This window comes from Gorilla gorilla, chromosome 1 (genome assembly GCF_029281585.2).
Source record: "Gorilla gorilla gorilla isolate KB3781 chromosome 1, NHGRI_mGorGor1-v2.1_pri, whole genome shotgun sequence".
NCBI classification, from domain to species: domain Eukaryota; kingdom Metazoa; phylum Chordata; class Mammalia; order Primates; family Hominidae; genus Gorilla; species Gorilla gorilla.
In genome coordinates, this window is record NC_073224.2 from 232,603,587 (window position 1) to 232,672,500 (window position 68,914).

The 68,914-nt window shown below is 45.1% G+C and overlaps 2 protein-coding genes across 4 annotated transcripts in view; one reads left to right on the forward strand and one right to left on the reverse strand.

Annotated features, from left to right (window-relative positions):
- Positions 1–5,274, forward strand: part of ERRFI1 (ERBB receptor feedback inhibitor 1) — a 17,803-nt gene extending 12,529 nt beyond the window's left edge. The window contains exons 2-4 of the mRNA XM_031004224.3: positions 1,316–1,513; positions 1,622–1,698; positions 2,611–5,274. Of these exons, the coding sequence (XP_030860084.1) occupies positions 1,389–1,513; positions 1,622–1,698; positions 2,611–3,797 (1,389 nt within the window). The 5' untranslated portion in view covers positions 1,316–1,388 and the 3' untranslated portion in view covers positions 3,798–5,274. The remainder of the gene's footprint in view (positions 1–1,315; positions 1,514–1,621; positions 1,699–2,610) is intronic.
- A 25,146-nt stretch (positions 5,275–30,420) lies between these two features.
- PARK7 (Parkinsonism associated deglycase) lies at positions 30,421–54,424 on the reverse strand. 3 transcript variants are annotated; one of them, XM_031004218.2, is made up of 7 exons: positions 53,940–54,424; positions 52,821–52,933; positions 50,258–50,359; positions 46,272–46,331; positions 44,711–44,780; positions 37,950–38,036; positions 30,421–30,809 (listed from the first exon to the last, which is right to left on the reverse strand). In XM_031004218.2, exons 2-7 carry the CDS (start codon positions 52,908–52,910, stop codon positions 30,649–30,651), a joined length of 570 nt encoding a protein of 189 aa, XP_030860078.1. In that variant the 5' UTR covers positions 52,911–52,933; positions 53,940–54,424; the 3' UTR covers positions 30,421–30,648. The 3 variants fall into 3 exon arrangements, with proteins under 3 accessions (XP_030860078.1, XP_030860072.1, XP_030860080.1); XM_031004212.3 differs by having other exon boundaries at positions 53,882–54,043; XM_031004220.3 differs by having other exon boundaries at positions 53,612–53,985.
- Positions 54,425–68,914: the final 14,490 nt, after the last annotated feature.

Below are 68,914 nucleotides of genomic sequence, written 5' to 3' on the forward strand. Positions count from 1 at the left end.
GTTCCAGGTACCGATTGTTAAAAGGTGATTGAGACACAGCCTCTGTCCTGAGCTTAGTCTAGTAGGAGGTGACAGATTTGTAAATAATAGATTTGAAGTTGCTGAGCAAAAAAAAAAAACCTGTGTACCTCTCCCCCACAGCAAATGTCTCACATTTGCACAGTGCCCAGCACTCAGCTGTGCAGATATTATTTGCACTGATCCCTTACTAATATTTAGTGAGAGAATGAGATCGTGTTAAAGAGTGTATATGTACGTGCCCCCAAAAGGGGTCAGTGTTATACAGATAGTTGACAAATAATATCCTGGTGCCTAAGGAAAAAAACCTAAACTTATAAATAAACTTGGCTATCTGAAGACAGCAGAGATTGATGCGGACTAACACATAACGAATAATAAAAAAGGAAAGTGAAAAGGGGGCTATAGGGACTCCAGACCTGTAACATCTGACAGAGGGGATTGGTGGTCCTGAAGCTGAGGAACTACTAATTTAAGAAAAATGTACTTACTTTGTTATCCATGCCTTGCAGCTAAGCAAGCTATGAGTTACTGGGTATTTCACAAAGGAGAATGTAAAGAATGTATCTTTAACTTGTCTTTAAAAGGGAGGGAGGAAGCTGTCCCAGGCTTTTACTGAAGCTAGTAATCTTGCAGAACTTGATTTTTACAGGATAATGGAAATTAGTATCTTCATATATTACTGTTTGTTCCTTGAACAAGTAGTAACTGGAGAATTTGTCTTCCCATGGCCAACCCTGAAATACAAAATCCAGATAAATGCTGGACCCTGGGGTAGTCAGGTGCCAATACTGTAGAAACTCTTGCTTAGTTTCAGCATTGTGTTTTGGTGAGTATTAGTTCTACAGCGTAAAATACAGTGGCTTCTGAAATTACTTTTTTAGCTTGGGAAAAATAAGCAGGATCCACTGGTGCTTCATGCCCAGTGCAGCCGTAACTTAGAAGGCTGGTTTAATAGGTCAGGGGAGGGTCTGTGTGCATTGCCAAGTGAGTGTGATTTGTTGTGCAACTCTCAGGCTGTGCAGTAGGAGGTCTGCTTTTGCTGGCAATAGATTATTTCTCATTTCACTAAAACATTTCATGTCTTTTGGATTAGCATTTACACAAAAAATCATGTTTAGTGTTTACATATAAGTACCCTCACGAGATGTAAGAATTAAGTGAAAGTCCACAACTAACTTTTTCTATTCAGCATCCCCCAAATCCTCTCATATTAGCTTTGCTGTAATTTAGACTGTCCTAATGGAGGTATTTCTGAATTGTTTTCTTTATTCTCTCATCTCTTCTACCCCCCTAGGGAATGAAAGCTACTGGTTGATTTTAAAGTGCCTGGGCCTCACAGGTTTGGAGATGTCCCAGAATAAGGCACAATGTCAATAGCAGGAGTTGCTGCTCAGGAGATCAGAGTCCCATTAAAAACTGGATTTCTACATAATGGCCGAGCCATGGGGAATATGAGGAAGACCTACTGGAGCAGTCGCAGTGAGTTTAAAAAGTAAGTAGAGGATGTAATGCTGCTGTAATCTGGATATGCGTGACACTAAAATGAGAGAGGCTGTGATTGCTCTTCGCTTATGACCAAAGTATCTTCCTCTCCTTTCAGCAACTTTTTAAATATTGACCCGATAACCATGGCCTACAGTCTGAACTCTTCTGCTCAGGAGCGCCTAATACCACTTGGTATGTATTCTGAAAATCTGATCACAGTAAGCATTTGAGAAGAACAGTCTGGATTCGGGTTAGCTTGTCCTCCAGCATTATTTTTTAAATGAGGAAACCTGAACTATTTCCAACAACAGCCTGACCCCTAGTGGCAACAGATTCAGAAGATAACTGTGTTTTTCTCAAGCTATTGTACTCGACTGCCTTCATTCTGAGTCACTGATTCCTAAGTAGGACTGTTCATGGACGTGGAATCTTCTAAAATCAAGAATTAGTTCTCATTCCAGCTCTGATGCATACTTTACTTCATGAAACCTTAGGCGAGATTTCCCACCTTTCTTACTAGTATCGAATGCATGTTTGACAGTAATAGATGAAAATAGTATAAATGTTCCTCAAAACTTAAAAAATAGTATTTTTAATGTGAATATTCTGTTCCTTGGATCTTTGTCAAGAGCTGTGTGTGAACTGAACACATTGCAGGCAAGTCCATTCACTCACGATATTATGATGTGCCAGCAATAAGGACTTTGTCTTATCTCATTGGTACCCTACGTGCCTAGTATGGTTGCATGTCTTAAATGGCAAGGCTGGTACAGTATGGTATTCATGTAAATTATATGCTATTCATCTTCCGCGAAATTTTACACACGTCACAAAACTTGCCTGTGATGTGTGGGTGTGCGCTGTGCACATGTCCAAGGGAGATAGAGGAGATAGTTTGTTCTTTGAACCACACCATGTGCGTTAACAATCTTCTGCTCTGTAATTACACCTGTGGTGGTTGCATGGGTGTTCTCGGGGTGACAGCAGTCATGTGTTTCACTCAGGAAGAAAGCTGTGGAAGCATAGGTAGCTGGGGTGCTCTCTCCCTCACACAGGTGGAGAGAGGATTGTTGATCTTCTATTAATATCTCTTGTTCATTCCAGGGCATGCTTCCAGGTCTGCTCCGATGAATGGCCACTGCTTTGCAGAAAATGGTCCATCTCAAAAGTCCAGCTTGCCCCCTCTTCTTATTCCCCCAAGTGAAAACTTGGGACCACATGAAGAGGATCAAGTTGTATGTGGTTTTAAGAAACTCACAGTGAATGGGGTTTGTGCTTCCACCCCTCCACTGACACCCATAAAAAACTCCCCTTCCCTTTTCCCCTGTGCCCCTCTTTGTGAACGGGGTTCTAGGCCTCTTCCACCGTTGCCAATCTCTGAAGCCCTCTCTCTGGATGACACAGACTGTGAGGTGGAATTCCTAACTAGCTCAGATACAGACTTCCTTTTAGAAGACTCTACACTTTCTGATTTCAAATATGATGTTCCTGGCAGGCGAAGCTTCCGTGGGTGTGGACAAATCAACTATGCATATTTTGATACCCCAGCTGTTTCTGCAGCAGATCTCAGCTATGTGTCTGACCAAAATGGAGGTGTCCCAGATCCAAATCCTCCTCCACCTCAGACCCACCGAAGATTAAGAAGGTCTCATTCGGGACCAGCTGGCTCCTTTAACAAGCCAGCCATAAGGATATCCAACTGTTGTATACACAGAGCTTCTCCTAACTCCGATGAAGACAAACCTGAGGTTCCCCCCAGAGTTCCCATACCTCCTAGACCAGTAAAGCCAGATTATAGAAGATGGTCAGCAGAAGTTACTTCGAGCACCTATAGTGATGAAGACAGGCCTCCCAAAGTACCGCCAAGAGAACCTTTGTCACCGAGTAACTCGCGCACACCGAGTCCCAAAAGCCTTCCGTCTTACCTCAATGGGGTCATGCCCCCGACACAGAGCTTTGCCCCTGATCCCAAGTATGTCAGCAGCAAAGCACTGCAAAGACAGAACAGCGAAGGATCTGCCAGTAAGGTTCCTTGCATTCTGCCCATTATTGAAAATGGGAAGAAGGTTAGTTCAACACATTATTACCTACTACCTGAACGACCACCATACCTGGACAAATATGAAAAATTTTTTAGGGAAGCAGAAGAAACAAATGGAGGCGCCCAAATCCAGCCATTACCTGCTGACTGCGGTATATCTTCAGCCACAGAAAAGCCAGACTCAAAAACAAAAATGGATCTGGGTGGCCACGTGAAGCGTAAACATTTATCCTATGTGGTTTCTCCTTAGACCTTGGGGTCATGGTTCAGCAGAGGTTACATAGGAATGGTTCTCAATTTTCCAGTTTGATTGAAGTGCAGAGAAAAATCCCTTAGATTGCAAAATAAAACAGTTGAACTCTGTCTTCATGTGGAAGGTTTAGAGCAGTTGTGAGATGCTGTTATGCTGAGAAACCCTGACTTTGTTAGTGTTGGAAAAAAGTCTTACAAGTCTATAATTTAAAGATGTGATGGTGGGGAGGGGAGGATGGGGAAGCTTTTTATATATGCATACATTACATACCTATATATAAACTTGTGGTATAACCATAGACCATAGCTGCAGGTTAACCAATTAGTTACTATCGTAGAGTAATATATATTCAGAATAATAAACTCAAGCTGGAGAAATGAGTCCTGATAGACTGAAAATTGAGCAAATGGAAGAAGATACAGTATTGTTTAGATCAGAATCATTAAAAAATATTTTTGTTTAGTAAGTTTGAAGATTTCTGGCTTTTAGGCCTTTTCTATTTTGTTTCATTTATTTTTGCAGGCAGTCTTTTCCATGGAGGGCAGGGTATCCATTCTTTACCATGGGTGTACCTGCTTAGGTTAAAAATCATCCCAAGGCCTCATACTTCCAGGTTTCATGTTGCGTCTTGTTGAGGGAGGGAGAGCAGGTTACTTGGCAACCATATTGTCACCTGTACTTGTCACACATCTTGAAAAATAAAACGATAATAGAACTAGTGACTAATTTTCCCTTACAGTTCCTGCTTGGTCCCACCCACTGAAGTAGCTCATCGTAGTGCGGGCCGTATTAGAGGCAGTGGGGTACGTTAGACTCAGATGGAAAAGTATTCTAGGTGCCAGTGTTAGGATGTCAGTTTTACAAAATAATGAAGCAATTAGCTATGTGATTGAGAGTTATTGTTTGGGGATGTGTGTTGTGGTTTTGCTTTTTTTTTTTAGACTGTATTAATAAACATACAACACAAGCTGGCCTTGTGTTGCTGGTTCCTATTCAGTATTTCCTGGGGATTGTTTGCTTTTTAAGTAAAACACTTCTGACCCATAGCTCAGTATGTCTGAATTCCAGAGGTCACATCAGCATCTTTCTGCTTTGAAAACTCTCACAGCTGTGGCTGCTTCACTTAGATGCAGTGAGACACATAGTTTGTGTTCCGATTTTCACATCCTTCCATGTATTTATCTTGAAGAGATAAGCACAGAAGAGAAGGTGCTCACTAACAGAGGTACATTACTGCAATGTTCTCTTAACAGTTAAACAAGCTGTTTACAGTTTAAACTGCTGAATATTATTTGAGCTATTTAAAGCTTATTATATTTTAGTATGAACTAAATGAAGGTTAAAACATGCTTAAGAAAAATGCACTGATTTCTGCATTATGTGTACAGTATTGGACAAAGGATTTTATTCATTTTGTTGCATTATTTTGAATATTGTCTTTTCATTTTAATAAAGTTATAATACTTATTTATGATACCATTAGTAATGTTTCTTGCCTAAAGTCTTATAAAGTGTATGAAGCAATTTGACAGCATTATTTTTAAGCACAAGCGAAGATTCTTTGAAGTTTAATGTATTCTTGAAACTCTTATTCTTTAGAATGAAACATAATTTGTACAGTCTTTTTCACATATTATGAAAGTATACAGTGGAAATGAGCTGTTTGTTTTTACCTTTAATAACTGAAAGAGAACTGGATTCTGGGGTTACTATCAGAGACAACGTTGGGGGGTGGGAGTCCACATCAACGAAAACGTGACAGAAGAAACCAGTTCTGATGTGTAGACTTGGTTTGACTCATTCTGATTTTTAGGACGAGGTCCCGGTTACTCTGGGCCCTTTGGCAGGCTTTGCTTCTTGCTTGTTTAAGGCCACCCAAGGAATCTGCGCCTGCCTTGGCCTGTCATGGAGATGGCAAGTCCACAGTGGACAAATGGGCTCCTGGCAGCCTTTGGATGGAGGCAGGGGCTGGAGTGCTCTTTGTGAGGGGGCTTAGTCCCATGTCACCTAGCCCTGTGCCTGGTTCTCTTCACTGTCCTCTGCAGGCTCCTTTGTCCCCTGGGAGAGGGTGGGAACCCTCCACGACCTTCATCGGGCACCTGCACTGTCTTGCCACTCTCCAGAGTGAAGAGTGAGGGCTCAAATTATCTGGGTTGAAGTTCCAACTTCATCTCTTTCTAATGCTGTGTGAGGCAGATTATTTTAAATCCCTGTACCTCAGTTTTCTCATTGGTAAAATGGGCAGAGAGGTGGGAATTATTTTGTGACAACTGCATATAAACTATATTATCTGGTACATAGTGAGGGCCCCATACATGAGAACTGTTTTTGTCATCTAAAGGCTGGGTGTCATTTATGGCATTTTACAGATGAAGATGCAGGCTTGGGACGTTCAGTCAACAGACATTTGTTAAATCCCAGCCCCATGCTGGATCCTGCGAAAACACATCCCCTTCCCTTATGGAATTTAAAGCAGATAATGTTAATTATGATTACATCTTATATTAAGTGCTAAATAAAAAGGTAACGAACAATGGGAGCAATGAGGACTGATAATGGGACCTGTGAGGTGTTAAGCTCTGAAGGGTTAGAATGGAAGCTGAGGGAGGGGAGTGAACAGGTAGGTGTGTTACCAGTGGAGGAAGCAGACAACGTGTGAGACCCTGAAGTAGGAAACAGCTGAGCAGCTTCCAGAAAGTGGCTGTCAGGAGGAGGAGGGGCCTGGAAAAGTGTAGTGGGTGCCACTGAAAGATCCTAAGCAGGAGAGGAAGGTGATGTGATTTAAGAGGACAGTGGCTGTTGTGTGGAGGACAGATCGGAGAGAAGCAAAAGGAAACGGGAAGACTTAATGGACAGAGGCTACTGTAGTCCTGAACTGAGACAAGACTGCCTTGGCCAGTGGAGATGGAGAAAAACAGTAAAAGATACCTGGGAGTAGTAGAAACAGTTAAGTTCCAGATCACGCAGGCCCGTGTGCACGGCACCCTTGCCAAAGAGGGACAGCTCCCCAAGCGCAGGGACTCAGCTTCCTGTGCACTGTCATGACGCACTGCCTGACCCAGGGGTGCAGTAAGTCCCTGCTGACTGGATGTCTGAATGCAGCACTTGCAGAACTTTGTCTGCTTCTGAGACTTTCTGCCTCTCCCCTCCCCTCCACTACCTTTTCTTGGTCATATGGTCAAGAATATGTTTCATTAGTTCTGTTGGCTTTCCATCTTACCTTTGTATTTTTACTTGTGTTTGCAAGCATATACCTTTTCCCTGATTTTTCCTGGCTAAGCAAATGTGCCTAGCCGCCATGCCAATGCCACACTACCACCGGAACACATCCCCTAGCACCTTCTGCCTGTCAACTTATTCCTCAACCAGCACACAAAGCAAGTTAATTCTAAAGAGTTCTCGTGGCATAGGTCAAGCCCGGGACTTCTGACACTCTCCTCTGTTGCTAAGTAAGATGCCAACAGGAAATCAGCTGCGTGTTAGCTGCCACTTTATGCACTGTTGAGTTCTCAAAGATGGTTATGTCACAGAACAAAGTACTGGCCTAAAACCCAGGTTCCTGTCTTGACTTCTCCCTTTTTTTTTAGACACAGAGTCTTGCTCTTGTCACCCCAGGCTCCAGGCTAGAGTGCAGTAGCACCAATCTTGGCTCACCGCAACCTCCGTCTCCCGGGTTCAAGCGATTCTCCCTGCCTCAGCCTCTCAAGTAGCTGGGATTATAGGCAGGCGCCACCACGCCTGGCTGATTTTGCATTTTTTTAGTAGAGACAGGGTTTCTCCATGTTGGTCAGGCTGGTCTTGAACTCCCGATCTCAGGTGACCCGCCTGCCTCGGCCTCCCAAGGTGCTGGGATTACAGGTGTGAGCCACCACGCCTGGCTGACCTCCCACTTTCTATAGGAAGGATTCACTTCGCTTCCCTGAGCTTTAAGTTCCTTGTCAGTATATGTGAGGCCATGCCAGAGCGCACTATAGTGCTATGCACACCTAAGGGACTGATTAGTAGGTACCATTTCGTGGCAGCAAACAGAAGCCAAGGATAAGGGGGCTCTCTTACAAGTGAATTCAAAATTTGGGTTAATAGTAAATGTCAGTTTTTTGTTTTTTTGTTTTGAGGCAAAGTCTTCGTCACCCAGGCTGGAGTGCAGTGGCACCATCTGGGCTCACTGCAACCTCTGCCTCCAGGGTTCTAGCGATTCTCCTGCCTCAGCCTTCTGATCAACTGGGGTTACAGGCACCGGCCACCATGCCCAGCTAATTTTTGTATTTTTAGTAGAGACGGGGTTTCACCATGTTGGCCAGGCTGGTCTCGACCTCCTAACCTTAGGTGATCCACCCACCTCAGCCTCCCAAAGTGCTGGGGTTATAGGCGTGGGCCACTGCGCCCAGCCAATTTTGTCAGTTCTTATGCTGCAACAGTCAAGTATGTGATGTGTATCCTCTTGTTTTTAATAAATTCCAAAAACACACTAATGGAAGTTTAATACTTTTTGTTGCTTATCCATCTCTAGGTCTCAAGAGATGTCTTAACTATGCTGTGAAAAGTAAGAACTCTCTTTAAGAGGATGTTTCTTGGCTGGGTGCGGTGGCTCACGCCTGTAATCCCAGCACTTTGGTAGGCCAGGGCGGGTGGATCCCCTAAGGTCAGGAGTTCGAGACCAGCCTGACCAACATGGTGAAACCCCATCTCTACTAAATACAAAAAAATTAGCTGGGCGTGGTGGCTCATGCCTGTAATCCCAGCCACTTGGGAGGCTGAGGCAGGAGAATCACTAAAACCCGGGAGGCAGAGATTTGCAGTGAGCTGAGATTAAGCCACTGCACTCCAGCCTGGACAACAACAGTGAAACTCCGTCTCAAAAAAAAAGAGGATGCTTCTTCACTATTAGGGGCCCTAAAAAATAAAATAAAAGGCCATAGAGTTTCATCTTCCAGAGGAATTCACAGTTGACTAAAGAAAAGAGAGCCATATTCATATATCTACTGGTTCAAGAATCAACATGTATTTTAAGCTAGTCTCTATTTTGGTTCTTAATTTCATCACATAATTAATAGTTTTAGGATATACTGGAGCTTTTCTCTTAAAAATAAGTAAAGCTCCTAGCACAGTTTTGTATTTCTTATATAGTTTTTTTTTTAACTTTTCATCTTGATGTAATTATACACTCAAAAGAAGTTGCAAAATAGATCCCCTATGCCCATTACCCAGATTCCCCCAGTGATGACATAGAATTTATCAAAATCAGGAAACTGACATTGGCACAATACTCATATAGGATTTTATCTGGAAGTAGTTACTATCAAAATGAACTTAGGCGCTACTTTTTAAAATTAATTTAGAAATTAATTTTGGCCTTCTGGCATTTTGTAAAAAGCTAATAAAACTCTAAAAATATGTTGTCAGGCTGGGCACGGTGGCTCACGGCTGTAATCCCAGCACTTTGGGAGGCCGAGGCGGGCGGATCACCTGAGGTTGGGAGCTTGAGACCAGCCTGGCCAATGTGGAGAAACCCCATCTCTACTAAAAATACAAAATTAGCTGGGTGTGGTGGCACGAGCCTGTTAATCCCAGCTACTTGGGAGGCTGAGGCAGGAGAATCACTTGAGCCTGGGAGGCGGAGGTTGCGGTGAGCCGAGATCGCACCATTGCACTCCAGCCTGGGCAACAAGAGCAAAACTCTGTCTCAAAAAATAAAATATATATATAGAGAGAGAGAGAGACAGACAGAGAGAGAGAGAGTGTCATGTAAATAATGCATTATGGCCATTGTCATTGAAAAGATAAAATTAAGGCATGTTAACTTTGATCTGCCATGGTTTCCTGCACCTGCAAGGTTAATTTGCATTTGCTCTAATAAAAACAGTCCTTTACACTTTAAGAATTCATGGCCGGGCGCGGTGGCTCACGTCTGTAATCCCAGCACTTTGGGAGGCTGAGGCGGGCAGATCACGAGGTCAGGAGTTCGAGACCAGCCTGGCCAGCATAGTGAAACCCCATCTCTACTAAAAATACAAAAATTAGCCAGGCATGGTGGCGTGTGCCTGTAGTCCCAGCTACTCAGGAGGCTGAGGAGGGAGAACTGCTTGAACCCAGGAGGTGGAGGTTGCACTGAGCCGAGATCACACCACTGCACTACAGCCTGGGCGACAGAGCCAGACTCTGTCTCAAAAAAAAACACACACACACACACAAAAACATGAATTGTTTTTCTCTTAAGGGCCTCAAATATCTACAGCCTTGAGGTTCCATATTTTCAAATTGGAAGTGCGTGACAAGCCAGGAGGCATAGTGTGAATTTCTAACTTAGTACTAGAGCTTCGAGGTATTCTTATCCTTAGGAAAATAAGTTTTGTTCAAACTAAAATACAGTCAAGGACTTGTTTTCTTCAGACTAGATCAGTTGACAAACAACCTGGCCCTTTTCCTCTCGGCATGTGAGTCATACAACTTGTTAAAGAGGAGTATTGGGTTTTATTCGGAGAAAGGAGGAGAGGAGAGTAGAATTGGGTAGAAGGTTCAATTTGTCCGAACTTGGTTGGCCTCACCCTTCACTGCTTGTTGACTACATGAAATCATGATTTAGCCATGTCTAATGTAATTTGATTGCTGGGAGGATGCAAATTTTCATGTTTGCTTTTCACCTGAATGTATCAAATTTCACTATGCTTTAACCTCAGCCACTAAGAAGCTATTACTAGAGCGTGTTTAAACAAGCTTACTTCTGCCGTCATGTTATCTGTCCAGAATTCAGAGTGGCAAACCATACTTGGTGTGTATGTTTTTCTGCACCCGAGGAAATCATTTACATTAAGGCAGCTCTGTGATAGTCAATGTTCCTCAGCGTCCACGCCACATGGCAGCAGGTGGGGTTTTGGTGTGGGGAGGGGGCTCGGGAATGGAAAGAAAGGACTCCTTTCCAGGTACTAGTTTGCACTTGTCTTAGAGAGAGAGCTGTGGGGGCTGGGCATGGTGGCTCATGCCTGTAATCCCTGCACTTTGGGAAGCCAAGGTGGGCAGATTACTTGAGGTTAGGAGTTCGAGACCAGCCTGACCAACATGGTGAAATCCCGTCTACTAAAAATACAAAAATTAGCGGAGCATGGTAGTGCATGCCTGTAATCCCAGCTACTCAGGAGGCTGAGGCAGGAGAATGGCTTGAACCTGGGAGGCGAAGTTTGCAGTGAGCGGAGATCGCACTACTGCATTCTAGCCTGGGCAACAAAGCAAGACTCCGTCTCAAAAAAAAAAAAAAAAAAGAAAGAAGGTCAGGCACGGTGGCTTACGCCTGTAATCCCAGCACTTTGGGAGGCTGAGGCGGGTGGATCTTGAGACCAGCCTGGCCAAGATGGTGAAACCCCGTCTCTACTAAAGATACAAAAATTAGCTGGGCGCAGTGGTGGGCGCCTGTAATCCCACCTACTCGGAGGCTGAGGCAGTTGAACCCGTGAGGTGGAGTTCGCAGTGAACCAAGATCGCGCCACTGCACTCTAGCCTGGGCCACAGAACAAGACTCCATCTCAAAAAAAAAAAAGAAAAGGAAGGAAGGAAGGAAGGAAGGGAGGAAGGAAAGGAAGGAAGGAAGCTGTGATCTCAGGCTATCAGTTTAGCGTGCCTCTCTTTGGCCCATCACCTCTCACCCTGGGAATCCTGAAACCTACCAGGAACCGCAAGCAAGTAAACCTGTAGCAAGCTCCCTAAAACAGCATCCAGGAAAACACTTATATTTGTTCTTTTTTTCCCCGCTAAAAACGTTGTCTCACTGAGGGACCAGTCCTGAGGAATGTACATGTTATCAGTTAACTTGACATTTTGCTCTGTTGTAGAAAGGCAACGCCTTCATTCCTTGGACATAACTCTGGGTCCTCGTCAAATAAACACCCTAGTCATGCTTCATGCCTATTTCTTCATTTTACAGTCATGAGGGTTTAGCCCAGTGCCTTCCCCTGAGACTGCATGACTTTTGTACACTCCCCTCTTGTGTAAGTCAGAGTGAATCGTGTCTTTCTGGCCCGAGCCCCAAACCTTCCTTGGGCTGAGCCTCAGAGCCGCCTGGGGTGCAACATGCAGGAAGCTGTGTTTTGTGTTTTGAATTCCTGGCTGTCCTGATGTTCTTGGATGAACCGGTGTCCTTGTACACAGTGTCTCTACTTAGTGATTGATAAAAGTTCTTGGCTGGGCAGAAGCCAGTTGACAGTTCCTGCAGTTGGGTGAGTCACGGGGAGCCTCCGCTCATCCGCTCCGGGCTGCAGAGGCAACTCCAGGCACCCACAGCGGCTCAGACGCGTGATAAGACTTGTCTGCACACCACATCATCCCAGCCCAGGAGCCTCTAATTACACGTCTGGTGTTTGCAGGAGCCCAGGTGGCCTGTGCTTCCATGGGCCGAGAACTGTGAAGATAGCACGGGCTGGGTTCTCACTGCCAGCGCAGAGGCCAGGGTGGGGGAGGCACCTCAAAGTCCTAATGCGTCACCTCAATACCAATTATAATACCCGCATTCTAAAGAAAACAACAGTCCATTTAATCATGCGCTTCTTGTTTTCTAAAGCACTGCTACAATTTTATCTTCCCATAGACATTTCGAGCCCTTGTTTGTTTGTTTGTTTTTACATCTCACCTTTCCATTCACCCTTCTTAGTACAGGCAGAAACCTACCTGGCACTGCGGGAGACTGAGTATAGGAGAAAGCAGGATGGCGACGGGCCTGAATGGTGGTGTGTTTTCCTCCACACAATGTGGCTTTGTCCTCCAAGGTGTCTCACGTGATGGAAGCTGGCTGATCTGACTTGCTTGCAGATGTCTGTAACAGCATTAGCAGCTTCCAACTGTCAGGAGCTCGCTGCTTGCCAGGCACGCTGTCGGGCACACTGAAATGTTGTGGGATGGCACTGGGATCAGCCCTAGAACCATGAGACCTACTTTCACAGAAAGGACACTCGTTCAGAGCACAGCAAGGAAGTCACTGTCACCGAGACCAACACTGCTCCTGGCCCATGCCAGTCAGTGGCTGATGGACGAAGCTGCACTGTGGGACAGTGAAATGCGACATTTGTTGATCCTGTCAGGAACATCGTCTGTGCGGGAGGCTTCTGAGGACAGCAGCCAGAAATCTGTTTTGTTTTTGTTTTCACAGTTACATATTTCTTTTTCTTCCACGCTTAGCTGATGCTGAATCAATTCGACTGTTCCTTTTGTAAGAGTCCACAAACTTTAACAATAATAGACAGTCATTTGTCATCTGGCAAGATGAGATTGAGAAGATTCTCAGTGAGAAACTGAATTTACCCAACTGAAATGTTCACTTAAAGTTTTTTTCCTCTAAAACCTGGACTACTCATCTGTGGATGACTTCTACTCATGCAATTTTTTTTCTCAAATTGGATACTTAAATGATTCTATGTATTTAGTAATCACAAAAAGTCAGTTTTATGGATACAGTTTTCTCTGAACAGTTTTGGTATAGACAAAAAGAGGTGTTACCATCCACCTGGCGTGCATTATAATTCTGTCCTTGCCTAATCCCCACCCAAATGCCCATTTCCATCTACACAAACTCATTCTTTCTGAATCATAAATGCCACACCCTCAGTTGCACATAAAACTTTGCCATATTATGTATACATCAGTGTGTACGAAGACAAGCTGTGGCTTAGAAGCAGTCCATTTACAGTTTCTGGAACTGTTTATCACCTCACTTCTCCATAACTGATTCTAGGTCTGAAAGGTTTTCTTCTAAAATTTGATAGCCGGATTTTGAGGATATGTTTTCAATGCCTTTTCTGGTTACAAATCCTGATGTTGGCAGGTCTTTTTCCTGTAAGCATGAAGACCAACCAAGACAAGGTACACTGTGCTATTAATCAAAGTGGCACAGAACAACTATGTGACAGGTCATAGCCAGGAGTGTAATGTAACATGGATATGGAGGGCCACAAAGAGTCCCATAGCCCTCCTGCTACACATCTGAAAATCTCCTGAAATTCAGAATAAACCCATTACTGAAAAACAAAAGTGTTTATTGGCACACCAGACTGTTTCAGGAATTCATGAAAGATAGAAAACAGATGGGTCTTGTTTGATGGAGAAATAAGACCAAAGAAAAGACCAAAGGCTAAAAGATCTACAGGAGGGGCCGGGTGCAGTGGCTCACGCCTGTAATCCCAGCACTTTGAAGGCTGAGGCGAGTGGATCACTTGAGGCCAGGAGTTTGAGACCAGCCTAGCCAACATGGTGAAACCCCATCTCTATTAAAAATACAAAAATTAGCCAGACATGGTGGCTCACACCTCTAGTTCCAGCTACTCGGGAGGCTGAGGCAGGAGGAGAATCGCTTGAATCCAGGAGGCAGAGGTTGCAGTAAGCCAAGATGGTGCCACTGCACTCCAGCTTGGCGACAGAGCAAGACTCCATCTCGAAAAAAAAAAGAACAGATTTTGTTTTGTTTTGTTTTGGTTTGTTTGTTTGTTTGTTTTGAGACGGGAGTCTCGCTCTGTCGCCCAGGCTGGAGTGCAGCGGCGCGATCTCAGCTCACTGCAACCTCTGCCTCCTGGGTTCAAGCGATTCTCCTCCTGCCTCAGCCTCCCAGGTGCGTGCCACCAAGCCTGGCAATTTTGTGTATTTTTAGTAGAGACGGAGTTTCACCGTGTTAGCCAGGATGGTCTCAATCTCCTGACCTCGTGATCCGCCCACCTCGGCCTCCCAAAGTGCTGGGATTACAGGTGTGAACCACCACACCCGGCCAAGAACAGGCTGTTTAGTAAAAATGCCAAGGGATAGAAAGTGTGAAGAAAGGTTAAGAGACATTTGGAATCTGAGAAGAGTACAGAGTGGTGGCATAGATTAAATAATTAAAATATAACATGAAAATTTCTCCGATCTGAAGAAAAATACAAGTCTTCATGTGGAAAGGGCCCTCTGAACGCCAAATGATTTGCTTGAAAATAAGACTACGCCTAGACACATTTCCCAAAATTTCAGAACACCAAGGATAAGAAGAATAAAGCTTCCAAAGAGAAAAACAAAAAGCAAAAAGTCACCTACAGAGGAGTAAGAATTATACAAGCCCCAGCAACACAGAATGCTAAAAGAAAATGCAATAATATTAATATCATCAAAGTTCTAAGAAAAAAGTTAGGTCGCACGCAGAAACTCACACCTATAATCCCAGCACTTTGGGAGGCCAAGGTGGGTGGATCACCTGAGGTCAGGAGTTCAAGACCAGCCTGGCCAACATGGTGAAACCCCGTCTCTACTAATAACACACACAAAAATTAGCTGGGCGTGGTGGTACACACCTGTAATCCCAGCTATTTGGGAGGCTGAGGCAGGAGAATTGCTTGAACCCGGTAGGCGGAGGTTGCAGTGAGCCGAGATCGCGCCATTGGACTCCAGCCTGGGCAACAAGAGCGAAACTCCATCTCAAAAAACAAAACAACAAACAAACAAAAACACATTATTTTGAACCCAAGTCCTGTACTCTCTACTCAGCCAAATTACTATTCAAATGAAAGGTCAAAATAAAATACCTGGGGGTATACAAAACCTCAGGAAGTTTGTCACATTCAGATTTGCTCTCTGAAAGAATTGCTCAAAGATTGCAACCTAATAAGACTAAGAGAATCCAGGCGCTGTGTGCAGTGGCTCACGGCCGTAATCAAAGTTCTAAGAAAAAAGTTAGGTCGCACACAGAAACTCACACCTATAATCCCAGCACTTTGGGAGGCCAAGGCAGGTGGATCACCTGAGGTCAGGTGTTCAAGACCAGCCCGGTCAACATGATGAAACCTCGTCTGTACTAAAAATAAAAAAATTAGCCAGGCGTGGTGGCACATACCTGTAATCCCAGCTACTTGGAAGGCTGAGGAAGGAGAATCACTTGAACCGGGGAGGCGGAGATTGTAGTGAGCTGAGATCGTGCCACTGCACTCATGTCTGGGCGACAGAGTAAGACTCTGTCTCAAAAAAACAAATCCAAAAAATAGGAAAATGTGGTATCCAGTGGGCAATTATAAGCAAAGCAGCCATTATAACTTATAGTTAAGTTTAAGTAATTTAAAAAATTTTTTTAATTTTTAATTTTTGCGGGTACATAGTAGGTGTATATATTTATGGGATACATGAAATACTTTGATATAGGCATGCAGTGCATAATAATCACATCATGGAGAAGTTTTTTTTTGAGTCAGAGAAGTTTAAGTAATTTTTATGTATAACTAAAAAATTAATAATAATAGAGAACTAAGATCTGGGATTGCAAGGAGAAGTTCAAGCATGCTTAATTCAAGGAGAAGAAGAATGAGGACTGAAGTGAGAACAGACTAAGGTTTTTATCTTTTTGGAGGAAAGGATAGAATTGATTAATTCTGGTCATTGAAAAATTTAGGGGCTGGGTGTGGTGAGTTGCGCCTATATCCCAAGGTCAAGGCAGGGAGGATGGCTTGAGCCCAGGAGTTTGAGACCAGCCTGAGCAACGTAGTAAGACCTTGTCTCTAAAAAAAAAATACAAAATTAGCTGGACATGGTGGCTCATGCCTGTAGTTCCAGCTACTTGGGAGGCCGAAGTGGGAGGATCACTTGAGCCTGGAAGGTTGAAGTTGCAGTGAGCCAAGATCACACTACCGCACTCCAGCCTGGGCAACAGAGCCAGATGCTGTCTCAAAAAAAAAAAAAAAAAAAAAAAAAATAGAAAGAAAGAAACTTAGTTGCCATTGTAACAATACTAAGAGATGTGACCTTTAAGAGGTGTTTAGATCATGAGGGTGCCACCCTTGTGAGTGGACTAATGTCAGACTGCAGGAATGGGTTCTCATTATCACAGGAGTGGCTTCAACCCCTCTTGCTCTCTCTCCTACTTTTCTTTTCTTTTCTTTTCAGACGGAGTCTCACTCTGTCATCCAGGCTGGAGTGCAGTGGTGCAATCCTGACTCATTGCAACCTCCACCTCCCAGGTTCAAGCAATTCTCCTGCCTTAGCCTCTCGAGTAGCTGGGATTACAGGCACCTGCCACCACGCCTCGCTAATTTTTGTATTTTTAGTAGAGACAAGGTTTCGCCATGTTGGCCAGGTTGGTCTCGAACTCCTGATCTCAGGAGATCCACCCACCTCGGCTTCCCAAAGAGCTGGGATTACAGGTGTGAGCTACCTCACCTGGCCTCTTCTACTTTTTCTTTGCTTTTCCACCACGTGATGTCTTCTGCCATATGATGACATAGCAAGAAGGCCCTCACCAGATGCTGGTACCTTGCTATTCGACTTCCCAGCCTCCAGAATGGTGAGACAATAAATTTCTGTTCTTTATAAATTACCCAGTTTCAGGTATTCTGTTATAGCAGCAAAAATGAACTAAGACCAAAAAAAAAAAAAAAGAAATAAAACATCTAAAAATAAAATTTACATATAATAATTAAAATTATTATACCAATGGATGCATTAGCCACCAGAATGAACACAGGTAAAAAAATTGTGAGAGCCGGGCGCAGTGGCTCACGCCCGTAATCCCAACATTTTGGGAGGTCAAGGCAGGTGGATAATTTGAGGTCGGAAGTTTGAGACCAGCCTGGCCAACATGGGGAAAACCTGTCTCTACTAAAAATACAAAAATTAGCTAGGCAGTAGTGGTGCACACCTGTAATCCCAGCTACTTGGGGGACTGAAGCAGGAGAATCTCTTGAACCTGGGAGGCGGAGGTTGTGGTGAGCCGAGATCACACCACTGCACTCCAGTCTGGGTGACAGAGTGAGACCCTGTCCCAAAAAAATTAAAAAAAAAAAAAAAAAGAATTATGAACTAGACAGTGGATCTGAAAATATTACACAGAAAACAATATTATACAGAATACAGTACAAAAAAGTAAAGAAACTGAAAATATGAAAAAGAGGTTAAGAGATATGAAAGTGTCTTAGTTCATTTAGTGTTGCTATAAAAGATACCTGAGAATACCTGAGGCTGGGTAACTTATAAAGAAAAGAGGTTTATTTGGCTCACAGTTCTGTAGACTGTACAAGAAGCATGGTACCAGCATCTGCTTCTGGTGAGGCCTCAAGCTGCTTCCACTCATGGCAGAAGGAGGAGGGGCAGCCGGCCTTGTCACATGGCAAGGGAGGGAGCAAGAGGGAATGGAGGAGGTGCCAAACTCTTTTTAATAATCAGCTCTCGGCTGGGTGTGGTGGCTCATGCCTGTAATCCCAGCACTTTAGGAGGCCGAGGCAGGTGGATCACCTGACATCAGAAGTTTGAGACCAGCCTGGCCAACATGGTGAAACCCTGTCTCTACTAAAAATACAAAAATTAGCTGGGCATGGTGGCATGCACCTGTAATCCCAGCTACTAGAGAGGCTGAGGCAGGAGAATCACTTGAACCCAGGAGGCAGAAGTTGCAGTGAGCTGAGATTGTGTCACTGCACTCCAGCCTGGGAAACAAAGCAAGACTCCATCTCAAAAAAAAAAAAAAAAAAAAAGAAAGAAAGAAAGAAAGAAAAAGAAAAAAGAATTGTGAACAGGTAGTGAAATAAATGGTTGTACATGAATGCTCATAGCAGTGGTATTCACAATAGCCAGAAGACAAAAATAACCCAAATGTCTATCAGTGGATAAATGGATAAACAAAATGTGGTACATCCATACAATATTACTCCATTATGTTATATGATTCCATTTATATGAAACATCCATTATAGGTAAATCCATAGAGGTAGAAAGTCAAATAGGGTTTGTCAGAGGCTGTGGGAGAGGGGACTGGGGAGTGAGGAGTGACTTCTAATGAGCACCGGATCTACTCTGAGGGATGAAAGTATTACAGAGCTGGACAGCAGTGAGGACTGCACATTATGAATGTACTAAGTGCCCCTGAATTGTCTGCTTCAACATGGTTCATTCTGTTAGATGAATTTCAGCTCAGTTTTTAAAAACTTGAGACCCAGGTGGATTTAGGGGAAATTTCCATGAAACATTCAAAGAATAGATACTTCTTACCCTTCAGAAATATTTATACAGAAAAGAAGAAGAGGGATACTCCCGATATAGTTAGGATATTTGTCCCCACCCAAGTCTCATATTGAATTATCCCCAGTGTTGGAGGTGGGGCCTGGTGGGAGACGTTTGGGTCATGGGGACAGATCCCCCATGGCTTGGTGCAGTTTTCTTGGTAGTGAGTTCTCCCGAGACGTGGTTATTGTCAAGTGTGTGTGGCACCTACTCCCCCACCCCCATCTCTTGCTCCTGCTCCCACCATGTGAGACTCCTGTTACCACTTCATCTTCCACCGTGAGCAAAAGCTCCCTGAGGACTCCCCAGAAGCCGAGCACATGCCAGGGCCATGCTTCCAGTACAGCCTGCAGAACCGTAAGCCAAATCAACCTCTTTCTTTATAAATTACCCAATCTCAGGTATTTCTTTATAGCAATGAAAGAATGGCCTAACACGCTCCCCAACTCAAGATACGACTTTAGGCCAGGCACGGTGGCTCATGCCTGTAATCCCAGCACTTTGGGAGGCCAAGGCAGGCGGATCACAAGGTCAGGAGATCGAGACCATCCTGGCAAACACAGTGAAACACTGTCTCTACTAAAAATACAGAAAATTAGACGGGCGTGGTGGCGGGCACCTGTAGTCCCAGCTACTCCGGGAGGCTGAGGCAGGAGAATGGCATGAACCCGGGAGGCGGAGCTTGCAGTGAGCCGAGATTGCACCACTGCACTCAAGCCTGGGGAACAGAGCGAGACTCCATCTGAAAAAAAAAAAAAAGATATGACTTCAGCATAACCGTGATTCCAAAATTGTACAAAGACAGTACAAGAAATGAAAGTTTCAGTTCAACTTTACCCATGAGATGTAAAAACCCTAAATTACATACTTATCAAATAGAACCTGGTAATGTATAAAAACATAATGACCACATTGGGTTTACTTCAGGCATGCAAGACTAGTTCATTAGAAAATCTACTGACATAAGGCCCGGCGCGGTGGCTCACGCCTGTAATCCCAGCACTTTGGGAGGCCGAGGCGGGCAGATCACAAGGTCAGGAGATGGAGACCATCCTGGCTAACACGGTGAAACCCCGTCTCTACTAAAAATACAAAAAAATTAGCCAGGCGTGGTGGCATGCACCTGTAGTCCCAGCTGCTGGGGAGGCTGAGGCAGGAGAATGGCATGAACCCGGGAGGCAGAGCTTGCAGTGAGCTGAGATCGCGCCACTGCACTCCAGCCTGGGCGACAGAGCGAGACTCTGTCTCAAAAAAAAAGAAAAAGAAAATCTACTGATATAATTCACCATGGTAATAGATTAAAGGAGAAAAGCCAGAAGATGTCACTGATGATGGAAAACCATTCAATAAATTTCAACATCTACTCATGACAAAAACTCTTAGCAAACCAAGAATGGAAAGCGTACTTTATTTATCTATTTATTTATTGTTATTATTATTATTTGAGACAGACTCTAGCTCTGTCACCCAGGCTGGAGGGCAGAAGAAAGGTCAGAGAGACTTGAAGGGGATCCGGACAGGCCACCACAGAATATGCCACTTTGACATAAAGATTATTTTGAGCTGAAGGCAATTGAGAATCAACAGATCCAGAAAGAGTTCTCTGCCCTCTCCCTTTTTGCCTAAAAGCAGGTCATAAATTTGATCACACCAGTGTACTCCACCCTGCGTGACAGAGGAAGACCCTGTCTCTTAAAAAAGTAAATAAGTAAATAAAAGTATCTGCATTTCTATATACCAGCAACAATCAGAAAACAATTTAAAAAAGGAATTAACAATGAAAAAGAAAGGAAGGAAGGAAGCAAGGAAGGAAGGAGGGAAGGGAGGGAGGAAAGAGAGAAAAAGGAGAAAGAAGGAAAGAAGGAAGGAGGGAGGGAAGGAAGGAAGGAGAGAGAGAGAGAAAGAGAAAGAAAGGAAAGGAAAGAAAGAGAGAAAAAGAAAGAAAGGAAAGGGAGAGAGAAAGAAAGAAAAGGAAAGAAAGAAAAAGAAAGAAAGGAAAGGAAAGGGAGAGAGAAAGAAAAGAGAAAGAAAGAAAGAGAAGAGAGAAAGAAAGAAGAAAGAAAAAAAGACAGACCTAATAATACCAACAATAAATCCAAAAGATGTGTAAACCCTTAATGGGGAAATTACAAAACTTTATTGAAAAACATTAAAGTTGGCTTATGCGTGGGTCAACCACAGTGGCTCACGCCTGTAATCCCAGCACTTTGGGTGGCTGAGGCAAGTGGATCACTTGAGGCCAGGAATTCAAGACCAGCCCGGCCAACATGATGAAACCCCATCTCTATTAAAAATACAAAAGAATTAGCCAGGCATGGTGGCACATGCCTGTAATCCCAGTTACATGGGAGGCTGAGGTGGGATAATCGCTTGAACTCGGGAGGTGGAGGTTACAGTGAGCTGAGATCGCGCCATTGCACTCCAGTCTGGGAGACAGAGTGAGACTCTGTTTCAAAAAAAAAAAAAAAAAAAAATCATATCAGCAGCAACAACAAAAACCCGATTCAAAACTGGGCAAAGTGCACGCTTCAGTAGCACATATACTAAACATGGAACAACGCAGATTATTAGCATGGCCCCTGGAAAAAAAAAATTAATGGGCAAAGCACTTGAATAGACATTTCTAAGATGTACAAATGGCCAATAAGCAGATGAAAAGATGCTCCACATCATTAGTCATTAGGATAATGCAAACCAAAACCACAATGAGAATGACCATATGATTCAGCAATTCCACTTCTGTGTGTATACCCCAAAGAATTGAAAGCAGGGTCCGGAAGAGCTGTGGACACCATGTTAACAGCAGCATTATTCACAATAGCTAAGAGGTGGAAGTAACCCAAGAATCTATAAAGGGATGAAAGAATAAGCAAAATGTGGAACATACATACACTTAAATTTTATTCAGCCTTAAAAAGGAAGGAAATTATGGGCTAGGGGCAGTGGCTCACGCCTGTAATCCCAGCACTTTCAGAGGCCAAGGCGGGCGGATCATTTGATGTCAGGAGTTTGAGGTCAGCCTGAAGAACACAGCGAAATCCCGTCTGTACAAAAAATACAAAAATCAGCCTGGTGTGGTTGCACGCGCCTGTAATCCCAGCTACTTGGGAGCTGAGGCAGGAGAATCGCTTGAACCTGGGAGGCAGAGGTTGTGGTGAGCCAAGATCACACCACCGCACTCTAGCCTGGGCAACAGAGCGAGACTCGGTCTCAAAAAAAAAGGAAGGAAATTCTAACACATGCCACAACATGGACATGGAGGATGATTTGCTAAGTAAAATAAGCCAGTCACAGAAAGACAAATACTATGGGATTCCACTGAGAGGAGGTACTGAGGGTACTCTCATTCATAGAGAGAGAAAGTGGAATGGTGGTTGCCAGGGGCTAGGGGTAGGGGGAAAGGAAAGTTAGTGTTTACTGGATACAGAGTCTCAGTTTTACAAGATGAAAAAGAGTTCGGGAGATGGATGGTGCTGATGGTTGCACAACGGGATGAATGTATCTAATACCACCAAACCGTATACTTAAAATGGATAGGATGGTACATTTCATGTTTTATGTATTTTACTGCAATAAAAAAATTTAATGGGGGAAATCCATTAATAGAGGAATGCCCAGGAGTTTGAGACCAGCCTGGACAACACAGTGAGACCCCATCTCTACAAAAAAATACAAAAAAATTAGCTGGGTGTGGTGGCATGCGCCTGCAGTGCCAGGTACCTGTAGTTCCAGCTACTGGGGGTGAAGGGGCGGGCAGCTGAGGTGAAAGAATGGCTTGAGCCCAGGAGGTGGAGGCTGCAGTGAGCCTTAATCGCACCACTATTCTCCAGCCTAGGTGACAGAACAAGACTCGGTCTCAAAAAAAAAAAAAAAAAAAAAAAAGGTTAAATAAATTACAGTGTAGTTATACTATAACATTCTGTTCAACCATTACATAAACAAAGTGGACTTGAACATGAGCAGATTTCTAAGACATACTGTTTCAAAAAATTCAATTTGCAAAACAATATACCCAGTAGGATCCTGTGTATTTTATTTTATTTTATTTATTTATTTATTTATTTTGAGATGGAGTTTTGCTCTTGTTGCCCAGGCTGGAGTGCAATTGCGTGATCTCGGCTCACTGCAACCTCCGCCTCCTGGGTTCAAGCGATTCTCCTGTCTTAGCCTCCTGAGTAGCTGGGCTTATAGGCGCCGGACACCAGGCCCAGCTAATTTTTGTATTTTTTTTTTTTTTTAGTAGAGACGCGGTTTCACCATGTTGGCCAGGCTGGTCTCGAACTCCTGACCTCAGGTGATTCACCCACCTCGGCTTCCCAAGGTGCTGGGATTACAAGCATGAGCCACTGCGCTCAGCCTTACTTTATTTTTAAAAAATTGACACAATAATGTACAATCTCTGTGTATGTATAAAACATAATGTGTGTGGATGTGTGTGTGTAGAGTTACATATTTGTAAATTCCTAGAAAACAGACTGTAGGCGAGACCTCAAAGTGGGACTTTGGGGAAAGGAAGAGGAGGGAGGGGAGGGAGGGCGGGACAGAGAACTTTCAAGTCTTGCTTTATGTATTCATGTATCATTTGAGTCTTTCCCAATGAACAGGTATTGGTGTATTTGTTGTATAATCACATTTTTAAGTGCTTTAAGACCCAGGTGGCGCTGAGCTAGATGCCTCATGGACTAATGACATGGTATTATCCACCATCTGGAGATAATTTACTCTTTCATAAGTGTGCTGAGTGGCTGGCATTCCTCAATAAGGGATGTAGACGCATAAGCAAGTATTAGAAAAGAGGATGATCTCACTCTTGCCTGTGACCTTTGTAAGTTTTATTCTTGCACTGATTTACTGCTGAAGCCCAAATTTGAGGCCTGACCATCCTTTTATTACCATCATCCTTTAACTCGCCCCTGGCTGTCAAGTTATCTGTAACAAAGCTTCCTCCCAGTCACCCTACCTGCCTCAGCTAGTCACTCAGCAATGCAAATAGAGAGAATTCTGCATTTTGTGAGACTGACCACATAGCACAGTAGGGCCCCAGGCGCCAGGCAGGCAGGGCCTAAGACCGCCGCACAACAGATACGGAGGGCTGGAGGGAGGAATTTTCAGGACCAGGTGAATACCGGACTGTCGCCAGGCCACATTCCATCTAGGTCTAAAAAACAAGGAAACAGCCTGGAGCAGCGGCTCACTCCTGTAATCCCCGCACTTTGGGAGGCCGAGGTGGGTGGATCACCTGAGGTCAGGAGTTCAAGACCAGCCTGGCCAACATACTGAAATCCCATCTCTACTAAAAATATAAAAATTAGCCGGGTGTGGTGGTGGCGCCTGTAATCCCAGCTACTTGAGAGGCTGAGGCAGGAGAATCCTTTGAACCCGAGAGGCGGAGGTTGCAGTGAGCGGAGACCGCACCATTGCACTCCAGCCTGGGCGACAAGAGTGAAACTCTATCTCAAAAAAAAAAAGGAAACATAACTTTCTCTTCAGTATACTTTGTGAAATCTTATTCTCTTCTGGAAAGAAGAAATCTGAACCAAGCACACTTGTTATGGCTTACTCACCTTTGCTTGCCTTTAAAGAAAACCACTGAAGCAAAGATGTGAAATCTAAAGAGGGCAACATCTCGCTCCTGGTTGCTGTCTTCCAACACAGGCTCTCAGATTTTACCATCATCAATCCAAGTTTTGTGTCTGGAGGTTGCACCTCCATTAGCCACAATTTTGTCTTTTCTTCTTTATTTTTTAAGACAATGAACTTTCAAGTCTCATGTTATTTTTAAGCCAAGTAAAAACCTCCAGGAGCAGGCTGAATTTAAAAACAAAATACTTGCCGGGCGCGGTAGCTCACGCCTGTAATCCCAGAACTTTGGGAGGCTGAGGTGGGTGGATCACGAGATCAGGAATTTGAGACCAGCCTGGCCAACATGGTGAAACCCCATCTCCAGGAAAAATATAAAAATTAGCCGGACGTGATGGTGCATGCCTGTAATCCCAGCTACTCAGGAGGCTGAGGGAGGAGAATCGCTTGAACCAGGGAGGTGGAGGTTGTAGTGAGCCGAGATTGTGCCACTGCACTCCAGCCTGGGCGACAAGAGCAAGACTCTATCTCAAAAAAAAAAAAAAAGAAAAGAAAACCTGAGAATGTGATCACATGCAGAATTGAAACAGCAAAGCAAAATAAAGCAGCTCTGTGAAGTAGCTGAATGTCTGAGGCCCAGCAGGTATGCAGCCCTGTGGGGAGATCCCATCTGATCAGCTGGTCCGGGACTTGTTTGGGAACCTGCAAGCTGCAAGAAGTGAAAAAGATGATGGTGGTGATAATGATGGTGACGGTAGTGGTGGTGGTGGTGATGCTGATGGTGATGGTGGTGGTGAGGGTGATGGTGATGGTGGTGATGGTGAGGGTGAGGGTGATGGTGATAGTGGTGGTGAGGGTGATGGTGATGGTGAGGGTGATGCTGGTGGTGATGATGGTGATGGTGGTGGTGAGGGTGATGGTGAGGGTGATGCTGGTGGTGATGATGGTGGTGATGGTGATGGTGGTGGTGAGTGTGGTGATGGTGAGGGTGATGGTGGTGGTGATGACGGTGGTAGTAATGGTGATGATGGTGATGGTGATGGTGGTGGCGATGGTAATGATGGTGATAGTGATGGTGGTGGCGGTGACAACAGTGGGGATGTTGATGATGATGGAGATGGTGATAGTGATTGTGGTGATGGTGATGATGGTGGTGGTGATGGTGATGGTGGTGAATCCAGCATTCACATTCTTCCCAGTGCTAAAGACCTTCCTTAGTGCTCAGTTCCATAAGAGCCCTTGGCCCCAGCCTGGATGCCTTGGGACTCAAGCTAGGGTCTTGGAAAAGGGCCAGCTCTGGAAAGGCCTCATGCTGGAACCGTGAAGAATGTGTCCAGCCCAGATGTGAAAAGGAACAGCCCCTTCCTCTGCACTGTGCTGACAGACTCCTTGTGTGCATGGGGAAGATGCTGTAGCTAATAAACAGGGAAGAGTCTGAGAGCAGCCCAGATCCCCCCAGCGCTCCTTGAATGCCCAGGTGCCTGCTACTGCTTCCCCTTACTAAGGGCAAAGGGAGGGTGTTTTCTAAAAAAAACAAGGCAATTCTACAGGAGAACTGGTTGCAGGAGAACATGATGCCCTCCTCATTCCTTAGGAAACCAACACCCTAGAATATAGTAAGTAACCAGACTCAGATGATACAGTTGGCTACTAAAGTAAAATCATATTTTACATTTGATGTTGCAGTTACAGAAATGAATCCTATGGCATAGGACCAGTAGGCTCTTGACCTCTAGAAAGACTTTCTTCTCTGCACTGGATGATACCAATGACCACTTTTTCTAGGGTTACTGGTCAGACAGAGTTGGAGATGCAGCACATAAATGTCCACAAACTGGTAGAGAGAAGTTCTCGAAGATATGACAAGTGAAAAAGCAGGGGCAGAAGAATGCAACCCCTCTTGGGATTCTGGATAGAAGTTGATCCTTTTGTATAAAGAGTGAAAGAAAATCGGCTGGGCGCAGTGGCTCACGCCTGTCACACCCTCACCCCCAACTCAGGAGGAGCACAGTCAAGCCACCTGCCACACATCTTAATCACACGTCTGAATTCTGACTCCAGGTCACTTTTCAACTGTAGATAGCACCCCTCCCACTTAAGCTCCCAATTTTTGTTTGTCCCCTCCCGACTAGAAGTTTAGGAAGCAAGTTTGTTCAGCCTGGGAAAGAAGCGGACAGATAAGAGAGAGTGGAGGTTTAAAAATGTTATCAACATGCCAAAAGCTAGTCATTCGAGAAGGACCAGAAAAAGCCCAAGGTTTAGATAAAGCTGGTTCCTGGAGCCCCCATCCCAAACACTGTCAGAGAAAGGGAAATAAATCTTCACTGCAATGCCTGGGCTCTGATAATACTGATTTCTCTTAGAGATGCTCTTTTAGAAATGCTCATCTAGAAACACCTTTTCCTGCTGCCCTGAGGGCACAAAAACTCAAAGAGCCAATTTCTTTCACTATCTCCCTTCCTGTAGATATCTCTAAAATTCCAAGGAGCTTATTCAGAGGTAAGGGATGCTGGCAAAACACCTAGCAAACTTGAGAGAGTTTACAGTTGTTCACTATTAGTAATAAGTGGTTTTCAGATCAGCAGTTTCACTTTTTGTTCTTTTTTTTTGAGACAGAATCTCACTCTGTTGCCCAGGCTGGAGTGTAGTGGTGTGATCTTGGCTCACTGCAAACTCTGCTGCCCGGGTTCAAGCGATTCTCCTGCCTCAGCCTCCCAAGTAGCTGGGATTACAGGCGTCCGCCATCACGCCCGGCTAATTTTTGTAGTTTTTAGTAGAGACAGGGTTTCACCATCTTAATCAGGCTGGTCTTGAACTCCTGAACTCGTGATCCACCCACCTTGGCCTCCCAAAGTGTTGGGATTACAGGCATTAGCCACCGCACCCAGCCTGTGACTTTCAAATAGCAGGTATCCGCCGGGCACGGTGGCTCATGCCTGTAATCCCAGCACTTTGGAAGGCTAAGGCGGACAGATGACCTGAGGTCAGGAGTTCAAGACCAGCCTGGCCAATGTGGTGAAACCCTGTCTCTACTAAATATGCAAAAATTAGCTGGGCATGGCGGCAGGCAATTGTAATCCCAGCTACTTGGGAGGCTGAGGCAGAATTGCTTGAACCTGAAAGGTGGAGGTTGTGGTGAGCTGAGATAGGGCCATTCATTGGACTTCAGCCTGGGAGACAAAGAGAGACTCCGTCTCAAACAAACAACACAAATAGCAGGTATCCAGTAAACAAACAGCAGGTGTCCAGTTTTCTTTCCTTATTAAAAGTGGGCTGGGCACGGTGGCTCACGTTGCAATCCTAGCACTTGGGAGGTTGAGGTAAGAGGATCACTTGAGCCCAGGAGTTTGAGACCAGCCTGGGCAACATAGTGAAACCCTATCTCTACAAAAAAATAACTAGCTGGACATGGTGGTGTGTGCCTGTAGTCTCAGCTACTTGGGTGGCTAACGCATGAGGATCGCTTGAGCTGGGGAGGACCAGGCTGCAGTGAGCCATAGTTGCGCCACCACAATCCAGCCTGGGCAACAGAGCGAGACCCTGTCTCAAAAACAAAACAAGGCCAGGCGTGGTGGCTCATGCCTGTAATCCCAGCACTGTGGGAGGCCGAGGCAGGCGGATCACTTGAGGCTATGAGTTTGAGACCAGCCTGGGTAACATAGTGAAACCCCATCTCTACAAAAAATACCAAAAATTAGCTGGGCACAGTGGCACGTGCATGTAGTCCCAGCTACTCAGGAGGCTGAGGCAGGAGAATTGCTTGAACCCAGGAGGCAGAAGTTGCAGTGAGCCGAGATCGAGATACTGCACTCCAGCCTGACCGACAGAGTGAGACCCTGTCTCTAAAGAAAAAAACAACAAAAGTGTATTTTACCTCAAATTCACCAATCTGAACTCTAAATTCATCCCAGCCCCTCCCCCAAGGACTCCGTCACAAACTCAGGACATTGAATCTCCACATGATCTGTGTTCAAGTCAGAAATGTGGGGGTTGTGGCCGGGTGCAGTGGCTCACACATGAAATCTCAGCACTTTGGGAGGCCGAGGCAGGTGGATCACTTGAAGCCAGGAGTTCGAGACCAGCCTGGCCAACATGGCAAAACCCCGTCTCTACCAAAAATAAAAAATTAGCTGGGCATGGTGGCACACATCTGTAATCCCAGCTACTCGGGAGGGCTGAGGCAGGAGAATCACTTGAACTTGGGAGGTGGAGGTTGCTGTGAGCCGGGATCATCATACCACTGCACTCCAGCCTGGGTAAGAGAAAGACTCTGTCTCAAAAAAAAAAAAAAAAAAAAAAAAAAAAGTGGGGGTTGTCCCAGACGCCCTTCCTCTCACACCCTGAGTGGGTGCCCAGACGCCCTTCCTCTCACATCCTGAGTGGGTGCCCAGACGCCCTTCCTCTCACACCCTGAGTGGGTGCCCAACGCTGCCACCTGACTGGCCCCAGCATCCCGCCTGCCTGCGTGCCTGCTCCAGAAGGGTCTCTTCTCCGCAGGGCCAGTCTGAACGAGGTGGGTCAGGTCTCTCTCTGGTGGTTCTGTCTCTGTCTTGACACTTCACCGTGGCCCTGGCTACCTCTCCAACTTCACCTCCTACCATGTTTCTCTAACCCGCCCCTCACTGCTCCTGCGGCAGGGCCTCTACACTCCCTGCTCCTGCTGCCTGGTACGCTCTGAACAGACACCTACTTGTCTCTTTCACACCCAAAAGTCCTCAGATTCCCACTAAGATCTCTTTTTGGAGAGGCCTTCACTTCCCATCATGCAATTCCCCTGTCACTGCCTCCTTACCCTCCTTAATTTTCCTCATAGAATGTGGGTATTTTCGTATTTGCTTTCATCTCTCCCCCGCACCCACAACATAAGCTCCCCAAGGACAAAGGCTGTATTTCTCCCTGGCGTATTCCCAGCAGCAGGAACAGCACTTGGCACACAGTAGGTACTGACTGAGCACACAGCTGGGGAAGGAATGAAAGCCTAAGCACTGCTCCTACTTCACACCTGAAATGTCACTTCCTCAGAAGCCTCCCTCCCCACTCCCCACCATGGAAATCGTCTCTCCCTTAGCATTATCATCTGTTAAAGCACTTACTAAAATAGACAATTACACGTGTTTACATTGTAAAAGTTAACATCTGCCCAGCATTCTGGACCAGGGTCAGCCACCCACAGCCTGAGGGCCGTCCCAAGCAGGTCTTTCGCTGGCAGTGACGAGACGGCTGCCAGTGCTCTGGGTTGCCAGCATATCCTCTTGGCCACTGCAGCAGCTATGAGACCCTCGGATGGAGTCTCATGGACTGACTGAGCTCACCTGGGTCACACGGCCAGTGGTGAACAGGGCTCGGATTGGCTGGGTCTGGATCATGTGCCTGCCCAGGAAGAATTGGGTGGTTCACAAAGAATGCTGGGTGCTATTACCTGGGGAAGGGAAAAGAGATGTTGGGCCAACCTTGAAGTTTTTATCCAAGTACTCTTTCCATAATGGAAAAAGGAACTGGTATATAAAAATTCACCAGTACAGCCAACTTTTTTTTTTTTTTTTTTTTTTTTGGAGACAGGGTCTCGCTGTGACACCCAGGCTGGGGTGCAGTGGTGTGATCACAGCTCATTGTAGCCTTGACCCCCTGGGGCTCAAGTGATCCTCTCACCTCAGGCTCCTAAGTAGCTGGGACTACAGGTGCATGCCACCATGCCTGGCTAATTTTTGTATTTTTTTGTAGAGATGGAGACTTGCTATGTTGCCCAGGCTGGTCTTGAACTCCTGGCCTCAAGCAATCCTCCTGGCTCGGTTTCCTAAAGTGCTGGGATTACAGGCATGAGCCACCACACCCAGCCCTCATTGGTATTTTTTAATAGCACATTAAAAACACACAGCTAATAAGCAGAGAAAATCACAAGCCTCTTAAATTCTGTTTGTATGCCTTTCCTCCTTGCTGTGTAAAATGTGTTCACTGTTCTTTTATTTCAGTGCCATACGGACAGTTAAGAGCTGCAAATGAAGGTGATACCGAATTTAATTTCACAAAAGAAATAAGAGACAAAACAAGAAACAATCAGTAGTTTGCTAAATGCCCTGTTTATTCTGCAAACAAGGCTTAGAAATGTATAGACACAATTTGTAGGCTGAGAAATCTCTGTGTAGCTGTGACTTCTATACTTCCGCAAAAGCAGTAAGGACAGCGACTTCTGAACACATTAACCTACCACTGTTTTGTTTAGAGCGAACACAGTGAGAATGGATTCCTAACGGCCTGTTTCTCTAAGTGATCGTCGCAGTTCGCTGCTCTAGTCTTTAAGAACAAGTGGAGCCTTCACTTGAGCCGCCACCTCCTTGCCGTTCAGGGCTTCAACAATTGCAAGCGCAAACTCGAAGCTGGTCCCAGGCCCCCGGCTTGTAAGAATCAGGCCGTCTTTTTCCACACGATTCTCAGAGTAGGTGTAATGACCTGCAAAGTAGAAACAGAAAAGGTGACATCCTAATGGGCTATGTGACAAGAAAGACGATTACTTACCAATTAAATTCACTATTACAGCATATAAACCCAATACTGTAGCTAACCATTCAAAAACATTTACTAGGCACTCCAAGCTCTTAGAAGCCCCCTACAAAGGTATTTTTAAAACTGTGCAGAGCAAAGGGTGACAGAAACCACTGTTAGAATGAAACAAATATGCATGAGTTAAATGCAGCTGCTAAGACTTTAAGTGTTGGGGGAGATGTTGGTGAATGACAGTTACTCACATCACTATTTACAACAAAGCTCAAGTGTCAATTCTGAAGTGCCGGGGAAGGGTGAAGGGATGCAGCAGCGCTGAACGCAGAAGCCACCCCAATCAACATGTGGCGGCACGCACACCCTCTGATGCCTCAAAAACAACCACGGCACAACGTAATGGAGGCGGGTATGCATGTGAGTGTGCATGTGCAGGTAGAAACCACATTCCCTCTCAAGGACTACTTTCCTTCTGCATCCCCACACCTCCAGGCCTGCCGGTTGGCTATTTCTTGGCAAATATAATATCAAAACTGGGACTACTGAGCATGGATGCCCTGAGCTCTGCCACTCCACAGCAGGTAGTCACCAGCCTCTCCACTGCACACAGAGCCTAACCTCCCTCCCCACACCCATCCCTATCACTCTCCCACCTGGAGCTTCCCTTACTGAATACAACACGTTCTCTCCTGCTCCAGGAAGAGCTCAAGGGCTGCTCCCTCCACCCAGAGACCAGCTCTTTCCAGTTCCTTGCTCCTTCAGTTTCAGCATCAACAAAAACCCCTCAGAGAGGGTATCTGTGACCACCCCCACCTCCCCAAATTAGGTTCCTCTGTTGACTCTATCACCGCATTCTATTTACTGCCCTCGCAGCATTGATACAATCTATCACAATCTATGAACATTCCATTTCCTTGTTCATTGTTTACTCTTTAAAAAGGCTGGGTCTTCATCAGTCCCTGTCTGGCCAATGATATCCATGGCACACAGGAGGCACCCCTGAAGTGTGAGGTCAAAGGCACCAAACACCATTCTTGACTCGATCTCCTTTCTCGCCTGTCCCCTGCTTTAAAGGGGAAGGATCTCTGCATGATTACGGCTCTCCCTTCCGGCTGTGCACCCCTTCGATCCATGCCCAGCACCCAAAAGCTAACTGTCCAGAGTGCAAAGCAGGGCACAGCCAGTTCCCCATGGAAAGCCCTTGCCAACTCTCTCCAGCACCTGAAGGTCACGCTGAACTCCATGTCACGGGGCCTAGAGCCCTCTGCGGTCTGGCCTTCGCACAGAGACTGGGCTGGGACCAGAAGGGAGATGGAAAGGAACCTGCTGTCTGGGTAGAAGCTGGTGGTGCCTGCACTAGGCTGGTGACAGTGATCCAGAGGAAATGGAGGTTTGCAATGAAGGCCTAGGTGAGGAGGCTTCAAGGATGACTCCCAGCTGCCTGTCCCAGGTGACTGGATGATGGTGACACCACTCAGTGATGGGGAGACACAGAACAGATTTAGCGGAGGGGGAAGTGACAAAGCTCCTCTGTGAACTCCTGCTCTATCCTGATGCACCGGCCACGCAGGCAGGCGGGTGGCTCTGGTCACCACAGCTCAGTGCAGACCTGAGAACACCCTGAGGGCACAGCTTTCTCTTCTTCCTTCTTCTGTTCCCAGTGCCAGGCACTAAGGAGGAGCTTAGGAAACGTCTGTTCAATGAACACGCAGAAAAATTCATCCGAAAACCTCCCTTCAAACAGAAGCAGAGTGCTTCTGCTATATTCATGAGCTTCTGAAACCACACAGTGTTCATTTCTTTTCCAAGGAGATTAACAATGGCTATAGGAACTTGTCTTACTGTCATTAGAAACCAAGCCACTGCTGCTCGAAGGCAGTGAGTTATCTCAATTGATCGTTCACAGGCAGTTACACCTTGTTCTACTCTTTCTCCTCTCACTACTGTGCTTGACTAATCTAAAAAATTTAAAAAATCAGGTCACCCACCAAAATAAATGGAGTACATAAACAATTTCCAATTTAACTATTGTAGAGAAAAAGAGGATCCCTAGTTTGAGGGGAAAAGGTTTATCATAATCTGGCCTCATTTACTGATGGTTAAACCAGGCCAAGACCATTTCAAATGCTAACCTAGAAACTGGCTGGGCTAGATCTTCCAGAGCGACAGTGAGATGCACAGCTGAGAGTGGGACCAACGCGAGGCACAACTGTAAATGGTTCACTGAACAGTATCTTTGTGGCTAAAACATCGCAAACAGAGCTTAAACTGGTTAAATATGCTTAAAGGTTCTACGGTTCTTGTCAGACTTTTAACCAGGAAAAGCAAAAGGTTTAAGGTTACCAACTGCCTCCACCTAGTGGCGAAGACAGAACATGCACCCCGTCAGCGCCAGGAAGGCACTGTGCGAACTGGAGGCTGGGATTGTGACCCTATAGCCAATTCAGATTTTACACTTCCCGTTCAACCAGCAGAAGGCACTGATTTTTATTTCTTTACTTTTTTTTAAACCAGACTCCAAGTCTTAAAGTCTCTTCAGAGAAAAAGCAATGGGAAGCCGGATGCAGTGGCTCATGCCTGTAATTCCAACACTCTGGGACGCCAAGGCAGGTGGATCACCTGAGGTCAGGATTTCAAGACCAGCCTGACCAACATGGTGAAACCCCGTTACTAAAAAAAATATATATATATATATATATACAAAAATTAGCTGGGCCTGGCGGCCAGTACCTGTAATCCCAGCTACTCAGGAGGCTGAGACAGGAGAATCACTTGAACCCGGGACGTGGAGGTTGCAGTGAGCCGAGATGCGTCACTGCACTTCAGCCTGGGTGAGACAGCAAGACTCCGTCTTGAAAAAAAAAAAAAAAAAAAAAAAAAAAAGGCGGCGGGGCCGGGCATAGTGGCTCACGCCTATAATCCCAGCACATGGGGAAGCCGAGGAGGGCAGATCACAAGGTCAGGAGATCGAGACCATCCTGGCTAACACGATGAAACCCTGTCTCTACTAAAAATACAAAAAATAAGCCAGGCATGGTGGCGGGCGCCTGTAGTCCCAGCTACTTGGGAGGCTGAGGCAGGAGAATGGCGTGAACCTGGGAGGCGGAGCTTGCAGTGAGCGCAGATCGTGCCACTACACTCCAGCCTGGATGACAGAGCGAGACTCTGTCTCAAAAAAAAAAAAAAAAGACACAGGACACAGGTCAGCAACGACAAGCCTGAGGGGCCGAGGCCAGGTTGCTGACTGTTTTTGCAAATGCAGCTTCACTGGCACAAAGCCACCCTGCGTGTTTAGTACCGTCTGTAGCTATTGTGGAGGTGCAACAGTTGAGTAGCTGCCAGAGAGCTGAAGTCCCAGAAAGCCTGCAATATTTACCACCTGGCCTTTGGGGAGCAGTCAGTTGACCCCTGAGCAGAGTTCTGGGTTCAAATCCCAGGTCTGCCATTTAGTGGCTGTCTGACCTCTCAGAGCTTCACTTTCTGGTAAAATGAGAATGACACCAACCTAGCAAACAAACAGTACTCAGCAGTGGTGGCATGCAGTGGCGTTACAGAGGCTAGGTGAGGGAAGTCTTTTTACCAACAATCCTGAAGCAGGTTTATCCTCAGGCAACGGATGAGGAAACAGGCTCAGAGAAACTAAGGAAACTTCCCACAGTGAGTGGGGAAGCTGAGGGCCACCCCACGATGCCAGGCTCCAGAGACCCTGCTCTTCAGTGCTCGGGTATGGGACCAGGCATGGGGATGCCATCAAACAGTGGACAAATGAGAAACGGAATCACACATTACAGTTATAACTGACTTATTCTAAAATCGGAGGAATTACAAGATTATGGGGACTGGAGCTGGTAGCACACACCTGTAATTCCAGCACTTTGGGAGACCAAGGTGGGAGGGTCATTTGAGCCCAGGAGTTTAAGTACTGCTTGGGCAACACAGTGAGACCCTGAATCTATCAAAAAAAAAAAAAAAAAGAGAAAAAAAGAAAAAAGACTATGGTCTTCAGATGGGATTGCTTATCTGAGGAGAAACTGTCACACTGATCTTTCAAGTTCACAGTAAGGACAAGGGCCTCACCCAGAGCAGACCCCCAGGTGATGACTGCAGCCCTACCTCTCGAAGTGTCCTGAAGGAGTAGACATTTCAAGTATCCATTTCTTATAATAGAGGTTACTGACTAAATCCAACACCTGGTAACTTAAATGTGTGGGAGCCTTTTGCTACCACAGAGCAGGGGAGCGGCAGGAAGCCAAAACTGGATGCAAGGCAGAGGGCTGGGCTTGAGCTCTGGCCTCAGTCTCTCCTTGTTTGTGAAGCCAGGATGATGCCACCTGCCTTGCTGGGCACTGGGGACCAGGAAGCTCCACCAACATAACGTACGGGAACGTGCTTTGTAAACTCCAAGTGTGAGCATCAACAATCTGATCTTTTTCTATGCCTGACCAACCTCAATGTTTTTGAGGCACTAAAGGAAAACAGATGCAACAGGCACACCTTCAGGTAGTGCAGGAGCGCGCTCTGCTTGTCTTCCCTCTGAAGACATCACAAAGGGAGCCCAGTTCTGTTCTTTCCATTTCTTTCAACCCTCTAAAATCCCTCCATGAGCTTAAAGTAAATTCCTACATTTAAAATGCCCAGAAACCAGACTTTTATTAAAAAGTACCAATTTTTTTTTTTTTTTTTTTTTGAGATGGAGTCTCACTCTGTTGCCCAGGCTGGAGTGCAATAGCGCGATCTCAGCTCACTGCAAGCTCCACCTCTCGGATTCACGCCACTCTCCTGCCTCAGCCTCCTGAGTAGCTGGGACTACAGGCGCCCGCCACCACGCCCAGCTAATTTTTTTAGTATACTTAGTAGAGACGGGGTTTCACCGTGTTAGCCAGGATGGTCTTGATCTCCTGACCTCGTGATCCACCTCCCCCACCGGCCTCCCCAAGTGCTGGGATTACAGGCGTGAGCCACTGCATCCAGCAAAAAGTACCAATTTTCAAACAGATTGTTTTAATGATAACATAGTATCTTTCTAGCAACTAAAATAAAACCATGAGCAGGGCACAGTGGCTCACATCTGTAATCCTAGTACTTTGGGAGGCCAAACCAGAAGGATCGCTTGAGGCCAGGAGTTCAAGACCAGACTGTGCAATATAGTTAGACCCTGTCTCTACAAAAAAAGTTAAAAATTAGCCAAGTGTGGTGGCTCATACCCATAGTTCCAGCTACTCGGGAGGCTGAGGTGAGAGGATTGCCTGATCCCAAGAGGTGGAGGTTACAATGAACTGAGATCACACCACTGCACTCCCGCCTGGGTGACAGAGCAAGCCTCTGTCTCAAATACATTAAATAAATAAACAAACCATGGATTTTCAGGAAAACACTGCTCTGGATCAAATGTAACTGTATGTAGAATGTACAACAGCAAGAGAGAACCCTCATGTAAACTGTGGACTCTGGATGATGATGTGTCAATGTGGGTACAGATTCTGGTGCAGGATGTTGATAGTAGGGGAGGCTATGCATGGCCAGGGGCGGGGGCCTGGGGAGTGGCGAGTGGGTCAAGGTAGACGGGAATTTGGCTGTGAACCTAAAACTGCTCTAAAAAACTGAAGTTTAGTAATTAAAAAACATGCAGTATAATGAAAAGTGCATCACTTTTAAAATGGAGCTCAGATATGCTCACAACAGCATTCAAGGATGATCATTACGGCATGGTTTACAAGGGCAAAAGCAGAAAACCACCTTCATGCCCACCCCCAGGAGGTTACATACAGCATGGCACATTCCAACACTGGACTAGCACCTGTACTTAACAAGGATGAAGCAAATCTAAATCTACATGTGCTGTTAAAAGATAACATAAGATATAACATTAAGTTAAAAAAAGCAAGCTGCAGAACAATACATTTAGTAGATCTCATTTTAGTTAAAATAAAAAGGATAATGAGTATGTGATAGATAAAATTCTACAGGTACACAAGAAACTTTTTTTTTTTTTTTTTCTTTGATAGGGTCTTGCTTTGTCCTCCAGGCTGGAGTGCAGTGGTGAGATCACAGCTCACCACAGCTTTGACCTCCCAGGCTTAAAGCGATCATCCCACCTCAGCCTCCTGAGCAGCTGCAACTACCAGTGAGCATCACCATGCCTGGCTAATGTTTTTTGTATTTTTAGTAGAGATGGAGTTTAACCATGTTGCCCAGGCTGGTCTCGAACTCCTGGGCTCAAGCGATCCACCCGCCTCAGCCTCCCAAAGTACTGGGATTACAGGCAGAAGCCACTGTGCCCAGTCTACAAGAAACTTGTGGTGGCACATGCCTGTAATCTCAGCTACTCGGGAGGCTGAGACAGGAGAATCCCTTGAACCCGGGAGGCGGAGGTTGCAGTGAGCCGAGATCACACCACTGCATTCCAGCCTGGGCAACAGAGCGAGAGATTCCATCTCAAAAAAAAAAAAAAACCACACACAAGCATATGGGCCAGGCGCGGTGGCTAACACCTGTAATCCCAGCACTCTGGGAGGCTGAGGCAGGCAGATCACAAGGTCAAGAGTTCGAGACTGGGCGCGGTGGCTCACGCCTGTAATCCCAGCACTTTCAGAGGCTGAGGCGGGTAGATCACAAGGTCAGGAGTTCAAGACCAGCATGACCAACATGGAGAAACCCCATCTCTACTAAAAAATACAAAAATTAGCCAGGCATGGTGGAGCGCACCTGTGATCCCAGCTACTCAGGAGGCTGAGGCAGAAGAATCACTTGAACCCGGGAGGCGGAAGTTGCAGTGAGCAGAGAACGCACCATGGCACTCCAGCCTGGGCAACAGAGCGAGACTCTGTCTCAAAAAAAAAAAAAAAAAGTTTGAGACCAGCCTGACCAACATGGTGAAACTCCATCTCTACCAAAAATACAAAAATTAGCTGGGTGTGATGGCACGCGCCTGTAATCCCAGCTACTCAGGAGGCTGAGAGAGAAGAATCGCTTGTACCCGGGAGGCAGAGATTGCAGTGAGCCAAGATCACGCCACTGCACTCCAGCCTGGGCAATGGAGCGAGACTCCATCTCAAAAAACAAACAAACAAACAAAAACAAGCATATACTTACCTCCATTCATCATTTTGTCTCTAGCAAGAGGGTGTGTTGTAACTTTACTTCCAAAACCTATTTCATGAGCCAACAGAGCAGTAGGACCTAAAAATAAAAATAAAAAGATCTAAGTGCGGATACAGAAAAGCCCATGTTTAAAAAATCGCAATAGTGCCTGGCACAGTGGCTCATGCCTGTAATCCCAGCAATTGGGGAGGCCTAGGTAGAAAAATTGCTTGAGCCCAGGAATTCGACATCAGCCTGGGCAACACAGACCCCTTCTCTAACAACAACAAAAACTGCAACAGCAAAGTATTCTTCAAAATCAAGAGGCTCTTACCAAACATACAGCTACGATTCTGAAATGAAACACTTCCTAGTATGAGAGATAAAGTATGTTTATAACAAACGATTTGCTGAGCACATCTGGCAAAAGCACAGAAACTCAAAATACTTCAATAACCATTTACTCAAGAAGATTTACCTTGATATCGGCAGCACATACACAGATAAACAAAATGTGCTCACCTCTCTCACCTTCCCCATCCCCAGAACAGGGACCACATATACCAGGAGTCCAAAGGAGGGGGAGGATCACTGGGGCGGGCTCAACTTCTTACCTCACTCTTAGTAAAAGGAAAGATTTAGTTACATGCTAAAGGCAACTGGTACTCTCTGAACTTCTGGATTTTATTGCTCTTTTGTAATCTTATTTTCCACTTGAAAATGGGAAATTAGGCCTGGCACGGTGGCTCATGCCTGTATTCCCAGCACTTTGGGAGGCCAAGGCGGCTGGATCATGAGGTCAGGAGATCAAGACCATCCTGGCTAACACGGTGGAACCCTGTCTCTACTAAAAATACAAAAAATTAGCTGTGCGTGGTGGCGGGCACCTGTAGTCCCAGCTACTCGGGAGGCTGAGGCAGGAGAATGGCGTGAACCCGGCAGGCAGAGCTTTCAGTGAGCCAAGATCGTGCCACTGCACTCCAGCCTGGGCAACAGAGCGAGACTCTGTCTCAAAATAAATAATAAATAAATAAATAAAATGGGAAATTAACACTCGTTCATCCACCTATCCACCCAGGTATGCCAGGTGGTAGGATTAAAATGGACAGCACACTGTCCTTGAAGGAGATAGCCTGTGAAGTGCCTGGAAGTGTGAGATATAAAGGCACTAGCATCACTTGATGAAAGCTACTTAAGCAAAGAACCACATGGAAGTGTCAGTTGATGAAGTCTTTCCAAATTGGCAGGTCCTAACTTGATATTTTTATTTAAATGTATTCACTGAAAACGGCCAACTTCAGGGAGGGTCACAAGCATATTGTGTATGTAATGGTTCTAAATAAGGATTAAAAACAAAGATTTTATATACCTTTAATTGTTATTTCATCTTAAAGCTTTTTACGAAGTATTCATTCTACCTTTTTTCTCTAAGCCACACATATAAACATTATTTCTAAGGCCTCACATGACACTTTGAAGGATATGTTTCAGAACAGCACCTTGATCTTGGAAACACTCAGGGTGCCCTGGACGGCTAAGATCCTGTGGCACAGTTTGTACACTTTTAGTGTCAGCAAACCTGAGAGGTCTTGGTCTTACTGTCCTCTCATTTTTCAACAAGACTCCAAGGAAGGAATTATATAATATACCCACAAGCTACTCAGACCGTACAAACAGGAAGATCACACAAATACTACCTAATTACGTAAGCTTTCTGCTTAATAACAGGTGTCAGTTTCAGACCAAGTCCTGATTTATAGCTCTTAAATCAAAAGCCTCAAATGTCTCTTCTCCACGTTATTTTTACACACAAGACAGCTATCTATGTATGGTAGCAAATTTTAAAAGTCTGTAAGAATTGAATAATTATCAATTTTTATTTGAATGGATTTATAAATTGTTTTTAATTTTTATTTGGTAAGAATTTAAGAAGAAATTCCTACATCATCTTGCATTTTAAAGTAAATTTTAATAGATGATAGCACAGTGAGGAAAGTGATCGGTGAACGAGAATTTTTAGGCTGCTCCCTTCAAGGTGGTAATAAAATCACTGCTACGATGTGAATAAATTTATGTTACAGTTGGATTCAGGAACTTACTGATGTCTTTCATACTTATCAGGTAAGCTCATAATTACTGCTTTCTGGGGCGTCAGAACCCTATTTGGAATACTGGAGAAGAGACGTTTCACTCTCCCAGGATCTGGGATTCTGATGGATGAAAACACTCTGTACTCTGCACTACAGTGCAGACGGCGCAGCTGACCATGTCCCCTTCTGCAGCCAACAGCACCACCCTGTGGTAACATGCAAAATGACCACCTCTGCCAACTCCCCAGCTCCTCCAGGTGGCCAAGACCTTGCTTCCAGAGGCCTTATTCCTAGACCTGGGCATCTCAGCTGACAACTGTCCACTCCTCCAACTCCACACTTCCTCCCCCTCCCCTACTCAAAGTAAATATCATTTAATTTTCTTCTCAACATAGACTCCCTTCCAATTTGCGTTCCTCATTCACTCAATATTAAGGACTAGGCTAATATTCTTTGTGTTCAAAATATTTCCAATTCCTAACTGCAACACTTCAGAAAACCTTGGCTGGGTGCAGTGGCTCACGCCTGTAATCCTAGCACTTTGGGAGGCCAAGGTGGGCAGATCACGAGATCACGAGTTCGAGACCAGCCTGGCTAACATGGTGAAACCCCGTCTCTACCAAAAATACAAAAATTAGCTGGACATGGTGGCAGGTGCCTGTAATTCTAGCTACTCGGGAGCCTGAGGCAGGAGAATCGCTTGAACCTGGGAGGTGGAGGTTGCAGTGAGCCGAAATTGCACCACTGCACTCCAGCCTGGGCAACAAGAGCAAAGCTCCCATCTCAAAAAAAAAAAAAAAAGAATCTTATTTTTCTGTTTGCCAATTTAAAAGATCCAAATCTCTTCCATCACTCCTCTGTTCCATTCCCATAACCCTCATCTCAATTAGCTCAGCTCATCATCACATTTTTTCCTATTTCTGGTGTAGTGCCCACAACAGTGGTGCAGGATATTCAATGGTATAAACACACTGCTAGTGTGTTTTCTATTTTTACTGCTTTTTATATAATTTTTTTTTTTTTTGAGACGGAGTCTCACTCTGTCGCCCAGGCTGGAGTGCAGCGGCGCCATCTCGGCTCACTGTAAGCTCTGCCCCCCAGGTTCACACCATTCTCCTGCCTCAGCCTCCCGAGTAGCTGGGACTACAGGCACCCGCCACCATGCCTGGCTAACTTTTTGTATTTTTAGGAGAGACAGGGTTTCACCGTGTTAGCCAGGATGGTCTCGATCTCCTGACCTTGTGATCCGCACGCCTCGGCCTCCCAAAGTGCTGGGATTACAGGTGTGAGCCACCGCCCTTGGCCTATTTTTACTTTTTTTTTTAAGAGACCAAGTCTTGCTCTGTCCTTTAGGCTCAAGTGCAGTGGTGTGATCACCACATCTCAATGTAACCTCAAATTCCTGGGCTCAAAGTGATCCTCCCACCTCAGCCTCCTGAGTAGCTGGGACTACAAGTGTGCACCACACCAGGCTGATTTTTTAAAATATTTTTTTGTAGAGGTGGGGCGGGGGGGGGGGGGTCTCACTATGTTGCCCAGGCTGGTCTTGAACTCCTGGGTTCAAGTGATCCCCCCACCTCAGTCTCCCAAAGTGCTAGGATTACAGCTATGAGCCACCACAGCCAGCCTGTTTATTTTTTAATGTTGATTTAAAGTACTATAAGGCCCATGCTTCTTAGCATGGCATTCCATCTAGCCTCAGCACAAAACAGTAAGCCAAATGTGGTTGATTTTTTGGTTTTTTTTTTGAAACGAAGTCTCGCTCTGTCGCTCAGGCTGGAGTGCAGTGGCACGATCTCGGCTCACTGCAATCTCCGCCTCCCGGGTTCAAGCGATTCTCCTGCCTCAGCCTCCCAAGTAGCTAGGACGACAGGCATGCGCCACCATGCCCTGGTAATTTTTGTTATTTTTATTTTTATTATTTTATTTTATTTATTTTTTGAGACGGAGTTTCACTCTTGTTGCCCAGGCTGGAGTGCAACGGTGCAATCTTGGCTCACTGCAACCTCCACTTCCCAGGTTCAAGCGATTCTCCTGCCTCAGCCTCCCGAGCAGCTGGGATTACAGGCATGCACCACCACGCCTGGCTAATTTCTGTATTTTTAGTAGAGATGGGGTTTCACCATGGTGGCCAGGCTGGTTTCGAACTCCTGACCTCAAGTGATTTTGCTACTTTTGTGGCACAGGACAAACTGACATGTGGTTTTCACTTTCAGCAGAATCATAAGGAAACAAACTCAGCCCAAACTCTTCCTTTGGTCAAAGAATCTAGGACTGAGGCTTGCTTCACAGCAGCAGAGCCAAAGAAAACCAAACTCAAGGATCTGTGACTTTCTCTCCAAAGAGGGGAGCAGCTGCTTGGGCTGCAGTGACTTCAGTGCCCTTTGGCAGAGATAATTACCTGAGCCTCAGGGCAGGTCAAAAGGCTAGTGGTGACTCTTGTAGTAAGCCCACGTACAAGACCTGCCAGGGTGATCAACCTCTGTAGTTCTTCCCAGCCCCTAATGCCACGGTTCTCAAACATTTAGGTCGTAGAATCCCTTTAGCTTTTATGTGGGTTATATCTATGAACATCTGCCATATTAAAAATTATTACTTTTTTTTGAGACAGTCTTGCTGTGTCACCCAGGCTGGAGTGCAGTGGCGTAATCTCGGCTCACTGCAACCTCTGCCGCCCGGGTTCAATAGATTCTCCTGCCTCAGCCTCCTGAGTAGCTGGGATTACAGGAATGCATCACCATGCCCAGCTAACTGCCCAGCTAACTTCTGTATTTTTAGTAGAGATGGGGTTTCACCATGTTAGCCAGGCTGGTTTCGAACTCCTGACCTCAAGTGATCCTCCCACCTCAGCCTGCCGAGTAGCTGGGATTACAGGCGTGCACCACCATGCCCAGCTAACTTTTGTATTTTTAGTAGAAACGGGATTTCACCACGTTTGCCAGGCTGCTTTTGAACTCCTGACCTCAAACGATCTGCCCACCTCAGCTTCCCAAAGTGCTGAGATTACAGGCATGCGCCACCGTGCCAGGCCAATTACTTTTAATGGCAAAAACCACAATTACTTTTACACCAACCTAATAAAACTGGGAAATTTTTAAAACACAATAATAAATTCTCAGATGATGGTATCATCCTACTCTGATGTCACTCCTGAAAGACTGAGAAGAAAAAAGGCAAATAACATTTTGTTTGAAAGACATGGTGTCACTCTGTTGCCCAGGCTGGAGTGCAATCATAGCTCACTGGAGCCTCTAACTCTTGCCTTCAAGCGATCCTCCCATCTCAGCTTCCTGAGTAGCTGGGACCACATGCATGCAGTACTGTGCTTGGCTAATTTTTTGTTTGTTTGTTGAGATGGGGTCTGGCTATGTTGCCAAGGTTAGTCTCAAACTCCTGGCTTTCAAGAGATCCTTCTGCCTTGGTCTCCCAAAATGCTGGGATTACAGGCATGAGCCACCACACCCGGCCCCTCAGTAGCATCTGCTTTGACCTTGCAAGTGCACCAAAAGAACATTGAGAACCACTGATACTCGAATGTATCAAGTCCCCAGGACCTCTGGCCCATAACTTCTTTTGAAAAGCCTACTGTATTGAACAAAATAGCAACAGCAACATGTTTTGATGTTGATGTTTACCAAACCATCCACTCATTCACTCGTTTATTCATTCACTCTTCTGACAAATATTTATTTTATTTTATTATTATTTCTTTTTGAGACAAAGTCTCGCTCATGTCCCCCTGGCTGCAGTGCAATGGCACGATCTCAGCTCACTGCAACCTCCGCCTCCCGGGTTCAAGCGATTCTCCTGCCTCAGCCTCCCGAGTAGCTGGGATTACAGGCGCCCGCCACCACGCCTGGCTAATTTCTGTATTTTTAGTAGAGATGGGGTTTCACCATGGTGGCCAGGCTGGTCTCGAACTCCTGACCTCAGGTGATCTGCCCGCCTCAGCCTCCCAAAGTGCTGGGATTACAGGCGTGAGCCACTGCGCCCGGCCCTGACAAATATTTAATGAAGACCTACACAACAAGGAAGGTGCTGGCAAAAATTACAGCATGGGAAAAAACCAAAATGGCAGAACATCATCTGATAGGAAAGCAACAAGAACGGATCTTAAAATGGTTATGAGAAAATAAAATATTACTAAGGTACAAAGACAAGAGGACATCTGCGAAGCACCAAATGTCGTTGTTCTAAATTATGTGGCAGATAATGCGGTGCCCAAGATCACTCGGTACTGAGACAATCAGAAACGCCCGAGAAGCCAGCAGAAAGCACCATGGGGCTTCTGAATCTGCAGGGCAAGCACAGGACAGAGCTGCTGTGTTGATGTTTGATGGATTTTGCTGATTGTGTGCTGGCACAAAGACTTTCTGGCACAGAGACTTGCTGTAACAAGCTGTTTACTGAATTCCAGAGGGCCTTATTTTCCTCCGAGGTCAACCAAACACGGAAAACACTAAGTTTCACAGCATGTAGACCAAAGGCATGGAGAGGCAGAAAACAGAACAATTGTCCTCATCTCTGAAATGACACCAACTTCATGCCACCCAAACTAAATACACCAACACAGATGCCCTGCATGCTTTATGAAGGGGAAGAGCTATTTGGAATCAAACCACTGAATGAAAGGCTACCCCACCCACCAATGACGCTGCAACACAGGCTGCCCCTGCACGTCACCTGCACAGATGGCGGCTATCAGGCCCTTCCGGTTTTCCTGCTCCTTCAGTATCTCCTTCACAGCAGCAGACTAGTGAAAAGAAAACCAAAAATACATAAAGTTATCATTAAGCCACTAACCAATCACTCACTAGGAAACTTTGGAAGAATTTGATTTTAGTTTAAACCACAAGCTCTCTGACCTATTTTCCAACAATATTTCTAAATCATTGGTATAAAAATGATCAAAGTGTGTCTATATTATATTCTTAAACCCAAGCAAGGCATTTCTCATAAGAGAAACGCACTCTTCCACATTTAAAGATCAGAAGAAGCAATTTGACCCTTGCCATTTTGTACTCCAGGGAGAAAGAAACAGGAGGGAGGGAATGTGGTGTTTTGGGTGTTTTCAGATGGCAGAGAGGAACAGAACCTAGCAGGAAAAGATCCCTCGTGTCTGACACAACCCACTTCTTGAGTACTTCTGGCAGCCCCAACTCTGCCTGCTGGTGTGCCCCTCACGCTGGCCTCTGACTCCTCGCATACGACTTAAAATGAGGAACAATGGTCTCTGCTGATGGCATTTGCCATTCCTGCTGGCAGCCCTAGTCCCACAGCTTCCCCCAGTTAAGACTCTGAGTAGACAATTTTCCCTTCTCAAAACACAAAATCTGATCATTCTTCTGCTGGTGGAAAAAAAACCAAGTCATCTTACTTTGGACTGTATTCATCGACATCTGTTCATAACAGTTCCACCAATTCAGCTTACTTCCATGGCAACATTTTTTCTTTCTGATAAGACAGGTTCTTGCTTTGTTGCCCAGGCTAGAATGCAGTGGTGCATTCACAGCTCACTGCAGCCTCAAACCCCTGGCCTCAAGTCATACTCCCACCATAGCCTCCCGAGTAGCTGGGACTACAAGTGTGCACCACCGTGCCCAGCTAATTAAAAGAAAATTTTTTGTAGAGATGGCGTCTCGATGTGTTACTTAGGCTGGTCTCAAACTCTTGGCCTCAAGCAATCCTCCTGTCTCGGCCTCCCAAACCACTGGGATTATAGACGTTGAGCCACTGCACCTGACCTCCATAGAAAATATTAAAAATGTTTTCTTGAGGTCGGGAGTGGTGGCTCACGCCTATAATTCCAGCACTTTGGGAGGCCGAGGTGGGCGGATCACGAGGTCAGGAGTTTGAGACCAGACTGGCCAACACGGTGAAACCCTGTCTCTAATAAAAATACAAAAATTAGCAGGGCATGGGGGTGCATGCCTGCAATCCCAACTACTCAGAGGCTGAGGCAGGAGAACTGCTTGAACCCAGGAGGCGGAGATTGCAGTGAGCCGAGATTGTGCCACTGCACTCCAGCCTGGGCAACAGAGCAAGACGCCGTCTCAAAAAAAAAAAAGTTTGAGTTAATGCTACAACACCATTTTGTTAATTTTAGTTGTTTCTATTTTTTTCACAGCCTCCTCCCAAAATAGCTGAATAATAACAAAATTAACAGAACATAAGCAAATGCTGAAATTCTTTAGTTTTTTTCCCCCCCAGCTTTATTGAGGTATAATTGAGTAGAATTTTTTACCTCAGATAAATTCTGTGCACCCAGATTACCTCCTGGTAGAACCACCACATCATATGGTCCCTGTAACAGTTTAAAACATAAAGAAAACAAAAACATTTCATTTCAACTGTGCATTAAAGTGACAGTCCAATAATACTTTCCTATTTTAAATGTGGGAAGTACAGGAGATAGCCTATCTGCCAATAGAACAGTTAAATAAATTAAGGTGTATCCACATGATGGAATGGTGTTTTAACTAGCAAAAAATGCAGAAAACCTGTACGTAGTGACATGCAAGGATGTCCACGCTGCAGAGTAGCAGAGGTAGTATAATCTCCTTCCTGTAAAAGACAAGGATATACGTATTTGTGTGTAGATGTATGTGTGTATGTGTACAATCACCACAAGCGCCCCACCCCACATATTGTGTATACAGGTAGTCACAGACAAAGGAAGACACTCTAGTTGCTAATGGGAGTAGTGTGGGATGGGGCAGAGGGAGAATGAGAACAGGACATTTAACATTTTGACTTTATATGTGTCTATATTGTTTGAATTATTGTTCAACAAGAATGTACATGAACAACTTAAAAAATTAATAGAAAAACAGGCTGGGCACAGTGGCTCATGTCTGTAATCCCAGCACTTTGGGAGGCCAAGGCAGGAAGATTACCTGAGCTCAGGAGTTCGAGACCAGCCTGGCCAACATGGCAAAACCCCCATTTCTACTAAAAATATGAAAATTAGCTGGGTGTGGTGGTGCACACCTGTGGTCCCATCTACTTGGGGGGTTGAGGCAGGAGAATCGCTTGAACCTAGGAGGTGGAGGCTGCAGTGAGCTGAGGCTGCACCACTGCACTCTAGCCTGGGTGACAGAGCAAGACTCTGTCTAAAAAAATAAATAAATAAAATTAATAGAGAAACAAATTTTAAGTAAAAGGCACAAAAAAATTTTTCTTAACTTTATGAAAAATGTAACGGGGAGAATTTTAGTATCCCCCCCCCCAAAAATCCTAGAAATCAAATTAATTTCAAACTTCCTGAAATTACAAAATGGAAATTGTTTTAACAATACTTTAGGACTTTTTATTTATTTATTTATTTTTCTTTCTTTTTTTTTTTTTTTTTTGAGACAGAGTCTTGCTCTGTCGCCCAGGCTAGAGTGCAGTGATCTCGGCTCGCTGCAACTTCCGTCTCCCGGATTCAAGCGATTCTCCTGCCTCAGCCTCCCAAGCAACTGGGATTACAGGTACCCGCCACTGTGCCCGGCTAATTTGTGTATTTTTAGTAAAGATGGGGTTTCACCCTCTTGACCAGGCTGGTCTCAAACTCCTGACCTTGTGATACACCCATCTCGGCCTCCCAAAGTGCTGGGATTACAGGCGTGAACCACTGTGGCCGGCCAACAATACTTTAGGACTTTAAAAAGTGGTTAAAAAAAATCTAGTCATTAAACAAATTACAAAATAAAAATGTATCATGTATTTAGTGCAACCTATAAAATTTTTTTAGAGAGAAGGCCTCACTCTGTCACCCAGGCTAGAGTGCAGTGATACAATCATGGCTCACTACAGCCTTGAACTCCTGGGCTCAAGCAACTCTCCCACTTCAGCCTCCGCAGGAGCTAGGACTACAGGCATGCACCACCACAGCCAGCTAATTTTTTTTATTTTTGTAGAGACAGGGTCTCGCTTCATTGCCCAGGCTAGTCTCGAAACTCCTGGGCTCAAGTAATCCTCCTGCCTCAGCCTCACAAAGTGCTAGGATTTCAGGTGTGAACCGCTGTGGCAGGCTTAGAATCACTTTTAAGACCATAAACATCCTACTGTTGATTCAAAACCAAGCAAAGCTCAAAACTCAAAAGAAAATGTGTAAAGTACAGAATTTATTTTACTCCTTTTAGAATCTGCACTGAAAAATAAAAACACACAAAAGGTAACCACTTCCTTAAAAAACTACAGTAAATGGAACTACCATATGGTCCAGCAATCCCACTACTGGGCATGTATCCAACGGAAAGGAAATCAGTATACTGAAGAGACACCTGCACTCCCTTGTTTACTACACCAACAGTCACACTAGCCAACATACGAAATCAACCTAGGTCCAACAACAGATGAATGCATAAAGAAAATGTGGCATTTATACACAATGGAATACTATCCAGCCATAAAAAAGAATGAAATCTTGTCATTTGTGGCTACAAGAATGGAACTAGAGAACATTATATTAAGTGAAAGAAGCCAGGAATAGCAAATTAAACACTCCATGTTCTCACTCATATGTGAAAGCTAAAAAAAAATTGATCACTAGAAGCATAATGTAGGACAGAGGATACTAGAGGCTGGGAAGGATAGGAGAAAGTGGGGATAGGGAGAGATTTGTTAAAAGATACAAAATTATAGCTAGATAGGAGGAATAGGTTCTGGTGTTCTATACCCCCGTAGAATGACTATAGTTAACAATCATATATAGTTTCAAATAGCAAGGAGGATATTGAACGTTCCCAACACAAAGAAATGTTTGAGATGATGGATATGCTAATTACTCTGATCCGATCACTATATATTATGCATGGAAACATCACAAATCCCATGAATATGTACACTTATTATCTGTCGATTGAAAATAAAGGTAACCACTGTTTTAAAATGCCCAGACATCATAAGACAAAAACACAAACAGAGATGAAAAAAAGTATTATTATTATTTTTGAGACAGGGTCTCGCTCTGTCACCCAGGCTGAAGGGCAATGGCACAATCACAGTTCACTGCTGTCTCAAATTCCTGGGCTCAAGCAACCGTCTAGGCTCAAGCGATCCTCTTGCCTCAGCCTCTTAAGTAGCTAGAACTACAGGCATGCACCACCACACCTGGCTTTTACAAATTTTTAATTTAAAGAGAAACAGTCTCGCTATGTTGCCCAGGCTGGTCTCAAACTCCTGGTCCCAAGTGATCCTCCCACTTTGGCCTCCTAAAGTGCTGGGATTACAGGTGAGCCACTGCACTTGGCCTGGAATACTTACTTCTGCTTGTCATTTTTAATTTGTTTCAACAAATCATATGTAAATACCAACAGTCTAATTTTCTACAATCCAGTAATGAAAAATCTAAACTTATTAGAAAGGATTAAACTTTTTCCTATGTATCTGAGGACAGCTCGGCCCAGGGAACCGCACTCCAGGTTCCTCAGCAGTGTGCAACCAGCCATCTGTGAGCCGACTCTGCCTCCTTTCCTGCCATGACCCTGCTGTCAAAGAGGGTACAGTCCACACTCCTGTCACCCTGACCGCACGACGGAGTGTGCAAAAGCGCCTGTGGGGGAGCATGTTTCTGAGGAAAGGGATGCTAGCTTCCAAAAGTGTCCATCGTCCTTAAAGGTAAGAGCCATAATTCCAACGATACTGAAAAAACAACACAACTACAGTGGAACTCTGAAAGTATCTTTAGAAAAAATAATGGCCGGGCATGGCACATGCCTGTAGTCCCAGCTACGTGGGGGGTTGAGGTGGGAGGATTGCTTGAACCTGGGAGGTTGAGGCTGCAGTGAGCTGTGACTGCACCACTGGACTCCAGCCTAGGGGAGAGAGCGGGACCATTCCTCTAAACAATAATAATAATAATAATATATGGAAAATGTGGCAGTTGATTTATATCAGGTAAAAATGTGTAATAGGAGGCAAGGATGCCTGTGTAAGCCAGAAAAATACTGATGGGAAAACAATGCAGCCATCCATCTAAGCACCAACCCACCCATCTGGCCACACATCCAACCGGCCACCTACCCACCCAGCCACCCACTTACTAAGCACATTCTGTATCAAGCAATTGCCACATTCTACAGATACAGAATAGAAAGACAAAGTCCTCACCCTCTTAGTCTGTCAGGGGAAGACATTCAAGCAAAATAATTTTTCTAAAATAAGTCTGTGCTAACAACAGTCTTAAGACATCTCAAGAAACAAAGAAGCCATATGAAGGAATAACTCCATGTATGGATTACAAACCTCTTTTTTTGCATCTTCAAGACTGGCATCAGGACAAATGACCACATCACGGCTACACTGTACTGGGTCTTTTCCAGCCAGGCCTGCAACGGTGACCTTAATCTACAAGAAAGATGTTATCATATTTAAGAACACTGAAACATAAATTCAGAGTAACACTGTCTTAAAAAAAAAAAAAAAAAAAAAGAGATGGGGTCTCACCCTGTCACCTGGGCTAGAGGGTAGTGACACAATCATAGCTTACTGCAGCCTCCAGCTCCTGGGCTCAAATGATCCTCCTGCTTCAGCCTCCCAAGTAGCTGGGATTACAGACATGAGCCACCACACCCAGCTAGAGTAACGTTTACACAGCTGCCCTGTGTTTGAAAGTAACATGACAGGAAATACTGCACCATAACTTTACCAAATTTAAGCTAATACATCGGCTAAATATATTTAATAACTAGGTCTACCCTGGTTTGCCCGGGACAGACCCTACTTATAGCTGCTGCCCTGTACTCTGTGGGACTGGAACACCCTTTCTCCCACAAATGTTCTGGTTTGGGTGACCAGTTATATGATCATCCTATTAATAACTCATCTTGCAAGTTTACTGTTGCCATTTAAACCTCATGGTATTTTTGTAAAATAGAAATACAAGTCCAAACAACGAAATACTGCTTTATCTTTCAAAAATTTTTAAAGTCAACAATACCAAGAGCTGGCACTGGGAAAGTGGGAATTTTCCTACACTGCTGGTGGGACTACAAACTGGGACACTGGAGAGCAACTTGGCAAAACCTAGTCATGCTGACTACGGGCTATCCTTCGGCCTAGTCATTCGACTTTTAGATATATAACCTGGAAAAATTTCCACACATTTGCACAAAGAAACCTACACAAGAATACTTATTACAGAATTGTAATGCTGTAATTAGAGGAATGGGTAGATTGTGGCATTCAGTGCAACACCAAGCAGCAATTTTAAATGGATAAACTTAATCGACATGTATCTTCATTTCTGAGAACCAGAGGAGTATAGGGTTAACAGATTCTGGGGCGGGCCAGGCTGCCTGGGTCTGAGTTCTGGCTTTTGTACTTACTATGTGAGGTGGGTACATTATTTATGTCTCTGTGCCTCAGTTTCTTCAACTGTAAAATGAGGATGGTGATCTCTAACTCACGACATTGTTGTAAGGTTTATCGGCACTTAGAATGCTGCCTGGCACAGAGTTAGTTCTACTTCACTTCACTGTTCACTATTTTTAGATAGAGAGAGATAATACATAAACACGCAAAATGAGAACCACGGTCAAACGCTACCTTAAAGACATGCGTGGGGGCGGGTGCAGTAGCTCACACCTGTAATCACAGCACTTTGGGAGGCCGAGGTGGGTGGATCACGAGGTCAAGAGTTCAAGACCAGCCTGGCCAAGATGGTGAAACCCCATCTACTAAAAATACAAAAATTAGCCAGGCATGGTGGTGCGCACCTGTAATCCCAGCTACTTGGGAGGCTGAGGCAGAGAACTGCTTGAACCCAGGAGGGAGAAGTTGCAGTGAGCTGTGGTCACACCACTGCACTCCAGCCTGGGTGACAGAGCAAGACTCTGTCTTAAAAAAAAAAAAAGACACACATGCATGGATACACAAGAGCGCGAGGATAGCAGTTATCTTTAAGGAAGGAAGAAGGGGCATAGGATTGGAGAAATTTACAAAGGGGGCTTCAAATGTATTTCTTTGAAGCATTTGCTCTTTAAGAAATGAGTCTGAGGGGCCAGGCATGGTGGCTCCCGCCTGTAATCCCAGCACTGTAAAAGGCTAAGGCGGGCGGGTCACTTGAAGCCAGGAGTTCGAGACCAACCTGGCCAACATGGTGAAACCCCATCTGTACTAAAAATACAATTAGCCGAGCGTGGTGGCGGACACCTGTAATCCCAGCTGAGGGTGAGGCAGGAGAACCTCTTGAACCCGGGAGGCAGAGGTTGCAGCGAGCAGAGATCACACCACTGCGCTCCAGGCTGAGCGACACAGAGAGACACCATCTCAAAAAAAAAAAAAAAAAAAAAAAAGAAACAAAAAAGAAATGCGTCTAAGGGCAGTGCAGTGGCTCACGCCTGTAGTCCTAACACTTTGGGAGGCCTGAGGTGGGTGGACAACTTGAGCTCAGGAGTTGGAGAGCAGCCTGGGCAACATGGCAAAACCCTGTCTCTACAAAACATACAAAAATTAGCCAGGTGTGGTGGCATGCATGTGTAGTCCCAGCTATTTGGGAGGATGAGGTGGGAAGATGGTTTGGGCCCAGGAGGCAGAGACCGAAATGAGCCAAGATCCTGCCATCGCACTCCAGCCTGGATGACAGAGCTCAAAACAAGAGAGAAATGGGTCTGAAGGAAATATGGCAAGACATTAACAAGCGTTAAATGTGAGCAGTGGATCAACAGGTATTTATTCTTATGTTATCTCTGAAATTTTGTGTATATTTGAAATATTTCATACAGCACTTTGAATATTTTATTCAAAATGATTTAAAAATCCAAAAACATTTAAAACAGGAATGGCTAAAAATCGATGTGGAACTTACCCCAGCTCGCCTCATGACATCTACAGGGATGACCGTCTCCATTTCCTCTGCTCCTTTAGCCAGGATGACCAGAGCTCTTTTGGAAGCCATTTTTATGTTATATGTTTACAAGCCTTAAAAAAAAAAAAAAAGATTTCAAAAAACTTTCACTGCAACCCTGAGATACCCCAAAATTTAAAGTTTAGGAGCATTTTCAAGCAGAGTAAGTACTTCCTAGGGAAACGGTTTTCATAGACAACTGAATACCAAAAAAGCAGCAGTTTAGTTATCTTAACGTTGATTTGTATAGCAGTTTTAATTGCTCTGAGATGAAAACATAATGAGGGTGCTAAAAGGTGTAGTATTGCTTAGATTTTCTTCTACCATGTTCTCTTATATCCAACTTTAATAGTATGTTGCAAATCGGTTTTTTTAAAATACAAGTACGTGGGTCTCCTGCATTTCACACAATGCGGGGAAACAGTCTTTTTTGAAGCACTGTTTCAGAGAAACGACTAAACTGAATTTTATAGGCAAAAATTTAAATGTGGTCTTTCGCAATTAATTTGTAATTTTTTGGAGGGGATTTTTGTTTTCTTAGTTATAACAGTACTAAAAAATTGTGTGTGGGGGTCAACAGTGTTAAATGTCTGAACACTTTTTTTAATGACTGAGAAAGATGGAAATCCCCTCACTGAAGTCAACCCAACTACATTCTGTCTCTCTGCGCGGAGTTCTCACTGCCAACGACAGCAGCTCAACGAGGTTCCGAATTTTTTTTAGCCTATTTAGAGATTATCTGGAGGGTTTACCGTCCACGCAAAACAGAGTTTAATAAAACGGCTAGCCAGTTCCATGCCGGCGAGAGGTTAGGCAGAAGATTCTGGACGCTTCAGCGTTGCCACCACGCTGGCGGTCAGTCAAATCCAACGCCAGCGACAGGGCCCGACTGGGAGGCCGGAAGCGAGGGCGGCCCCGACCCAGGCCCCACGCCGGTTCTGAGCCAGCGGGACACCGTCCAGCACCCCCACGCCGCCCAGCGCCACGGCCCACACATGCGCCGCGCCCCCGCTGGCGCTGACCTGCACCCCGCGCCTCTTCCTGCGGACGCGGCGCCCCGGCCCGTAGGGTACCACTCACCCCACACCAGGCTGAAAGTGAACGAACGCCAGCACGCACGCGCGCCGTCCGGCCTCCCTCAGCCCCACACTGCGCAGACTCACGCCGCCTTGGCCTCACGTTGCGTCACGTCCGGCCGAGTCTACCTCGGACTGAGACTGGGGTGGCACCGGGGAGTTTCTAGCTGGACAGCCCTGGGTGAGGCGGCTCTCTCCCACATGGAACCCCCCACGAATGTGCACAGTCCGGCCTGCCCCGGCGCCCGCGGGGCTTAACAGTCTCTACCGCCACCCTCCGTGAGGAGCCGGTCTCTAGAGCTGCCGAGGGACTGGGGTTGTCAGAGGGGTTCCTTAGTTCGCGCTCCGTGCACGCCTGCTCCCTTTGCGTTGTTCCTTTTCTGGCGCGCCTTCCCGTTTCGCCTCTGGTCTGTTAGGACTCTGGTCCAGGCCTCCCGGGACCTCTCCCCTACGCCTGGTCTCCCGATCTCGGGCGACTCTTCCGCATTTATTCACACCCGGATGTCTCAGGGGTGTGAGTTTTTTTCTCAGCATTGTTTTTTTTTTTTAACGATCCTGATGCTGCTGCACCCACAGGACTAGAGCAGTGCTGCGCACATAAGTCTAATAAGTACCAAGTTGGTCAGATGTATTTACATCATAATCTCAAGTTGTATTTATTGATATGTAAGAGACCTATGTGTTTTCTGGGTACATGTGGTATTTTGATACTTTCATATAATGTGTAATGATTAAATCAGGGTAAATGAGATATCTATCACCTTAAACATTTGTCTTTATACTGGGAACATTCCAGTTACTCTCTTCTACAATAACATTTTAAAATATACAACAGATTACTGTTAACTATAGTCACCCTACAGAACTCTCCAACACTAGGTCTTATTCCCTCTTGAGGAGAGCACAGATCACCTGGTGACCATCAAGCAGGCCCCTTATCTGAGGAATTTAGAAGTAATTAGATATCCCTATTATCTAAAGTTGGCACCTGGTACCAGGTTAAATCAAAGGAAATAGTTAAAGCCCAGAATTCTTGAATGAGCTTAGAAGGATCCTGGCTAAATGAACGCAACTTGGATTGAATTTGCAAAAAATGAGACATTCGAAAAGGGACATGAAAAATCCACCGCGGCATGCTCAGTTCTCTCTTGCTGAGGCTGCACTCTTCTGCAGCGTTCTTTCTAATAAAACTTTCCTTTTTCAAACCTATATTGTTGTCGATAAATTCTTCTTACCAACCAGCAAGTCGACCACTTTCTGGTGCTGGGGCTCTTGACACCTTGCCCAGCACTTCTACCAATTTTTGTACCTATTAATCACCCTGTTCATCCCCTTCTCCTGGCTACCCTTCCTGGCCTCTGGTAACCACCAACTTATCTTCATGATATCCACTTTTCAACTTCCCATTTATGAGTGAAATCATGTGATACTTGTCTTTCTTTGCCTGGCTTGTTTCACTTAACATAATGACCTCCAGTTCCATCAATGTTGTTGCAAATAGGATTTTATTATTTTTTATGGCTGAATAGTATTCATTGTGTATATTTACATTTTATTTATCCAGTCATCCATTGAACATTTTGGTTGATTCCATATTTTGACTGTTGTGAACAGTGCTACAATAAGCATAGGAGTGCAAATATCTCTTTGATATATTTTCTTTTTTTTTTTTTTTTTTTTTGAGACTCCATCTTGCTCTGTCGCCTAGCCTGAAGTGCAGTGGCACCATCTTGGCTCACTGCAACCTCTGCCTCTGTGTTGAAACAATTCTCGTGCCTCAGTCTTTCGAGTAGCTGAGACTACAGGTGTGTGCCACCATGCCTGGCTAATTTTTGTATTTTTAGTAGAGACAGGGTTTTACCATGTTGGCCAGGCTGGTCTTGAACTCCTGACCTCAAGTGATCTGCCTGCCTCGGCCTCCCAAAGTGCTGGGATTATAGGCGTGAGCTACCGTGTCTGGCCCTTCCTTTCTTTTTGGTATATACCGGTAGTGGGATTGCTGGATCATATGGTAGTTATGATTCCAGAACTTATGATTTCTCAGAAGTTAATCTTCTGAGGATTCCATATTGTTTTCCATAGTGGCTGCACTAATTGAGATGCTCGCCAACAGTGTATGAGGTTCCTTCTTCACATCCATCTCAGCATGTTATTCCCTTTTTGATAAAGGCCATTTTAACTGGGATGAGATGATATCTACTGTCTTTATTTGCATTTCTCTGATTAGTGACATTGAGCCCTTTTTCATATCTCTTGGCCATCTGTATCTCTTCAGAAATGTCTGTTCAGATCTTTTGCCCACTTTTAAATCTGTTTTCTTGCTATTGAGCTCCTAATATATTCTAGTCATTAGTCCCTCATCAAATGGATAGTTTGCAAATATTTTCTCCCATTCTGTGTGTTGTCTCTTTGCTTTGTTGTTTCCTTTGCTGTGCATATACTTTTTAGTTTGATGTAATTCCATTTGTCTGTTTTTGCTTTTGTTGTCTGTGCTTTGAGGTCTTTGCCCAGATCAATACCCTGGAACATTTCCCCAGTGTTTTCTTTCTTTTCTTTTCTTTTTTTTTTTTTTTTTGAGATGGAGTCTCGCTCAGCCGCCTAGGCTGGAGTGCAGTGGCGCAATCCTGGCTCACTGCAACCACTGTCTCCTGGGTTCAAGCAATTCTCTGTCTCAGCCTCCCAAGTATCTGGGATTACAGGCACCCTCCATCATGCCTGTCTAATTTTTGTATTTTAGTCCAGACAGGGATTCACCATGTTGCCCAGGCTGGCCTTGAACTCCTAACCTCAGGTGATCCACTTGCTTCAGCCTCCCAAAGTGCTGGCATTACAGGTGTGAGCCACCGCGCCTGGGCCCCCCCCCCCCCCCCCCCGCCCCCAGTGTTTTCTTCTAGTAATTTCTTTTTTCTTTTTTTTTTTTTTTTTGAGACAGAGTCTCGCTCTGTTGCGCAGGCTGGAGTGCAATGGTGCAATCTCAGCTCATTGCACCCTCCGCCTCCCAGGTTCAAGCAATTCTCCCACCTCAGCCTCTAGAGTAGCTGGGATTGCAGGCACCTGCCATCATGCCTGGTTAATTTTTGTATTTTTAGTAGAGATGAGCTTTCACCATGTTGGCCAGGCTAGTCTCAAACTCCTGACCTCAAGTGATCTGCCCACCTCGGCCTCCCACAGTGCTGGGATTACAGGTATGAGCCACAGCACCTGGCCTAAATACATCAGTGTTTTTAAGGTTTCAATTTAGATATTAAAATCGCGTTTCTGGCCAGGCGCGGTGGTGCATGCCTGTAATCCCAGCGCTTCGGGAGGCCGAGGTGGGCAGATCACGAGGTCAAGAGATCGAGACCATCCTGGCCAACATGGTGAAACCCGGTCTCTACTAAAAACACAAAAATTAGCTGGGCGTGGTGGCTCGCACCTGTAGTCCCAGTTACTCGGGAGGCTGAAGCAGGGGAATTGCTTGAACCTGGGAGGCGGAGGCTGAAGTGAGCTGAGATCGCACCACTACACTCCAGCCTGGGTGACAGAGCGAGACTCTGTCTCAAAAAAAAAAAAAAAATCACGTTTATTTTCTTTGTTTTGTTTTTGTTTTTGTTTTTGTTTTGAGACAGAGTCTTGCTCTGTCATCCAGGCTGGAGTGTAGTGGCACCATCTCGGCTCACTGCAACCTCTGTCTCCCAGGTTCAAGCAATTCTCGTACCTCAGCCTCCCGAGTAGCTGGGACTACAGGCGTGCACCATCATACCCAACTAATTTTTGTATTTTTATTAGAGACGGGGTTTCACCATGTTGGCCAAACTGGTCTCAAACTCCTGACCTCAAGTGATCTGCCCACCTCAGCCTCCCAAAGTGCTGGGATTACAGTTGTGAGCCACTGCACCTGGCCACATTTATTTCAAGAAATAAATTTTTTGTTAGTTTACAAAGCACTTTGGTATATTTCATGTGATTCTTACAATGATGGTGAGTGTGTTATTTTATTTAATTTTAAAAATTGGAGCTGAGTGGGGTGTCTCATCCCAACACTCTGGGAGGCCGAGGCGGGAGGATTGTTTGAGCCCAGGAGTTGGGGACCAGCCTGGACAACATGGCAAGACCCTGTCTCTACAAAAAATTTTAAAAATTACACGCCTATGGTCCCAGCTACTTGAGAAGCTGACAGCACAGTGGGGGAATCACTTGAGCCCAGGAGGTCAAGGCTGCAGTGGGTCGTGATCTCATGCCACTGCACTCCAGGCTGGATGACAGAGTGAGATTGTGTCTCTAAAAAAAAAAAAAAAATGTGAATAATTGATGAACACTGAACTTGTGCAAAAGTTTGAAATGTCTTTAATCATATGACATTTAAGAAGAAACTTTTAGGAGTTCTGGAATGACTTCACTTTTGGCTATTTGCAAAGGAAGCAGCTGTGAAGGAGTGTGGAAAACAGGAATGACAGAGAGAGAGGAAAGACAAGTGGTCAGATGTGTGCGTCTAGAACCAAGGAGGGATACAGTTAGATGGAAGGAAAACCAAAAGAAGACAGGCTTTTTTGATCCAGTCTGCGTGGTAAACTCTTTTTTTTTTTTGAGTCTCTCTGTCACCCAGGCTGGAGTGTGGGGGCATGATCTCAGCTCACTGCAACCTCTGCCTCCGGGGTTCAAGTGATTCTCCTGCCTCAGACTCCTGAGTAGCTGGGGTTACAGGCAAGCGCCACCACGCCCAGCTAAATTTTTTGTGTTTTTAGTAGAGACAGGGTTTTACCATGTTGGCCAGGCTGGTCTCAAACTCCTCAAGTGATCCACCAGCCTCGGCCTCCCAAAGTGCTGGGATTACATGCGTGAGCCACCGAGCCCGGGCCCCGTGGTAAACTAAAAGGAGTCAACAATGCTCCTGCTCCTGGTCTGCTACAGCATGAGACAGCCACGATAGCCTAAAGATGACAGATGTTTCAGCAGTGAGAGCCAGAGAGAATGAACTGGAGTTAACATTCCTGAGACATACGCATCATCATCAAGACCTGAAATGGATCACAGTCAGCATTAATTCTTACCAAGTGAATACATTGCACAGTTTTAAAAAGTCAAGTATTACTTGCGGCAGATTGGATTATTTTTCAGAAATAGTCACTCCCCTTCCACCTGCATGGGTGGAGTCTACTTCCTGTCCCTTGATTTTGGGTTTGGCCTTGTTTTGGTCCATGGAATGTTAACAGACACCTGTAACAAAGCCTTGAAAAGTCTGCCCTGATTATTAGGTTTTGCTCTTCTACTTTTGAATTGCTGTAGGAAGAGCTTTTCCCCCAGGCAAGTTGCTGCTGTTCCCTCAACCTGGGTTTCAGAATGAACATGTGGAACAGAGCGGCCCTAGCCAACCTGCACAACTAACAACCTGAAACAGAGTTACTACAACCCAACGGTGAACTGTAGCAGCCAGGTTTTGCTACAGAGCAGTAGTTAATCCATGCAGCTGCAGCCCTCTAACTCAGTCCTTCCCCTCAGCCCTGCTCCCCAGAAGCAAGTATTTTCAACTCTTTCAACTGTTTCTTCTGGTAGTGTATCAGTATTTTGAAACAGTATGCTAATATTTTATTTCTCATTTATCATCTTTAGACCTTATATATTGACTTCCTGGCAGGTGTTACAATTTTCCTTCCACGGATGTGAAGGTTGAGGTCCAGAAGGGTGAAATGACTGTATAAGGTCCTGCAGTCTTGGTCAAATTCAGATTTCTGATGCTAAATTTCACACTCTACCCACCATATACTGTCAATATTAAAAGTCAGTTACACTCAAGACACTCTATAGTTCATGCATATTTCTCATCACACATTCATAAGATAAAACCAAAAAATTAAACCATTTACCAAAAAATACTGCTGTAGTACTGACAACGAAGACACTTCCTAGTTCAGTCTCCAATTTCCAGGCAGAACCGCCCCATCCTATCCACTACCTTTTTAACTCAACATTTGACAATTCTTTATGCACTGCGGGAGGTACGAAGGAAGAAACTGCCGGTTTTATTTCTTTTTTAGAGACCAGGCCTGGCTATGTTGCCCAGGTTGGCCTCCACCTCCTGGGCTTAAGGGATCCTCCTGCCTCAGCCTCCCAAGTAGCTGGAACTACAGGTATAACCAACTATTCCTGGCCAAAAACTCTGTTTTCAAGGAACGTAGCTTCTCGTAGCAGTTGCAACTTTTAATGATGAAATATTGCTCTGCCTGTGGAGGTCACAAGGCAATAACAGAGAAATGGCGTTGACAGTGTTAGTAATAGCCACCCATGGCCATCTGGTCATCGTTCCAAAAAAAAACTCCCCTCAGAATTATCCTGATCTTAGCGGCAAAAAAACTGCTGCCAAGTTATTATTTTTCCATGGGTCACTCTTACATTAGGCATCTCACTAAGTAAACACTCTAAAATAAATCATTCTCGGCTGGGCGCAGTGGCTCACACCTGTAATCCCAGCACTTTGGGAAGCCGAGGCGGGTGGATCACCTGAGGTTAGGAGTTCCAGACCAGCCTGGCCAACATGGGGAAACCCTGTCTCTACTAAAAATACAAAAAAATTAGGCGGGCGTGGTGGCAGGCACCTGTAATCCCAGCTACTTTCGGGAGGCTGAAGCAGGAGAATCGCTTGAATCCGGGAAGCGGAGGTAGCAGTGAGCCTAGATCGCACCATTGCACTCCAGCCTGGGCAACAAGAGCGAAACTCCGTCTCAAAATAAAATAAAATAAAAATAAAAAATAAATCATGTTCTATATTTCATCTTGAGAGAGAGCGCATCATTCTAGCATTTTGCCTTTAGTTATTTATTGTGTCTTCCCCTAGTCCTGTGAACGCCGGGAGAACCTTCTTGTCTTGGTGGTTGCTGAATCCCCAGCATCTGTCCCAGCCCCTGGCACACAGCAGGTTCTGACCAAGTATTATCCTGCTTTCATCCTCTGTTACTTGACAGCCTTCTTTATTGCTATAAATTAATATTTTACATTTGCAGAACTCTACAATGTGATTTCAACTAATTTCTTATTCCTATTTTAATCTTATTTCTCACGTCAAATTCACCAGACGACTACACAATGAAGCAGAGGAGGAATTTAAATTGTAGTTACTGGGCATAAAGAAGGCCTCTGGGGCACTGAATAAACGTAGCTGTCAACATCCCATAAAGGCCGGGTTCAGGCACGCTCTAGAGCGGTCCGGCAGAAACGGCAAATTTCCCCTCTGGAGCCCCCAAAAGGTTATGTCGGCGAGACCGGAGAAGAGTGGGCGAGCCCTGACATTTGAGGCGGCGCTGGTGCAAGGGGGGAAATTCTGACACCGAGGTCTGTGAGGGGCCCTGGGAACGGCTTCGCCTCTGCGCCCACCAGTGTGAAAAGCCCCCCCAGCGTGGGACACCAGACACAACTCCCACGGGGCGCTGGGCGCCGGAAACCTACCGACTGACCTGCATGTCGTAGGTCCACTTCCGGCGGCCGCAGCATGCGCCACCCGGGATTGGCCGAGTCAGGCCGCAGTGGGCGGGACCGTCGCGTGTTCCCAGCCGCTAGCGCGGTCGCGCCGGTGCTTGCAGGGGTCAGATCCGACGTAAATGCGCCGGGTGCTGCTGGGCCTGGTCTGAGTGTAACAGCCCCTAAAGGTCACTTCCTTTAGAGCGTCGCGTGTGGGTCTCTGCGCCCTGGAGTCGCTTTGCCTCAGCGATCTCGCCGACTTCCGAGGGGTGTGTGCGGCCTGCCGGATGCAAGGCGGGAGATCGAGCCCTTGGCACCTGCTGGGCCCAGATTCGTTCTGGTGACCGCAGCCCGCAGGCTCAGCAAAGAACGACGACGATTTGCCTGTTCCCATCCCGAGAGCCTTGGTGTCTTGGGGAATCGGATGCAGTCTCTGATGTTTTAACCACCTCGTTGGTGGCTCATTGGAAAATCTGCAAAGCCCAGTGTGGAAGCAAGGCTTAGCTTGGACGGCGTTTTCTGTTTCTCTCTCTCGGGTTGTTTATGGAAAACGCTTATTGCCATCCCTTCCATGGCATCTTATTTCTTTTGTTTTCTTTCTGAGAAGTAGAGACGGGGTCTTGCTATGTTGCCGAGGCTTATATTGAACCCCTGGGCTCAAGCGATCCTCCCGCCTTGGCCTCCCAAAGTTTTCGGATCACAGGCATGAGCCACCGCCCCCAGCCAGCATCTTATTTCTTGAAGTGAGAGTAAGATCCCATTACTTAGGGTTTCAGTCACGGGTTATCAAAAAGCCTTTAAGATAACTTACTTGCAAATGTGAATAGCAATGCCTGCCCAGAGGTTAGTGAGGACCTAGTGAGATCTTACATAAAACAAGCTCAAAGGAGTTGAAATGTTGAGTCCCTTACTATTTCCTGTTATAATTCTCTAATTCTGTTTCCATAATGCTTTCAAATTCCAATGCTTTGGAGACATACAGTGATCAAGGAGTTACACCAGTATTTCTGTCAATGGGCAAGGCAAAATCCATATTCCACCCAGCGGTAGACACTTGAATCTAGCAAAACTTTCCTGGCTGACTCCCTGCCCCCTGTCCTTTACTGTATCCTGGAGATCCCTTCCTTATCTTGAGGCCCACCTAGTCTGGAGGTTGGTAAGCAGTGGCTACGTCCAGGATGAGAACTATATTCTGGTGACCTTTCGAATGTCTGTAGTTCTGTGAATCTGCTGAATTTGGCAGTGACTGCTATGTAGGGGATTAAAAGTTTGAATCCTGCCACAATGTGCTTCAAAAATCCCTTCTTTCTTATCTTCCACATTCGTACCTCTTAACACTCCCTCACTCAGTTTATCTGTTCTGGGAACTTCCTGGAACTTCACTTCCTTCGTGCTTTGGCAAAAGCATTTCCTTCTGCCGGGAATACTCTACTTCCATATCAGCCTTTTTTTCCTTTTTTTTTTTTTTTTTCTTGAGACGAAGTCTTGCTTTGTCGCCCATGCTGGAATGCAGTGGCTCGATCTCGGCTCACTGCAACCACTGCCTCCCGGGTTCAAGCAATTCTTTGCCCCAGCCTCCTGAGTAGCTGGGATTACAGGCGCCCACCACCACGCCCGGCTAATTTTTGTATTTTTAGTAGAGACAGGGTTTCACCATGTTGGCCAGGCTGGTCTTGAACTCCTGACCTCATGATCCACCTGCCTCAGCCTCCCAAAGTGCTGGGATTACAGGCGTGAGCCACCGCACCCGGCCTTTATCAGCCTTTCAATGTATTACCCATCCTGGAAAACCCAGTTACACTGCCAATCCCTCCAGGAAACTTTCTCTATTCCCGTAGCACTTTGCCCTCCTATTATAGAATCTGTACAGCTGTGTGGCCTGTTATTTGTGTAACCTCTTCCTTCCACTCAAGGCTGGGAAAACTGTTGGGATGGCACTTTATCTACATATGCCATACAAGACAATAAAACTCACTCCACAATTATTTATGGAGCGCTTGTCGTGTGTTCTCAGGAGTGCTCTGGGGTGCCAGGGATGCAGCAGTGAACAGTGTCCCCTCTCATGGAGCTTATGTTCCATGGGGAAACGACAGACAGTAAACAAAAGCACAAATAAATAGCATGCCAGGTGGTGGTATGTACTATGAAGGAAAACAAAGGAGGGAGAGAAGATGGAGAATAATGGTGGGGGGGAGGGTGCTCGTTTAGACACTGGTCAAAAAATGCTGTTTTCTGAGGAGAAAAACCAAATAAGATGAGGGAGTGGCCGGGTGCAGTGGCTCCCACCTGTAATCCCAGCACTTTGAGAGGCCGAGGTGTGCAGATCACCTGAGGTCAGGAGTTCCAGACCAGCCTGGCCAACAAGGTGAAACCCCATCTCTACTAAAAATACAAAAATTAGCCAGGCATGATGGTAGGTGCCTGTAATCCCAGCTACTCGGGAGGCTGAGGTGGGAGAATCGCTTGAACCCAGGAGGCGGAGGTTGCAATGAGCCGAGATGGTGCCACTGCACTCCAGCCTGGGTGACAGAGCAAGACTCCATCTCAAAAATAAATAAAAATATAAAAATTAAAAACAAGTCAGGCTAGAGGGGAGTGGTAGGATGCAAAACAGGAGAAGTAAACGGGTTAGAAAATGTGCAGATTTGCATTAGACATTCAATAAATGCTTGTTGAGTTAAATTTACTGAATTGATAAGGGACAGAGAGTAATCTAATGATAATAATAATGAAACTTGGAAATTGCTTGAGGTTGAGTGCAACAGACCCTATAGGCATATATATGGAGTAGTTATAACTTACACACAGGGACAGTGGAACTCTTATTTTGTGTGGTGATACTTATTTAGTATGGTGATACTTAACTGAAGAAAAAAAATCTTATGAAAACCAATGGTTTATCCAACAATCTTCCATTATAATGGAAACACGGAAGAACAGGAGACGGATTTTGTGGAGAACGACTTGTGAGTGGAATTATTTGGTAGAAAATGCTGATCACCATTAAAAAGCTCAGAAGGAAACAAAATCCATCTCCTGGTGTTGCCTTGCTTTTGATTTGTTGAATAAGAACACTAGAATGTTAATTGACAGTAGTTGAGATGAATTTGTATATTACTTAATTTTAATAGTACTTTCCTTCCCAAGGGTTAAGGTGAATGCTAGGGACGGGGAGCTAGTACCCCACAGCCAGAAGCTGGCCTTCAGTACAAAGTTATGTTACTTCAGGATAATGTTGCCTCTTGGGGTGATACTGCTTTGATCACAGTTGTCACCTGCACCCCAAAGACTAGTTTTCCCTTTAACGGCATGTAGCAACTATCTCTCACCATCCAAATTTAAAAATAAAGAGCCTGTGTTTACTTAATGGTTTTTGATTACGTGCTCTTATTTTAAGCTAGTCTAACTTCCTCCAAAAAGTGACTACTATGAGGCTGTCAATTCTGCTCTTCATCACATATCTCAAAGTTTAAATTGATCGTCAGTTTCTTGGTAGTCATTCATGTAGACGAGCTCTGATGTGGTTTCCAACTCAGCTCTTAAACCACGGAATTGACAGTCTTACCCTTGGTTGCTGAGTCAACACATCTTTTTACTAATTCACAGGAATGTGCCATTACAGCTAGCTCCTGTGTTAGTCATACCTCTTGGCCAGATGTTAAGGTAGCTTTGGAATGAGACAAAGTCCAATTCCATCCCTGGTGTCTCCGTTCCTTAAATGTGGCAGTATGGTGTGGTGGGAGAGCCTGTTCTTGCTCTCTGAGTCCAGCCTATCTGGATTTAAGCCCAGCTCTGTCCCTTGCTAGCTAAGTGATCTTGAACAAATGAGTTATCCCTCATGCCTCATGTTCCCTATCTATAAAACGGGGATCACAGAACCTGTGTACTTCACAGGGTCACTGTGAGAATTAAATGAATGAATATAGGTAAAGCTAGAACACTGGCCTGGAGTAAACCCTCAAATGCTGCCCTTAATCCTTGTCTCAGGAATTGAACTCCCTTGGCTTCTGTTTCTTCACATTAGAATAGTAACAATAATTCTTACCTCATGGAGTTCCTGCATTGCAGATGTTATGCTCAACACTTTTTTTGTGTGCATCTGTGAGACAGAGTCTCACTCTGTTGCCCAGGCTAGGGTGCAGTGGTGTGATCTCGGCTCACTGTAACCTCCACTTCCCAGGTTCAAGTGATTCTCCCACCTCAGCCTCCCAAGCAGCTGGGACTACAGGCGCACGCCACCATGCCCAGCTAATTTTGGTATTTTTAGTAGAGAGGGGATTTCATCATGTTGGCCAGGCTGGTCTCAAACTCCTGACCTCAGGTGATCCACCCACCCTCGGCCTCCTAAAGCGCTGGGATTACAGGGATGAGCCACTGCACCCGGCCTATGCTCAACACTTTAAATATTTTATTTAGCCTCTTCAGAAGGAAACAAAATCTGTCTTCTGAGGCTAAATAAAACATTTAAAGTGTTTAGCATAACATCCGCAATGCAGGAAGCCACCCATAAGTATTAGCTCTTGTTATTAGAAAACATTTATTTATTGGTAGTCGCAATCTGTTTAAATTCAGTGATGAAGGGACCAGAGGAATGGACCACAGAACACGATACACCATAAACATGTGCCATCTTGGTGAGGATGGTGAGGGACAGAAATGACATAGAGTTTTTGCCTTAAGATACAATGACAGCATCTGGAGAAATAATCAAAGTGGAGCTTGCTCTTGGAGTAAGAGCAAGTTCCCAGAGCTCAAACTGTTTAAGCGCATGAGTGACAGCAGAGACTTCATACAGGGGTTGTGACCCTGAGGTCCACAGATGTGCAAAGGTGCACAGATAAAAATCAGGGAGTCTGTGAACTTAGATTTAAATTACATCTTTAGTTTCACTAACCTCTAATGGAAATCTAAACCTAACATTTCTTCCCATTTTGAATATAGTAATTCACAAAGCATAGCTGAAGGAACAGTACTCATGGCTTGGGACCAATAGTACTGAAAGTCATCTTCATATCACATTACAGTTCTTGCAGATATCCCAGAATACCATTTTGATTCATGATTAATTTGAAATTATGCCAGATATATGTTAAGTCCATATATTAGTGCATCACAAATTAGCTTTTAAAATATTTGGCAGGGACATTTCAATTCAGTTGGTTTCCTTTGTAATCCTTTGTAATATATTTTATGAATTACGAATCCTATTCTGAGGGCTCCACAAGCATAGGACCCACAAGCGAACGGGGCCTCGGGCACAGGCAGGTTAAGAGTCTGGTTAAGAGCATGGGCTCTGCAGCCAGACAGCCAAGTTTCTAATCCTTTCTCGGCTCCTTACCAGCCAGGTGACACCAGGCAGGCTACCTGGTTTCTCTGTGCCCTTGTTTCCTCACCTGTGAAATAGGGACAAAGGCTGTCCTAAGGTATAATTGTGGGAACTTCTGTAAACACATAGAACAGTGCCGTGCACGTAGTAATTCCTCGGCCAGTGTCAGCCGTGATCAGAAAAGCATTTTACATGAGACCTGAGAAAAGACAATGACAGCTCAGGTTGGGGTCTGCATGCCAGAATGATTTCCCCAGGAAGAGAGTGAAATTAAAACATTAGGTCATGAAGAGACAGGCAGACCGCAGGACTGGAGTGAACAAATCCATGTATTTATTTGTTCATTGGATAAAGGTTTATTGACTACCAACTGTGTGTCTCTCAGCGCTGTCTCTAACACTTTTGGGGCCTGGAGCAAGTATAGAAATGGGGCCCACACACCATGTCTGAATATTTAAAAGTGGCAAATCAAGCGCAAGGAGAATATTCTACTTCACAGAGAAGTCTTCAAAGTAACTAAATAACAAATTATTTTTATGTAACAAAGTTGGCAAAGATGACTGAGTTTAACTAACATTACAAATGTGTAGATGTTTTCTGATGACCTGAAAATGTTTAAATTAGTGGTAAATAAAGGCATACAGGGCCGGGCATGGTGACTCACGCCTGTAAGCCCAGCACTTTGGGAGGCCGAGGCAGGCAGATCACCTGAGTTCAGGAGTTTGAGACCATCCTGGCCAATGCGGTGAAACCCCGTCTCTACTAAAAATACAAAAATTAGCCGGGTGTGGTGGCACACACCTGTAGTCCCAGCTACTTGGGAGGCTGAGTGCGGAGAATCGCTTGAACCCAGGAGGCAGAGGTTGCAGTGAGCCGAGATCACACCACTGCACTCCAGCCTGGGTGACACAGCGAGACTTCATCTCAAAAAAAAAAAAGACACACATAGTTTATAAATTATTGTATTTTTATCTATAAAATTAATTTTTTTGCTTTCATTTCATTTGTTACAATAGATAATTTCGCATAATTTGTGTTTGGCCAGTAGTGACTTAAAGGATTAAGAAATAAAATATAATTGTACTTAACATATACAGCATTTGTATGTATTTAATATAATGTGTGAATTTGAGTATGTAAAATTTTAAATTTGTTTTTACGTTCGTTTTTTCATTTTTCTAAAAGTTCCAAAAGTATTAGAATTAAAAACAAATTATAGTGGATAAATATCGAATATTTAAAACTTATTTTTATTAAAGAACTGAGATTTTTAATCTTTTGAAATTTAAATTGTTTTAAATATTTTTATAAAAATTGAAATTGTCATTCTGGGTCTCAGTCCTAGGTGATTCTAGTAAAGAATTAATGCTGCAGTTCTTATTCTACATATTACATATGTGCATATTCAAGAATAATATGAATTGTTTAATATTACAAAGGCTTCCTCAGACTTTGTGCATAACTGCTGTGAATTCCATGGCAATATACAAGAACTTCCAAAACAACCAAGTGGGCCATAAATTGGATCAAGCAAGTGGATAACCAGCCTGAGCAACATGGCAAAACCCCTTTCTACAAAAAAATATAAAACTTAGCTGGGCAAGGTGGTGCGCACCTGTAGTCCCAGTTACTCGGGAGGCTGAGGCAGAAGAATCCCTTGAACCCTGGAGGCAGAAGCTGCAGTGAGCCGAGATTGCACCACTGCACTACAGCCTGGGTGACAGAGTGAGACCCTGTCTCAAAAAAAAAAAAAAAAAAAGGATACTTGGGACTGTAGGGAAACACCACTGTCTGTGATATTCTTGCATAATAATAGATTATACAAGAATCTGTTACACCCTTGGTATCTGAGATGGATTTGACAAATCTACTTGCCTTTTGTCTGCCTGGTACTTCTATGGCTCACACCCTCCCTGCCGTTCTTGGAGGCAACAGCACAGCTCACAACTCTAACAGCACGGTGTCACCCTCAAGTGGAGTTTCAAGGACATGGATCCAGGGATGTGGGGGAGTCTTCACCCAGGCCTGGCAGTGTGGGTCCAGAGAGCAGATGGAGCCGAGTTAATGCATCCCTATGCCAGCACCGTGCGCCAGACACCCAGTCACAGACGCAGCTCTGTGTTCATTGTGTTCGTGTGTTTGTGTCTCTGCTCTGGACAGAACATACTTAACAGCGTATTTGGATTGATGAACAATTTCTAAATATTTGGGCACATGGTAAG

Bases quoted from the DNA above. Each gene is read 5' to 3' on its own strand.
- PARK7 (XM_031004218.2), bottom strand. From the start codon at position 52,910: ATGGCTTCCAAAAGAGCTCTGGTCATCCTGGCTAAAGGAGCAGAGGAA. The intron at 50,360-52,820 runs GTAAGTTCCACA...TCTTTCTTGTAG, and splicing joins ATGTCATGAGGCGAGCTGGG to ATTAAGGTCACCGTTGCAGG. The intron at 46,332-50,257 runs GTTTGTAATCCA...AAACTGTTACAG, and splicing joins TTGAAGATGCAAAAAAAGAG to GGACCATATGATGTGGTGGT.